The 72089-nt window shown below is 42.6% G+C and overlaps 1 protein-coding gene across 1 annotated transcript; it reads right to left on the reverse strand.

Annotated features, from left to right (window-relative positions):
• Nucleotides 1-640: 640 nt before the first annotated feature.
• Nucleotides 641-48045, reverse strand: PM20D1 (peptidase M20 domain containing 1). Its single transcript, XM_075850712.1, has 13 exons — nucleotides 47630-48045; nucleotides 45165-45251; nucleotides 43473-43705; nucleotides 41997-42083; nucleotides 40924-41057; nucleotides 39563-39682; nucleotides 37824-37899; nucleotides 25029-25090; nucleotides 24862-24940; nucleotides 15578-15649; nucleotides 4174-4339; nucleotides 3205-3304; nucleotides 641-1436 (listed from the first exon to the last, which is right to left on the reverse strand). Exons 1-13 carry the CDS (start codon nucleotides 47823-47825, stop codon nucleotides 1307-1309), a joined length of 1542 nt encoding a protein of 513 aa, XP_075706827.1. The 5' UTR covers nucleotides 47826-48045; the 3' UTR covers nucleotides 641-1306.
• Nucleotides 48046-72089: the final 24044 nt, after the last annotated feature.

The following is a 72089-nucleotide window of genomic DNA, read 5'->3' on the forward strand; positions in this document are numbered from 1 at the left end:
GTAAACAGAAAAGCACCATGTGCTTTTCTGTTACAAACATCCAAATGGCGTGTCATAATGATGTCGGCTGCGCGAAAACCACGCAGCCGCGCATCATATGATGCTGCCTCACGGAGCAGGTAAGTGGCTTTTGCGCAGGCAAAACGCTGCGTGTTTTGAGTGCGCAAAAACGCCACGTTCGTCTGAATCAGGCCTAAGGCAGCATTTTGTATAGTTGATCTAATCGATCAATTTTTCACACTAGAGAATACACAAATTAGACATGATAGAAAAAAGGGAAGGATACAAGATGAAATCATATTTCAGAGGTAATGTATGAATACTAGGGGAATCTGACACCAATGCAGGGATATAGTGTTATCATATATGGGAAGCACAGGTGCAGGGGCATACTATACAATAGGGTTTTGAGAATGGTGTTTAAAAGGAAATCTGTCAGCAGTTTTGAGGCCTCAAAACTGCTTACAGATTTCCTTTTAGTTTAGGTTGGTCCTGGCTTCGGTTTGATTTATATTGTCTGGTAAATGTGGATGTATTAAAGGAGGTTGCACTCAAAAGTCTATTACATTAATACTGTAAAAAGATTTTCCCTATTAAAAAAAGAGAAAACAAAAAAAGAATATACCAAAATTTGACTTAATTATTTTAATTAAATATTATTTATTGGGCATTTAGGTTACAAAAATAAAACCGTTATTTTATTAACCTTTAGCTTATCTATAAAAAACAAACATTCACAAAAATACTTTTTTGTGCTTTTTCAAAACAAATGCACTTTACTAGAGACCGGTGGCCAGTAATTCTTTGTATTTTTGATCAAAATTCTGAAAATAAAAAAAATAAAAAATATATATATACCACCTATGTTCTTCAAGCGTGTAGCATTTACAGGGATAGCCCACACCTCAGCATTTTCCACGTGGCTGTACTGTACCATCCAGTGCGGAGCTGTATTATCGTTGTATTGACTGTTTGACTTAGCAGTCCATTACAACAAAGTGGTAGTTATTTCAGTACTTATTATTCAGGCATTTGCATTTATCACATTTTAAAAATTAGTAATTAGATGTCACAATTGACCAAACATGTTTTCAATTAGCAGCAATATGTCACCTCAATAAATAGTTTCTGGTCAACAAATTAAATATTCAAGTTTGAAATGAATTTACCCAAATAACCAAACAATGAAACCGTCAAGCAATAAATCAGTGGCTTAAAAATAAAGTCATAGGACCTGTTGGTGCATTAGTGTAGTGCAGATAGGATTCCTGCCAGACTAATCATAGCACATTTAACCTTTTCATCATTATAGCTCATGGGTGGCTCGGTGAGCTACAGGAACTTTATCAGAGTCAGCATTCTGGATCAATTGAAAGTAGAACTGTGTAAGTTGTTCTAAGCCCGCCAAAGAAATGCGCTCGTTCAACCCATGGATCCTGAAGGAAAAAAAAGCAACCCTTGGTTATACTAAGGGTATCCATACAGCAGATTTTTTGCATACATTTCTGTGGCTGAAAATAAATTCCATACATCTGAATGGGGTTATTTCTACAGCATGTTATAATCCAAAGGTTGGCCGGCACTCCGATATCGGAGTGGTGCCGTGGAAAGGAACGTGAGTGCTGGGATTTTGTACAATTATTTATGCAGCATGGGCATGGATTTCTGCAAGCCCCATTCAGATTAATTGGACGATCGCAAAATCTTTTGCAACAGATCTGCCACATGTGAATATACCCTAATGCAGTCTAAATTTTTTACATATAACACTTAAAGGTGTTGTTCATATTTCACTTTTATGACCTGTGAATATAAAGGGTTCTCCCGCCATTAAATGCCATTCATTGTATAGCAAGAAAATTAACAATATTTGACATTCACATGCTGTTAAAAAAGCGATCCAGTGAAGAGTTGACATTTACTTTCACAGTATGGCGCCACCTAGTGTTCAAAGTGTATAGAAATGTGCACAACAAACTATTGAGCATAGTGCTGGTGGACACACATGTTCAGTCACTCTCCCCACAGCCAGGTCCCCGAATAGTGATCCTCTTTTTGTTGCAGAGAAGAAAATAGAATTTCCTTTCTGCCCTGCTTGTCAGGGAAGGAGCAGTGGCTCTGAAGTAGCATGGCAATATAGCTGAGAAGACTCTTCAGCTTGTTAGGACTGTATAGCTCTGCATCCTGGCAGCAGATATGAACCCTGCACATGCCCACTCAGTCTTTACTATTGTATTTCACACAGTATATACCTTCACTACTCTGGATTTCACATTACCTATATACAGAGGAAGAAGAGACTATATTGTCGGCTACCAGAGGGGGGAAGGAGAATGATTCTGCTCAGAAGCCCAGATTAGCAGCAGCCCAAAGGGGGACTCAGAGAAGCCGATTAGAAAGGTATTTATATAGGATATAGAAAAACTGCAAATTAATTTAAAAACAGCTATTAACAATATTTCTGTACTTTGAAAATGAAATGAAAATCAATTATAGGATAATTTTTCCTTCGCACCCATTTATCTCTAAAAATATAGGATGCACAAATGCAGCTTTTACTTGGAGCCTTCAATTCATAGCATAATTTGGAAATGGAGTTCCAGAAGTCCGATGTCCTACCAATCACTGTAATTTGACCTGTCTAATCGACTGATCATAAAAAAGAATTATGTCCAGTCCCTATTGATATACAGTGATCAGCCATAACATTAAAATCACCCACCTAATATTGTAAAGTGTCGCCCTCGTGCCGCCAAAACTGTTCTGACCTGTCAAGGCATGGACTCCACAAAACTTCTGAAGGTGTTTTGTGGTATCTGGCACCAAAAATGTAGCAGCAGATCCTTACAGTTCTTTAAACGTGTTTACCCATAATTAATATTTATCACCTATCCACATAAATAGAGAATTGGTGGGGGTCTGACCGTAGGGACCCCCACCGATTACGGGAATAGGCTTACCTTGTCGTTCCTGGGGGGTGCTTGGCCACCACTTCATTAATTTCTATGGGGCTACCGAAGATATCACTCGGCAGCCCTATAGAAATTAATGGAGCTGTGATCGAGTACGTGCACTACCGCTCTATTCCTATGGTTCTTCCGGGAACGGCAAGCCCGTTCTGGTGATCGGTGGCGGTCCCAGAAGTCGGACCCCCACCGATTTTATATTTATTACCTATTCTGTGGATTATCGGTCATCCCGTACCTGCTCAGATCTACAGATTTCAATGTGAAAGGACTAAAACGATAGATGCTGTCAGTCAGATTGACAAAATGACGGCTGTCAGTATTTCCAATGCAGACACCTAAAGAAATATACAAGGTAGACATTAGTTAGCTCTGAGCTATATAAAATGCAAACACATGGTGTTCTTCTAGTCAAAATGCACAAGTGTTACCATTGCTATGAGTAGGGGTATGTTCACACGCAGTGGTTTCAGATGTAATTCGGGCCGTTTACGCCTCCAATTACGCCTAAAAACACTGCACCATTATGCCTCCAAACATCTGCCCATTGCTTGCAATGGGATTTACGGTGTTCTGTTCCCAGCAGGCGTAATTTTACGCGTTGGTTTCAAAATACGGCGAGTAAAAAGACACCGCGTCAAAAGAAGAAGTGCAGGTCATTTCTTGAGACGTTTTTGGAGCAGTTTTTCATTGACTCCATTAAAAAACAGCTCCAATAACGGCCGTAAAATGCACCGCAAAAAACGCGAGTTGCTACAAAAATGTCTGAAAATCAGGAGCTGTTTTCACTTGAAAACAGCTCCGTATTTTCCGACGTTTTTGAGTTTGCGTGTGAACATACCCTAAATGTTTTCTCAGCATGAACAGTGATTGGAGGCGTTCGAGAAACCAATCAGATTCGCGCTTTCATTTTTGACGCTTTTGAAAAATGAAGCAGCCTGATTGGTTACTATGGTCAACTCAATCTCATTTTTTGTGCACTAGTTTAGAAAAATGTTCTCAAATGGTTTACACACAAGACAAATGAATAGTGATTTTTCTTGGTTGATAGGAAGTAGCCAGAGAGCTGGTACTCTCCAGAGCACTAAAAGCGGTTACAAATAGCATCACACCACTTTTCATTTTTTATCACATATCATTTTAGTTGCAGTCTGTAGCACTGGTGATGAAGAGTTAAGAAGATAATATATTGCTAGCACAATAATACCTGGGGCAACTGGTGCTCCGGAAAAGACAGAATGAATGGTGCGCTGCAAAGTTTGGTACCCGAAGTTTGACTCATCATAGGGACTAATAGGTAGAGGATCAAATGAGTTAAGAACTGAAATTTCCACTCTTTCATCATTTATGGTGTTCCGCACTATATCCAACGCCTGCAAATACACAAATGGCTGTTTATTCCCACTTTCATGTTCTGTCCTAACTATACATATATAAATTATGCATAGCTACCTTATGAGTTCTCTGTATTTATAAGCCGGTGTTGTCCCAACTTCCCTTTGCCCTTCCCAGGGTTCCCATACACATTAGAGGAAAGTCAGCCAAATCCGCCGAGTATCTAATGTGTATGGGTATTCCCCTATGGCAGATGTCAGTGTAAAGAAGCATCAGTCATGTTGGAATTCAACATGCCTGATCCTTTATTCCTGTGGGTGATGAGCCACGGCCTGAGGTGTCTGGTAGTGGCTTGTTCCCCTCTACCATTGAAAACACAGGCACACACATCCAAGCCGAGTGTACATGTGTATAGGGGAGTTGGGAGGAATAGCTTTTGTAAGTGTATGGCCAGCTTAAGGCTGAGTCACTGCAGCTTTTTGTATGTGTGTATAGAAGGGCAAGAGGGGAAAAAAAAAAAAAAAAAAAAAAAAAGAAGTGGGGGGCAGCACTGGGCTCATAAATACAGCAAACTCCTAATCGCGCTCTACCTGCTGTACTGCTTTTACTTATAGTTTATAAAGTCTGCTGCACATTTTTCTCTAACCTTTGACCCACAAGCGAAGAGGACCTGCACCATGTGACATAATAAATTAAACCATTTAAGATTAGATTTTACTCCAACCAAGTCGCTTAATATAGTGTCATAAAGCATGCTATCTGTTTTGATGGCATCTGTGATGTTACCCAGTATCTTGTCTTTTATTGGCATGCTACCATTATAGAATTATAGGTAATCTAGGCAGTCTAGGAAATCCTCAGTAAACTTAATACATCAGCTGATAGTTTGCTACAATGTATCAGTATAGGTAAAATGTATCAGTCTACAGTCTAAGCTATTTAGCGAAGGATTGCTTAGACTCAGTGTAACAGACCCTGAGCTGTAAGAAGCATGGGGACAGGATGGGGTTTCAGTTTCTGGATGTGAACAAGAATGTTCCCATTCACTAACAGGGGTCTTGAAAATGGTGAAGAATTTAAATAATCTTGATTTTTTTTTGCAGAGCTTTACAATTGGAGTTTTATGTACATACAACTGGAAAACCCCTCTTGAATAAAAATAGGTACTACAGTATCACACGAAATCATGGGAATATCACTTGACAAGATCTGGCTGTGAAGAGTTTATTCATTAATTATAGGATACTGTAAACTCATTGACATGAAATCATAGTAACATAGAAGCCATCACAAGGAGAAACAGCACAAGACACAAGGTTAGTTTATGACTACACTAATGACATGAAATAAAGGGTATCAAAATGACAGGGTGACATCAGGGCGGTAATTAAAACGGGACCTGTTAATGCTGCTCTAACCACGGGCAGCAGGATATAATCGACAAGTGCCTTGACTACACTAAACAATATTTTACACTTAAGCTCTGTGTTATTTTAGAGAAAACATAGTTTGAAGACTGGCTTGTGTGTAATGTGAAGTGCCGGGCTAGAGGAGAAGTGTCCGATAAGCAGCTCCCCTCAGTCTTCTCCCGCGTGGCTCAGCTTGATTGACAGATCTCTCCCTATTTGTATTTGTAATAAACATTTGTCTCACAGGACAGGTCATTGGCTAGGTGACTCCTACGTATGGTTAAAGACCTCCAATGTAAAGGATCTGCCAGACACAGCTTCTGTGTCGACGCCCGTGGTTAGTCAGTCTGCACCTGCTCCTAAGTCTGATCGAGTGACCCCTCCTTCTACCAATCAGGCTGGGAGGCTGAGGAGTGGGAGAGCCTATCACAGCCTGGCCAGACGGCGCTAGCTCCCGCCCTCTGTCTATTTATACCTTCACTTCCTGCTCCTCCTTTGCCTGTGATTCTGTTGGTTTCCCAGATCTGCTGCTGCTGCTTGTACTTTTGTCCTCTGCTCCATATAGACCCTGGCTTTACTGACTACTCTCCTGCTCTGCGTTTGGTACCTCGTACACTCCTGGTTTGACTCGGCTCGTTCACTACTCTCCTGCTCTGCGTTTGGTACCTCGTACACTCCTGGTTTGACTCGGCTCGCTCACTACTCTTGTTGCTCACGGCGTTGCCGTGGGCAACTGCCCCGTTCCCCTGGCTTCTGTGTACCCTTGTCTGTTTGTCTGTCGTGCACATAGTGAGCGTAGGGACCGTCGCCCAGTTGTACGCCGTCGCCTAGGACGGGCCTTTGCAAGTAGGCAGGGACTGAGTGGCGGGTAGATTAGGGCTCACCTGTCTGTCTCCCTACCCCGGAATTACATCCAAAATGGGAAAAAAATTGTAACAGAATAGAAACTCCAATAGATCATATATAAAAGAAAAAACTAGAAACAGGAGTCAGACACGATTTATAATATGAAAACAGAAAAATATCAACAGAGGACCCGAACAAGATTTAACTGTATAACGGCCACCCTGAAAGAACAATTAATACCACAGCAGCACATAGTCTTTAATGCACTAGTGCAAATTAAAATGGCATGATAATAATATGGGAGAGCAGTGCCCTGTCCAAATATGTATAGGGAGTCAAAGCAATACTGCATACCAATACTTACGCAAGTGGTTACCACGTAAGGGAAGATGTAGACAGTTAGCAATTGGCGTAAATACATTCACAGAAAAGAGGGTACCGTCATTAAAGAGTGATCGCGAGTGGTTAGACAGTCCTAAAAGGTCAAGTTAGCACCCGGCCAAATGTGGATATAATTAGAGTCCCAAACAGGGATATCATAAATAATATTATACTCATTTAAAGTCCATAACAAGGTTATGGTGGTTAAAGAGGCTCTGTCACCAGATTCTCAAATCCCTATCTCCTATTGCATGTGATCGGCGTTGCAATGTAGATAACAGTAAAGTTTTTTGTGTTTTTTTAAAACGTTATTTTTGGCCAAGTTATGAGCTATTTTACATATATGCAAATGAGCTTTGAAATGGACAACTGGGCATCTTTTTTTTTCGTATGTCCAACTGGGACATACTGGGTAGCCTGGAAAAAGGAAGCACCCCAATGCGCGTTTCGTGTACCCTGTAGTGCTAAAACCTGTATTCGTCAGGTCAGCGGGCCTGCGTGTCTCTGACATGCAGGATCGAGCTATTACCGATCACATCTAATTTCATAACTTACATGTGATGGATAACAGGTGGATCCTGCGTGACCCGCTGACCTGACGGATACAGGTTTCAGTGCAAGATACAGCTGCTCTACAGGATACAAAGCTGTATCTCAAAAAGTAAAATTGTAATAAAAAGTAAGGGTATGTTCACACTGTTTATTTTCAGGTCATAAACACCTTGAAGAATGGCTGAAAATACGGGGGTTGAACGCCTCCAAACATGTACCCATTGATTGGGAAAAATGAAATTTCGTTCCCACGAGGCGTTTAAAAAAGCGCCCTGTAAAAAAGAAGTGCATGTCACTTCGAGCCGTTTTTCATTCTCAATAGAAAAACAGCTCGAAAAACCTCCGTAAAAAACGGCTGTAAATCAGAGGCTGTTTTCCTTTGAAAACCGCTCCGTATTTTACAGCCGTTTTTTATTTAGCGTCTGAACATACCCTGATTAGAAAGTTGCACCAAACACGAATACACATTTTTATAAAAAAAGAAAAAAAAAAAGTTTTCAAAAGTGTACATAGCCTATAAGTGTAATCAGGGCGCCTCTCTCTATATCATGCTCCCTGTGGTTAATGCCCCACGCACACGACTGTATATTTCATCCGTAATTACGGACCCATTTATTTCTATTGGCCATGGACACCTTTCAGTATTTTTACTGATGGGTGTCCGTGCTAAAAAAAAAATGATAGAACCTGTCCTATTCTTGTCCGTAAATACGGCACGGACTCTCCCATAGAGGTCTATGGGCGATTCCGTAAAAACGGACGGCTATGGATGTGCATCCGTAAACCGTCCGTATTTACGGAAGTGTTGCTATGCAACATGTTGTTGACATCATTTGAAGCCTCCCTTTTTTTACGGATCCACATATACGGATTAAATACGGATGCAATATGGACCGTATTTACGAACACCCTTCCATATATATACAGATCAAATACGGATGACTACAGATCCGTATTTACTGACAGTATTTATGGATAGTTGCAAATACAGTCGAGTGCATGGGGCCTTAGGCACCATGCACACGATTGTGCCCGTAATTACGGGCACAGCCGGCCACTGACAGCCATGCGGATTTACGGACTGTGCTCGAATTATAAATTATGAGAGCACGGTCCGTAAAATAAAAAAATAGGACATCTCCTATTTTTTTCAGAAAGTTTCTGCAGCCCGGACACCTTCCTGTAAGTATACGGGAAGGTGTCAGTCGGCCATAGAAATGAATGGGTCCGTAATTACGGACGATTTTACGGTCGTGTGCATGGGGCCTTAGGCAGCATGTACGTGCGGACAGGTTCCCTTTAACCCCTTAAGGACGCAGCCTAGTTTGGGCCTTAAAGGAACAGTGTCATGGCAAATAATTTTTTTTATATGTTAAAGATGTTAGTGCTTTAATAAAAACGTTTTTATTCATTTGTGTGTTTGTGTTTTACTTTTTCTTATTTTTACACTTTTTCTTCCCTATGGGGGCTGCCATTTTTTGTTCCATTTCTGTGTGTGTCGATTAACGACACACACAGACATGGAGTACGGCAGCCACAGTCCCATAGGGACTGTGAACGGCTCCCGTCCCATTCACGTCCGTGTACGGCGTCTGTGTGGGAACTGCGCATGCGCCGCTCCCACACAGTCCTATTCGAAATTGGCGCCGTCCGGCGCCATTTTCCTGTGGACCGGAAGTCGCGGCCGGACTGTAATATTACTACTTCCGGTCGCGGCTTGTGCACATGGAACAGCGGCAGCAAAGGGAGCGGACGGGCCGGAGGGAGCCGCGGCGGCAGGAGCAGGTAAGACATTTCAATGTATGTTAGTGTTTGTGTGTGTTTACTACTGTATGTAAACCTACTACACTGTGGGTTACCTCAAAAAATGGCGACACACAGTGTAGGAGGTTAAACCTTTCAAACCCCTCGTTTATCCCGGCACTAGCCAGGATAAAGGAGGGGGGGATGCTGAGAGCTCACTAGAGCGAGGGCTTTTAACCCAATGTTGCAATGCTGCAATTTTGGGAACTAGCTCCATCTAGTGACCAAAAATGGGTAGTATTATAAATTAGAATTAATTTATAATATTTCCTGACTATTTCCTGACTCGTGAAAAAAATAAAAAAAATTTGAACCATGTTTAATCACCCACACACTAAATGTTTAATTTTTAAAAAAAAAACATGTTTTTCTGCGAACACCATGCCTTTAAGGCTCAGAGCCCATTTTTCAAATCTGACATATTTCACTTTATGTGGTAATAACGTCGGAATGCTTAAACCTATCCAAGCGATTCCGAGATTGTTTTCTCGTGACACTTTGGGCTTCATGTTCGTGGTAAAATTTGGTCGATATATTCAGTCTTTATTTGAGAAAAATTGCAAAATTTAGAGAAAATTTAGAAAAAATAGCATTTTCTCAGAATTTAAATGCATCTGCTTGAAAAACAGACGGTTATACCACCCAAAATAGTCACTAGTTCACATTTCCCATATGTCTACTTTAGATTGGCATCGTTTTTTGAACATTATTTTATTTTTCTTGGACGTTACAAGGCTTAGAACATAAACAGCAATTTCTCATATTTTTAAGAAAATTTCAAAAGCCTTTTATTTAAGGTACCTGTTCAGTTCTGAAGAGGCTTTGAGGGGCCTATGTATTAGAAACCCCCATAAAGCACCCCATTTTAAAAACTAGACCCCTCAAAGTATTCAAAACCGCATTTAGAAAGTTTTTTAACCCTTCAGGCATTTCACAGGAATTAAAGCAAAGTGGAGGTGAAATTTGAAAAATTTCATTTTTCTTTCTGAATTTCAATTTTATTCTATTTTTTTTCTGTAACAAAGAAGGTTTTACCAGAGAAACACAACTAAATATGTATTGTCCAGATTCTTCAGTTTTTAGAAATGTCCCACATGTGGCTCTACTGCGCTCATGGACTAAAACCCAAGCCCCAGAAGCAAAGAAGCACCTAGTGCATTTTGGTGCTTCTTTTTTATTAGCATATATTTTAGGCAGCATGCCAGGTTTGGAGAGGTGTTGAGGTGCCAAAACAGTAGGAATCCCCCAAAACTGACCCCATTTTGGAAACTGCACCCCTCAAGGAATTAATTTATGGTTATTGTTACCATTTTGACCCCGTAGTTTTTTCACAGCGCGTATTTGAATTGGGCTGTGAAATTAAAAGAATGACAATTTTTCCAATAAGATGTAATTTTTGATCAGAATTTCTTATTTTCACAACGAATAAAATACCCCATTTCGTTGCCAAATTTGTCCTGAAAGCGGCAATACCCTATTTGTGGCCATAAACTGCCGTTTGGGCCCATGGGAGGTATTAGAAGGAAAGGAGCGCTATGTGTTCTTTGGAGCCCAGATTTTGCTGGATTGGTTTTCGGGTGCCATGTCGCATTTGCAGAGCCCCAAAAGGTATCAAAGCAATGGAAACCCACCAGAAGTGACCCCATTTTGGAAACTACACCCCTCAAAGAATTTATTTATGGGTGTTGTGACCATTTAGACCCCACAGTTTTTTCACAGAATTGATTTGAATTGGGCTGTGAATTAAACATTTTTTTATTTTTTCCAATAAGAGGTAGTTTTGGCTCAAAATTTCTTATTTTCACAAGGAATAAAATACCGCATTTTGTTGCCCAATTTGTCCTTAGTGCGGCAATACCCTATTTGTGGTGATAAACTGCCGTTTGGGCTCATGGGAGGGCTCAGAAGGAAAGGACCACCATGTGGCCTACTGGGAATTTTCTGGTGCTAAGTCGTGTGTGCAGAAGCCCCTGAGGTATAGGTACAGTTGAAACCCCCGAGAAGTGACCCAGTTTTAAAAACGACACCCCTTAAGGAATTCATCTAGAGGTGTAGTGAGAATTTTGACCCCACAGGTATTGTGTAAAAGATAATGCGCAGCAGATGGTGCAGAGTGAGATTTGCAATTTTCTATATATATGCCATGTCAGTGTCCGATATATTGTGCCCAGCATGTGCCACCGGAGACATACACCCCATAAACTGTAATGTGGGCTCTCCCGGGTACGGCAATACCCTACATGTGGCTGTTATTAGCTGCCTGGGCACACGGCAGGGCTCAGAAGGAAAGGACCACCATTTGGCCTACTGGAGCTTTTCTGGTGCCAAGTCTTGTACGCAGAAGCCCCTAAGGTACCAGTACAGTTGAAACCCCCAAGAAGTGACCCTGTTTTAAAATCTACACCCCTTAAGGCATTCATCTAGAGGTGTAGTGAGCATTTTGACCCCACAGGTATTGTGTAAAAGATAATGTGCAGCAGTTGGTGCAGAGTGAAATTTGCAATTTTCTATACATATATGCCAATTCAGTGTCCGATATATTGTGCCCAGCATGCGCCACCGGAGATATACACCTCATAAACTGTAATGTTGGCTCTCCCGGGTACGGCAATACCCTACATGTGGCTGTTATCAGCTGCCTGGGCACACAGCAGGGCTCAGAGGGGAAAGATGAGGAGGGCTAAGCTGTGCGAAGTGGATCAGAGCGAGTAAAACTGGGGTAAATTAAAAATAAAGGGATGGATGATAAATTTTAAAACACTCTTTCATACAGAGCTCTGGTTTTTCGGGACACGCGTCACATTGATATATTGTGTCCTTCCTTTTCCCCCTCTTATAGCAGACTCTGCACCTCTTTTGACTTTTTCCCTTCTTGCCAGTTTGGGGAACTTCTCCTAAAAAGTGTTGCCCTGGTACGATGCCTGTGGCCCCGCTTCCAGAAGTACTGTAAGGCTTCAGGACTTGATCTGACAAGTCCACCCCTCCCATGTACCTATTGTAGTCCAGGATGCAGTCTAGTTTGGGGGTCCCTGTACTGGTACCTCGTACAGGTACATGGGTACTGGTGTGGCATCTCCCTGGTCTTGTACTTGACACACAATATGTTGCTGCTTGATTGTGCCCTGCTCTCACCCCTTCTGAGTGTTTGCCCAAGCAGAGTCTTAGGGAGGCCTCTCAGGTTTCTTCCAGCAGTGCCGCAGGACTTCTGGAAGCGAGGCAGTTGAAGAGTGGGACGCTGGTATAAAAATTATCCAGGTAGAGGTGGTAACCCTGGTCCAGCAGTGGGTGCACCAAATCCCACACAATTTTTGTATTAACTCCCAGTAAGGGGGGGGGGGCATTCTGGGGGCTGAATACTGGTTTCCTTCCCTTTAAATATCCTAAATTTGTAGGTGTACCCTGATGCACTCTCGCACAGCTTATACATCTTCACGCCATACCTTGCCCTCTTACCCGGCAGGTACTCGCGGAATTGAAGCCTCCCTTTTAAATGTACCAGGGATTCATCTATAGAAATACACTTCTCGGGGGTGAATGCTGGGAAAACCGGGCACTGAAATGGTCTAATAGGGGTCTCCGTTTATACAAACGGTCAAAACTGGGGTCATCTCGGGGTGGGCACGGCTCATTATCAGTATAATGTAAGAAGCGAAGTATTGCCTCATTGTTATTTTATTTTTTAGTTTCCAGCTCAGTTCTGAAGTTGCTTTGAGGGGCCTATATATTAGACACCCTTATCAAACACCCCATTTCAGAAACTAGACCCCTCAAAGTATTCACAACAGCATTTAAAAAGTTTATTAACCCTTTAGGTGTTTCACAGGAATTTAGAGCAAAGTAGAGGTGATATTTAATTAATTTAATTTAATTTATTAGGCACCATGTCCGGTTTGAAGAGGCCTTGTGGTGCTAAAACAGTGGAAACCCCCCAAAAGTGACCCCTTTTTGGAAACTAGAGACCTTGAGGAATCCATTGTAGTTTTCTTGGGGTGCATGCGACTTTTTGATCAGTTTTTATTCTAATTTTAGGTGGCGTGGTGACTAAAAAAACAGCAATTCTACTATTGTTTTTTATTCAATTTTTTTTACAGCGTTCACCGTGCGCTATAAATGACATATTCACTTTATTCTGCGGGGAGATACGATTACGGCGATACCAGATGCTTATAGTTTTATTTTATGTCTTATGGCGTTTGCACAATAAAATACATTTTGTAAAATATAATTTATTTTTTGTGTTACCTTATTCTAAGAGCCATAACTGTTTTATTTTTCCATCAGGAAAGTCGTGCGAGGACTTATTTTTTGCGTAACGAACTGTAGTTTCGATCAGTACCATTTTTAGGGACATGCGACTTTTTGATCTCTTTTTATTCTATTTTTTGGGAGGTGAAGTGACCAAACAATTGTGATTGTGGTATGGTTTATTATTATTTTCTCTTACGGCGTTCACCGCGCGGGATAAATAACTGTTTTGTAGTTCAGGCCGTTACGGACGCGGCGATACCAATTATGTATAGTTTATTTATATATTTTTATTAATAATAAAGAACTGATAAGGGAAAAAGGGGGACTTTTACTTTTATTACTTTTAAATCTTTTATTTTCTTATTTTTACACAACTTTTTTTTACTTTTTCACACTTTTTTTACTTTGTCCCACTAGGGGACATGAGGGCAGGAGGCTCTGATCGCTATTCTAATACACTGCACTACATACGTAGTGCAGTGTATTAGAGCTGTCAGCTGTTCGCTGACAGCAAGCATAGTGGGTCCTGATTTTGTCGGGACCCACTAGGCTTCCGTCGATGGAGTAGCCAGAGTCCATTGTTAGGATTCTGGTTGCCATAGTAGCCATCACGGCCCGCTATCGTGTAGCAGGCCGGCGATGGCAGCTTAACCCCTAAGAAGCCGCGATCGCTATTGAACGTGGCTTCTAAGGGGTTAATCGGCGGGGACCACCGCGATCGGTCCCTGCACACTAAGCTGTGATAGCGTGCTGTCAGAAACAGCAGTTATCACAGCTCAAGCACGCGCCGGGATTAAATGGCGCGTGTTTACTCAGGTCAGTACTATTACTGACCTGAGCGCGAACGATGTACTTAGCGCGACGTAATAGTACTGATCTGAGCGCGAAGGGGTTAAAGTGTGGTTTCCCCAACAGCCATATGTACAGCTTACTTGTAAAAATAACTAAAATCTATTAATATTTATCATATAGTTACGGAGGGCAGAAATATCAGATTTTATATTTCGTCCCTTATTGTGAGGCTCTCATGTCCCCTTAGACTGCTCAAAAACATCACTGAACCAGCTGAACAAGTGATAATGGTGCCATCTTAATTCAATGACCTACATTCAACTTTCTTTATTCTGTCATACAACAGGCAGTCCCCCTTTGTGCTTGTTTTCATGCGAGTGTTAATGTACATTGTGAGCATTATTGCTAGATATGGGTGGGATCTGTTCTAGGTGGCATTAGGGTCGGTTATTGCCTAGGGTTTACTGCCAACAAACCAGGCTCAAACTTTCTGTACACCTCTTTTTAGAAAAGTCTGCATAAAAATAGTACCTTATAACCGCCCACACAACTTGAATGTTTTCCTTCTTGAAGGCTATGTGCACTATTTTATTGTTATGCAGTGTATTATGGAGTAATACAATGACTTATATTCATTAACCTGTTTAAGCCAGCCTTTGGCGGAAATTGCACAATTTTTTAAGACATTTGTGAACTTTTCTCCTCTGTTGCCAAATTTGAAAAGCGAGTGTGGTCTTCCAGGAGATGTCGTTTACGCCACAATTATCTAGTTTAAAAAAAAAATATGCTAAATTTTGGTGCAAATAATTCAGCTACTCCTAGCAGGCATAAAAATATTTCAGATAGTTAGGAACTTCCAAATGCGCACAATTTTTAAATAGCCGTGTGCCTTTGAATAAAAAGTGGGCAACTATCCTCTCAAATTTTATTGGTGCAAAATACACCATGAAGGATGACTACACAAGTTTGTTTGTAGACCATAACCATGGAGATACTAAGGGTTGCATAGGAACTGTAAACACAAAACGGTAGGATATTTTTAATCAAGTCTATTTGCAATTAACATATTCCAACTATTTGCTTTGTTTTTTATTTTAGATGAAACAATAAAATTAGGTAAAGGATGTATAATTTTGCCACCAATTTGTTTAAAAGTAAAAAAAAAGTGTAACATAATCCACAACATATCTTTGTGTAACGTGTGAATGAGCATCCAGACTACTGAGAGAAAATGCAATGTCTTACCTCGGCAACTGTTTGAGCTGGGTGAAGTCGGAAATTGATAGTTGCTCTTGCCATGGGAGGAATCACATTTGACTGAATAAAAACAAACACATTATATACGTATATATAAAATAAAAAAGTAACTGGAGCAGCACTGTGGCCAAAGAGCCTTGCGGCGGGTGCAGAGCTTCAGGAGTGACCTCTCCTCAAGATCAATACAAAGAGTGGACGAAGAAGCAGCATTCCAAAAATATCAAAAGGGTTTATTCACCACCGCATCTTGGTTTGATGTTTCACCCTCACATTGAGTGCATTTTCAAGCATTAGTGTAGCGCATTAAGAAACAAGTGTAATTATTACAAGCAGTATCCGTAAATAAAGTGCTAAAGTGCAAATACATAGTATTAAATGGTAAATGTGACAAAGAACCGGATAAACAATGCATCCGGTATTCATATAAAAAATAAAAAAAAATACATATATTTCTACATATAGTGTAAATGTAAAAAAATCGAAAGTGCATCAATAATTAATTTCATGTGTTCATCCTTATTCCAAATAAAAACAAGTGGTCACCCACCCTTCTAGTGAGGAGCCATTGATCGCCATGAAAGTGAAAGCACGCTGTGTTTGGCGTCCTGGCAGCCGTAATACGCATGCGCCACTGTAATACAGGCTATTGGATCATTAGAATTATCTAACAAACGTCTCGCGGGATCGTCAAATCCCGCGCATGCTCAGAGAAGCCCAGTACCATTGTGTATTAATTCACATTATTAGCACTGAGCCCTGATGGAACGCAACAAATCTCGTGGGATAATGAAATCCCACACATGCTGAAAAGGAATTGAGAATCCTTCCGAATTTTATATGCGAAAGATGACGTCAAATCATTTGCATTTCCCTGCAGAGAAAATCACTGACACGAAGTTAGTGCAGTAATGTATATAAACGCTATCAGTGTGTGTCACTGTGTCTCCACTAATAACGTTATATAAAAAAAGTAGTATATTCTGGTATAATTGGTGGTTCACACCTAATTTTAAGGTTTTAGATGTACATCAAGGCAACAATTGAGTTTCTCATGTTCCAAGTGCAAGTGTGCAGCGCTATCCAGTCCAACACCATCACACTACAGAGATTCACATCACGACCATGGGGCTCTATAAGTCCCAATATCTCGATCAGTGACTTTCATTCCGGGATCTCAGATCTCGTCATTGCCATAAAAGTTATCATTATTATACTTTCTAATGGTGGTACCCTGTTAGTTGAAACTCAATTGTTGCCTTGATGTGCATCTAAAACCTTATCCCCTTCAGGACTGAGCCTGTTTTGGTCTTGAGGACAAAGCCGATTTTTTCAAATCCGACATGTGTCACTTTATGTGGTAATAACTTGAGAATGCTTTCACCTATCCAAGTGATTCGGAGATTGTTTTCTCGTGACATTTTGTACTTTATGTTAGTGAAAAAATGTGGTCGATAAATTCAATATTTATTTGTGAAAAACACCAAAATGTAGAGAAAATTGGCAAAAATTAAAATTTTTCTAAATTTAAATGTATCTGCTTGTAAAACAGATAGTAATACCACACAAAACAGTTACTATTTCACATATCTCACTTTACGTTTGCATAGTTTTTTTTAACATCTTTTTTTCTATGACGTTACAAGGCTTAGAACTTTAGCAGCAATTTCTCATATTTTCAAGAAAATTTCATAAGGCTGTTTTTTCAGGGACCAGTTCAGTTCTGAAGTGGCTTTGAGGGCCTTATATATTAGAAAGTCCCTATAAATTATCCCATTTTGAAAACTCCACCCCTCAAAGTATTCAAAACAGCATTCAGAAAGTGTTTTAACACTTTAGGCGTTTCACAGGAATTAAAGAGAACCTTTCACCTGCCCATACATGTGCAGCATGTAATAGGCAGGGCTTCACAAACACTGTCTCACTTTAAATAATGCGGCCCCTTTCCATTTAGTTATGTAAATAAGCCCCAGAAGTGTTAATGGGGCGTTTCTATCTATCGGGCGCCAAATATAATGGCACCGATATGTAAATAACGGAGGAAGATAGGAAAATTCTTTAAAGTGAGACAGTGTTTGTGAAGCACTGCCCATTACATGCTGCACACGTATGGACAGGTGAAAGGTTCTCTTCAAAGCAAAGTAGAGGTGAAATGTACGAATTTATTTTTGTTTGCCAAAATTTATTTCTCATACATTTTTTTCTGTAACACAGAAGGTTTTACCTGAAAAATGCAACTCAATATTTATTTTTAGTTTAGTTTATATTTAGTTTTTAGAAATATCCCACATGTGGCCCAAGTATGGTAACGGACTGAAGCACAGGCCTCAGAGGCAAAAAGGAGCACCTTGTGCCTCCTTTTTTTTAGAATATATTTTAGGCACCACGTCAAGTTTGAAGAGGTCTTGTGGTGCCAAAACAGTAAAACCCCCCAAAAAGTCACCCCATTTTGGAAACTACACCACTCAAGGAATTTATCTATAGTATAGTTAGCATTTTGACCCCACAGTTTTTTTGCTAAATTTATTTGAAGTAGTCTGTGAAGATGAAAATCTACTATTTTTCAGAAAAACATAGAAATGTTAAATTTTTACAAGGAAGAAAAGGAGAAAAAACACCCGAACATATGTAAAGCAATTTCTCCAGATTACGGCAATACCCCATATGTGGTAATAAACTGCTGTTTGGACCAACAGCAGGGCTCAGAAGGGAAGGAGCGTCATTTGGATTTTGGAGTGCAGATTATGCTGGAATAGTTTTCGGTGCCATGTCGCGTTTGCAATCCACTGGAGGAAGCAAAACAGTGGAAACTACACCCCTCAAGGAATTTTTCTAGGGATATAGTTAGCATTTTGACCCCACAGTTTTTTTTCTGAATTCATTGGAATTAGGCCGAATTCACACGAGCATGTTCAGTCCGTGATATACGGCCCGCAGGTTGGCCGCATTTCCCAGACTGAGTACACTGCAGGGAGCCGGGCTCCTAGCACCATCGTTATGTACGACACTAGGAGTCCCTGCCTCTCCGCGGAACTAGTGTCCCGTACTGACAGTATGTGACAGTTTTCCCGCAGCAAGGCAGTGACTCCTAGCGTCGTACATAACTATGACGCTAGGAGCCCGGCTCCCTGCATTGTGCTCAGTCCGGGAAGTGCGGCCGACCTGCGGACAGTATATCACGGACTGAACACGCTCGTGTGAATCCGGCCTTAGGCCGGATTTACACGAGCGTGTGCGTTTTGCGCACGCAAAAAAATGCGGCGTTTTGCATGCGCAAAAGGCACTTCACAGCTCCGTGTGTCAGCCCCGTATGATGCGCGGCTGCGTGATTTTCGCGCAGTCGCCATCATTATGACACTCCATTTGGATGTTTGTAAACAGAAAAGCACATGACTTCAATGGGTGCGTGATGCGCGAAATACGCCCAAAGAACGGACATATCGTGACTTGTTCGCAGCGGACTCAAGCTGCGGAAAAATGACGCAACTGTCTGCACTGCCCCATAGACTAATATAGGCACATGCGACGCGCGGGAAAAATCATGCGCGTTGCACGGACGTATATTCCGTTCGTCCGAATAAGCCCTTAGTCTGTGAAAATGAATATCAACATTATTTCCACTAAAATGTTGAAATTCACAAAGGGATAAAGGAAGAAAAAGCTGTCCAACATTTGTTAAGCAATTTCTCCCGAGTACGGCTATACCTCACATGTGGTCATAAATGTTTTCTTTTATTAGAAATTAATTAAAGTAAAATCCTTTGCAGGCTGAAATTTGAAAAAACTGCGATTCCTCCATTGTTTTTGGGGTTTTGCTTTTACTGCTTTCATCGTGCAGTAAAAACGACGACTTAAATTTTTCTGTGACTCAATCGATTACGGTGATACTAAATTTACATAGCCTTTTTTTATATTTTACTACTTTTACAAAGTAAAAACGATTTCTTAAAAAAAAAGAATGTTTTGTTTTACCACATTCTGAGAGATATAACTTATTATTTTTTGGTCGATTGAGAGATGTGAGGGCTTATTTTTTGCGGGATAAGCTGTACAATTTTTTTTTTACAGCTATGGTGACCAAAAATTCTCTATTTTTTACGTTCACCGTGCCAGTTAAATAATGGTATATTGTAATAGTTCGGACTTTTACGGTTGCAGTGATACCAATTTTGTATATTTTTGACTTTACTTTAGAAAAAAAAATGTGAAAAGGTGTTTTTTTTGGACTTTAAATATTTTTTTCCCTAAATAATAAGTTTCATTTTTTTTTTAATATACATTTTATTATTATTTATTTATCATTAGAGCGCTGGTACAATATACTGCAATACTAACGTATTGCAGTATATAGTCATTTTTACAGGCTCCTGTAACCGTGCGATCACTGTTCCTGTCCGTTAGTCCCGGGTGTCAGCTGTAATACACAGCGGACAACAACAGCGTATGACTTGGGCTCTCGTGTGAGCCCGCTCCATACATCACCCCCGGCACCACGACATGCTATTAAGTCGTGGTGCGTGAAAGGGTTAATGCGCAGCGGATGATGCAGAGTGAAAATTGCTATTTTCCACTGATATCCCATTTTAGTGCACAATATGTTGTGCCAAGTTTGTGCCACTGAATCCAAATACCTCATAAAATATTAATCGGGATCTCCCGGGTATGGCGATGCCATATCTGTGGATGTAAACTGCTGTTTGGGCACGCTGTAGTGTTTAGAAGGGAGGGAATGCTATTTGGCTTTTGGAGCGCAGATTTTGCTTGGTAGTAGTTTTGTTTGGGGTTTTACTAGTATTTCAGTTTATAATGTGGGGGCATATGTAAGCTGTGCGGAGTACATCAGGGGCATAGTAATGTGGTAAATAAATAATAATTCATAGATATGTGGCCAGTGTCTCACGGATAAATGGCGCCCGATCTTATCCGATTTTGGAACGTTTTTGCGTCGCCATAGCCTGAGAGCCAAAAACCATCAATTCTGACAATGTTTTTTATTCTTTTTTTTTTTACGGCGTTCACCCTGGGCTATAAATGACAATTTAACTTTATTCTGCGAGTGGATACGACATGTATATAATTTTTTTTATGTTTTGCAGCGTTTGAAAAATAAAATTACTTTTTTATAAAATGATTTTTTGTGTCACCATATTTTTCAGTCAAAAAAGCTGTGTAAGGCCTCATACACATGACCGTAAAAAAAACTCCGTAATTGCGGACCACAATACGGTCCGCAATTACGGACGCACCCGGTCCCATTGGCCGCGGACACCTTTCCGTATCGTTACAGAAGGGTGTCCGTGCCTTAGAACCGTGCCGGGAATTATGGAGCATGTCCTACTTTTCAGATTTTACGGGCCGTGCTCACATACATTGTATGGGAGCACAGCACGAAAAGGCAGCCCGTGGGCGTCAGCGGCCGGCCGTGTGCATGAGGCCTAAGGCTCCATGCACACGACCATATTTTTGATCTATCCCAAAATACTGTCCGTAAATACGGATCCGTAGGCATCCATATTTCATTCGTATATATGGAAGAGGGTCCGTAAATACGGTCCGTATTGTATCTGTATTACATCTGTATTTCGGTAAAAAAAAAAAAAAAAGAGGGAGGATGCAAATGATGTCATCAGCATGTTGCATAGCAACGCTTCCGTAAATACGGACAATATACGGATAATTTATAATGGGAGCACGGCCGTAAATTCGCATGGCTGTCCGTGGCCGTAATTACGGGCACAATCGTGTGCATGGTGCCTAAGGCCCAATGCACACGACTGTATTTGCATCTATCCATAAATACTGTAGGTAAATACGGATCTGTAGTCATCAGTATTTGATCCGTATATACGAAAAGGTGTTCGTAAATACGGTCCATATTGCATCCGTATTTAATCTGTATATACGGATCTGTAAAAAAAAGGGAGGCTGCAAATGATGTCACCAACATGTTGCATAGCAACACTTTCGTAAATACGGACGGTTTACGGTTGCAGATCAGTAGACGTCCGTATTTGTGGAAGCGCCCATAGGGTTCTATGGGAGAGTACTTGCAATAATTACTGACAAGAATAGGACAGGTTCTATAACTTTTTCAGCACGGACACCCATCAGTAAAAATACTGAAAGATGTCCGTGGCCAATAGAAATGAATGGGTCCGTAACTACTGTCAGTAATTACTGATGAAAAATATGGTTGTGTGCATGGAGCCTACGGGCTTGTTTTTTGCGGGACGGGTTGTAGTTTTATTGGTACTATTTTGGGGTACATGCGACTTTTGATCACTTTTTATTCTATATTTTGGGAGGGGTGGTGACCAAAAAAATAGTGATTATACCATTGTTTTTTGGGGTGTTTACCGTGCGGGAAAAATAATATTATATTTTGGGTTGTTACAGACGCAGCGATACCAAATATGTTTACCTTTTTTTTTTCTTTACCGTGTTCATTTTTTTCCTATAATAAAAGACTTATTATAGGAATAAAAGCATTTTTTATTTATGTAACTTATAACTTTTATAAAACATTTTTATTACCTTTTTTTAACTTTTATTTTTATCTCACTAGGGGACTACGAGACTTGCAGCTCTGATCGCTGCTGGAATACATTACACTACAAAGTGTAATGTATTCCAATGGTCATTGTGACGTGACAGTCACTCTGACAGGAAGCCTCAGGCTGGTCCTCATATGGCTTCCGTACATGGCAATTCGGTTGCCATGACAACCATCAGCAGCCCCCGCGATTGCTTGTGGGGGCTGCCAATCTGCGCTAAACCCCTTAAATGCAGCGATCGCAATCGACCGCCGCATCTACAAGGTTGATTGGCAAAATCAGCGGCGGTGGGCCGCTGATCGGCAACGGGGCAGATACCCTGTACAGTGAACTGCTGCTTGCGAAGTTACTGCTCACCTTGACGTGATGTTATGTCAAGGTACGGGAAGGGGTTAGAATCAGGTGTGAACCACCAATTATACCAGAATATACTACTTTTTTTATATAACGTTATTAGTGGAGACACAAAGTGACACACACTGATAGAGTTTATATACATTACTGCACTAACTTTGTGTCAGTGATTTTCTCTGCAGGGACACACAAATGATTTGACGTCATCTTTCGTATATAAAATTCGGAAGGATTCTCAATTCCTTTTGTGCATGCGTGGGATTTCATTATCTCACGAGATGTGTTGCGTTCCATCAGGGCTCAGTGCTAATAATGTGAATTAATACACAATGGTACTGGGCTTCTCTGAGCATGCGCGGTATTTGACGATCCCGCGAGACGTTTGTTAGATAATTCTAATGATCCAATAGCCTGTATTACAGTGGCGCATGCATATTACGGCTGCCAAGACGCCGAACACCGTGTGCTTTCACTTTCATGGTGATCAATGGCTCCTCACTAGAAGGGTGGGTGACCACTTGTTTTTAATTGGAATAAGGATGAACACATGAAATTAATTATTGGTGCACATTAGATTTTTTTACATTTACACTATATGTAGAAATATATGTATTTTTTTTATATGAATACCGGATGCATTGTTTATCCGGTTCTGTCACATTTACCATTTAATACTATGTATTTGCACTTTATTTACAAACACTGCTTGTAATAATTACACTTGTTTCTTAATGAGCTACGCTCTCTATTTAAACCCTGTAATCACTATGCTGATATGCTTGAAAATGCCCTCAATGTGAGGGTGAACCATTGCACCGAGATGTGGTGGTGAATAAACCCTTTTGATATTTTTTCTGCTTCTTCGTTATAAAGCCAATTTCGCTGCGTTTTATGCCCGCGGCGCTCAATGGCCGCGGGCGAAAAACGCAGCGAAAATCGGCGTGCAGGGAGAGGAAAATCTGCCTCAAACTTCCAAACGGAATTTTGAGGCAGAAATTCCACCTGCAAAAAACTCTGTGTGAACATAGCCTTAAGATGTGTTCTTTACTTCGCTATTTTCCTTTAGGTTTCGTTTGCTCTTTTATGGCCAATATAACATAAGACGATGCGCTATTCTATCATTTGAGCAAACGGAAACCTGACAGATCTTTTACAAGTCAATGAGATACACCAGGATCTGTTACAAAATGGATGATGAAGGGTCTGTCATTGCTCCTGGAAAAAACAGAAACCAAGATGACAGTGTGAATAGAGCCTTAAAGGTTTTATTGACATATCCTTCATTGTTTATCTAGGCGCAGCTCAGCCACAATCACTTAAAGAGGCTCTGTCACCACATTATATGTGCCCTATCTCCCACATATGGAGATCGGCGCTATAATGTAGGTGACAGTAATGCTTTTTATTTAATAAAACTATCTCTTTTTACCACTTTATTAGCGATTTTAGATTTATGCTAATGAGTTGCTTAATGCCCAAGTGGGCGTGTTTTTACTTTAGACCAAGTGGGCGTTGTACAGGAGTGTATGACGCTGACCAATCAGCGTCATGCACTCCTCTCCATTCATTTACTCAGCGCATAGGGATCCTGCTAGATCCTTATGTGCTGTCTAACACATTAACAATATTGAAGTGTTTAGACAGTGAATAGACATTCCACGGGATGTCTATTCACAATCTGTGCACTTCCTTATTCTGTCTGTGGTAGTTACAGCAGAGGAAGCGTGATCTCGCGAGATTACGCAGCAAATGACAGGTTACAACGAGATTACGCCTCATCTGCTGTAACTACCAAAGAAACAGTAACGAAGTGCAGAGATTGTGAATAGACATCCCGTGGAATGTCTATTCACTGTCTAAACACTTCAGTATTGTTAATGTGTTAGTATAAGACAGCACATAAGGATCTAGCAGGATCCCTATGCGCTGAGTAAATGAATGGAGAGGAGTGCATGAAGCTGATTGGTCAGCGTCATACACTCCTCTGTACAACGCCCACTTGGTCTAAAGTAAAAACACGCCCACTTGGGCATTAAGCAACTCATTAGCATAAATCTAAAATCGCTAATAAAGTGGTGAAAACAGATCGTTTTATTAAATAAAAAGCATTACTGTCACCTACATTATAGCGCCCATCTCCTTATGTAGGAGATAGGGCACATATAATGTGGTGACAGAGCCTCTTTAAAAATCCCTACAGGTTTACCCCATAGAGATTTTCTAGAATCACGAAATAGGAGCAATAATAATTATGTGTAGATTGAAAATTGTCAAAATTATTGGATTCCAATCATTATGCGCTCTGCACAAACATCCTGTATATCTTATGCAGAGCAGTGAAATTCCAATGGTTCCCTTGTACATTACCTTTATTCCAGAATTGAAGATGGTTACTGCAGTTGTTGTCCGTACGATGGCATTGCTTGATGGAGTCTGCTCTAGCACTCTAAATATAAAACAAAAATGTAAAATTCATATACTGCATTTTAAATACTGTATATAATAAATGTCTGCAATGTAGAATGGATACATACCTACTGATGATTGGAGAGAAGAGCCACAGGTTTGCCATCATGACATTAAGTGGGAATGCAAACTATAACACAGAATGACAGTCAGATAAAATGTTGTCACATGCAACTACTTGAATAGGGCTAAGCTTAATTTCCAGATGCAGCCCATGGACAAGAGTTGCACTTGTTGTTTCTAGAGAAGTAGCAGACACTTCTTCTGATCCTGGACAACCCCTCTAAAGGGGTTTTATTGTATATATAAAAAAAAAAAAAAAAAAAAAAAAAGCATCATAAAAACATATATATAGACTTGGTATCACTGCAACATTGCAACAACCCATAGAATAAATACAAATAAAATCCTGGTTATGGGTCTTACTTTTTCCCACTCTTTCAAATATCAAATAGGATTCCTTTACAGCCATAAATAAATTTAAAAAACTTGATCACAGAAATGAGGCGTCTACACAATTTGTAACAACTAAGTAACAGGAGGCGGTCATTACGATACGGGATGAGCAGTCAGCTTCTGGATATTCCTAATATTCATAAACATGCGAAACAGCCGCTTGGACGTCCCATTGTGTTGGGGGTAAATAATTAGTGTGCACAATTAAGCAAATTTATTGATTTACTTTTTGCATCCTCTAGTAAATATTTTACCATAATATTTAACCCCTTCCCCCTGCGTGCATTCTGGGCCCTAATGACCAGGCAACTTTTTGTGTTTTTCCATCGTCACATTAGAAGAGCTAGAACTTTTTTATTTTCACGTGGACATGGCTGTATGAGGACTTTTTCAATGGCACCGTTTTGGGGTATGTAGATTTTTTTTTATTAACTTTTAGTTTGGGTGGGGGGGGGGTATAAAAAAAACACAGCAATTTAGCCATTGTTCTATGTGTTTTACATTTATGCCGATTACTGTGCGGCGTAAATGACACGCTACCTTTATTCTATATATCGGTACGATTACGGCGATACCAAATATGCATCGTTTTTTTTAGCTTTACTACTTTTGCAGAATAAAAACACTTTTGGACTAAAATAATTTCATTTTGCATCGCCGCTTTCCAAGAGCCATAACTTTTTTATATTAACCTTTTATTCTAATTTTTTTGAGGGGGAATGGGAAAAAAAATAGCAATTTTGCCGTTGTTTTTTGCGTTTTTTTTTTACAGGGTTCCTCTTGCGGTTTAAATAGTATGATAACTTTATTTTTTGGGTCATTACGATAGCGGGGATACCATATATGTGTAGTTTATTTTATTTGAACACTTTAAAAAGATAAAACAATTTTTTTGCCATAATTTTTTTTTATTTAGTAAATGTGTACCATATTCACTTTAATAAGCGGGTTGCCGATGGGTGACAGAGGGAGCTCCCTCCCTCTGTAAACAACTGAAATGCAGCGGTCGCAAATGACCGTGGCATTTAAGGGATTAAACAGCCGCGATCGAAGTAAACTTCGATCGCTACCGTTGGAGCAGGAGCCCGTCTATCATGAGACAGCCGAGCCCCGGCTCCAGCCTGCACAGGAGACCCGTGCAGGACGTTGATTAGACCGCCATGAAAGGCGGCCTAGAATAAAGCCCATTAATAACCACAATGAAAAGGCATATCGGCAGTCATTAACCCCTTAAGGACACAGCCTGTTTTGGCCTTCAGGACACAGCCGATTTTTGCAAATCTGACATGTGTCACTTTATGTGGTAATAACTCCGGAATGCTTTTGCCTATCCAAGCGATTCTGAGATTGTTTTCTCGTGACATATTGTTCTTTAGGATACTGAAAAAATTTCGTCGTTAAATTCAATATTTATTTGTAAAAAACACCAAAATTGAGAAAATTTGCAAAAATCTGCATTTTTCTAAATTGTAATGTATCTGCTTGTAAAACAGATCGTAATACCACACAAAATATTTACTAGTTAACATTTCCTATATGTCTACTTTATATTTGCATCGTTTTTTGAACATTCTTTTATTTTTCTAGGACGTTACAAGACTTAGAACTTTAGCTGCAATTTCTCGCATTTTCAAGAAAATTTCAAAAGGCTATTTTTTCAGGGACCAGTTCAGTTCTGAAGTGCCTTTGAGGGCCTTATATATTAGAAACCCCCTATAAAAAACCCCATTTTAAAAACTGCACCCCTCAAAGTATTCAAAACCACATTCAGATTTTTTTTTAACCCTTTAGGCATTTCACAGGAAATAAAGCAAAGTAGAGGTGAAATTTACAAATTTCAATTTTTTTTCACTAAATTCATTTGTAATACAGTTTTTTCTGTAACACAGAAGGTTTTATTAGAATATATTTTAGGCACCATGTCAGGTTTGAAGAGGTCTTGTGGTGCCAAAACAGTGGAAACCCCCCAAAAGTGACCCAATTTTGGAAACTACACCCCTCAAGGAATTTTTCAAGAGGTATAGTTAGCATTTTTAGCCCACAGGTTTATTGTTACATTTATTGGAACTGGTGTGTGAAAATGAAAATCTACTTTTTTTCTGAAAAAACATACGATGTTTTAGATTTTACAAGGAATAAAGGAGAAAAAGCACCCCAACATTTGTAAAGCAATGTCTCCCGATTACGGCAATACCCCATATGTGGTAATAAACTGCTGTTTGGACCCACGGCAGGGCTCAGAAGGGAACGAGGGCCATTTGGATTTTGGAGCGCAGATTTTGCTGCATTGGTTTTCGGTGCCATGTCGGGTTTGCAAAGCCCTGGAGGAACCATAACAGTGGAAACTCCCCAAAAGTGACCCCATTTTGGAAACTACACCCCTCAAGGAATTTTTCTAGGGGTATAGTTAGCATTTTGACCCTACACGGTTTTTGCTGAACTTATGGGAATTATGCCGTGAACTTGAAAATCTAAATTTTTTTCTAATAAAATGTCGTTTTAGCTCAGATTTTTTCATTTTTACAATAGATAAAGGAAAAAAAACACCCCAATATTTGTAAAGCAAACTCTTCTGAGCACAGCAATACCCCATATGTGGTAATAAACTGCTGTTTGGACACATGGCGGAAGTTAGAAAGGACGGAGCGCCATTTGACTTTTGGAGCTCGAGTTTTGCTGGAATGGTTTGCCGCCCCATATCACATTTGCAAAGCCACTGAGGGGCCAAAATAGTGCAAACTCGGCAAAAGTGACCCCATTTGGGAAACTATACCCCTCGTGGAATTTATCTAGCGGTATAGTGAGCATTTTGACCCCACAGTTTTTTTGCTGAATTATTGGAATTATGCAGTGAAAATGAAAATCTACATTCTTTCCACTAAAATGTTGAATTTTTGTCATTTTCAGAAGGAATAAAGGAGAAAAAGCGCCCCAACAATTGTAAACCAATTTCTCCCGAGTACGGTAATACCCCACATGTGGTCATAAACTGCTGCTTGGATACACCACAGGGTTCAGAATGGCAGGAGTGCTACTTGGCATGTAGATTTTGGTTGATTGTTTTTTGGGCGCCATGTCGCATTTGCAGAGCCACTGAGGTACCCGTACAGTAGAAACCCCTGAGATGCGACTCCATTTTGGAAACTATACCCCTCAGGGTAATCATCTAGGGGTGTACTGAGCATTTTGATCCCACAGGTGTTTCATAGATTGTATTAGAATAAGGCAGTGAAAATGAAAAATTATTTTTTTTCCCCAAAAATATGTCGTTTTTCACCCAATTTTTTTTCCACAAGGGGTAATATTAGAAAAAAACACACATAATTTGTTACCCAATTTCTCCCGAGTACGGCAATACCCCATGTGTGGCCCTAAACTGCTGTTTGGGCACATGGCAGAGCTCAAAATGGAAGGAGTGCCGTGTGGCTTTTAGAGCACCGATTTTGCTGGACTGGTGTAGGGGCGCCATGTCGCATTCGCAGAGCTCCCTTAGGTACCAGAGTAGAGTGTAAAACCCTGAGAAGTGACCCCATTTTGTAAACTACACCCCTCAAGGCATTTATCATTTGCCTGGACATATGACAGGGCTTAGGCGTGAAAGGCGCATGTGGGACCTATTTTGGTGATTTTCGCAGCATTAGCCCACAACGGCATTTTATTAACGGGTGTAGTGAGCATTTTGACCACACAGGGTTTTTTTTTCTATAATAAATGAATGCTCAGTGGATGGTGCAAAGTGAAAATTGCAAATTTCCACAGGTATATGCCATTTTAGTGCACAATATTTTGTGCCCAGTTCATGCCACTGAAGACAAATACCTCAAACTGTTAAGCGGGTTCTCCCGGGTATGGCGATGCCATATAGGTGGACGTAAACTGCCCGTTGGGCACGCTGTGGGGCTCAGTAGGGAGAGGCGCCATTTGGCTTTTGGAGCGTGGATTTTGCTTAGTGGCAGTTCTGTTTGGAGTTTTACTGGTGTTTCAGTTTATAATGTGGGGGCATATGTAATCTGTGCGGAGTACATCAGGGGCATAATAAGAGGGTGTAATAATGGGGTAAATAAATAATAATTCACAGATATGTGGCCGGTGTCGCACTGATAAATGGTGCCAGATCTTATCCGCTTTTGGACACTCTGCACATTTTGCATCGCCATATTCTGAGAGGCAGAACTTTTTTTTTTCTCCACCGGAGCTGTGTGAGGGTTTATTTGTTGCGGGACAATCTGTAGTTTTCATTGGTACCATTTTGGGGTACATGCGATTTTTTTGATCACTTTGTATTTAATTTTTTTGGCAAGCAAGGTGACCAAAAACCTGCAATTCTGATGTTTTTTATAAAAAAAATTTTACGCCGTTCGCCATGCGCTATTAATGACAATTTTACTTTATTCTGCGGGTCGGTACGATTACGGCGATACCAGATGTATATCGTTTCTCTTATGCTTTGCAGCGTCTGCACGATAAAATCACTTGTTTCAAATTAATTTTTTGTGTCACCAGATTCTGAGAGCCATAACTTTTTTATTTTTCCGTCAAAAAAGCTGCGGGAGGGCTTGTTTTTTGCGGGACGGGCTTCAGTTTTTAATGGTATCATTTTGGGGTACATGCAACTTTTAGATCCCTTTTTTTATTCTGTTTTGCGAGGGGTAGTGACTAACAAACAGCGATTTTGGAATCGTTTTTTTATTACATTTTTTTACGGTGTTCACCGTACGGGTAAAATAGCGTGATATTTTTATCGTTTAGGTCGTTACGGACGCATTGATACCACATATGTGTACTTTTTTTTCTGTTTTTCCTATAATAAAAGACTTATTATAGGAAAAAAGGCTGTTAGTGTTTTTTGCAACTTATTTTTTTTACAACATTTTTATTAACTTGTTTTACCTTTTTTTTGTGTCCCACTAGGGAACTTGAAGGCATGAAGCCCTGATCGCTATTCTAATACACTGCACTACCTACATAGTGCAGTGTATTAGAGCTGTCAGCTATTCACTAACAGCAAGCCTATTAGGCTTCGCCTCCCGGCGGGGCCTAATAGGCTTCCGTACGAGGAAGCGATTGTTAGGCTATGGTTGCCATAGCAACCATCGGAACACCCGCGTGTGCCGATGGTTGTCATTAGCAACCATAGCGTGCGGTCTAATCACTTAGATGCAGCGATAGCTGCATCTAAGGGGTTAATCGGCCGGATCGGAGCCTAGCTCCGGTCCTGGCCGTTACAGAGGGGTGCCGGACATCTGATTACCGGCGGTGATAGCGCTGGCTCAAGCTGAGCCAGCGCCATCCCATACCTTACGTCATGGAGCTGTGATTGGTCAGTCTACTTTGACTGACCAATCACAGCGATCGCCGGCAGGAGACCGCTGTGAATGGTCCCCTGCCGTCTTACTGTGTCGGTCAACTGTCATAAACAGTTGACGGCACAGTTCTGTCACCTTGTCATTTGACAGGGTGACAGTTTTTAGCCAGGACGCACCGGTACGTCCCTGTGCCTTAAAGCACTTCAATGCAGGACATACCGGTGCGTCCTGGTGCGTTAAGGGGTTAAAGGACACACATGATACTTTGCTGGAAATAAAAGAAATTCAGTTAGAGGCCGATATACTATTGGTGATGTGTGATGTGGAATCACTAAATACTTCTATTCGCCATATGGACCGCTTAGAGGCAGTTCGGTACTTCATCTCCGTGTCAGATTTGAACACTAACCTTTGTAAATTTATTTCACTGGCCATGAAATTTATATTAACACACACTTCTTTCTTGTTTATGGAATCCTTCTACCTGCAGCTCTAGGGAACCGCTATGTGGGTGGCATGTGTGCCCTTGTATAAGAATCGATTCCTGAGGCTGTGGGAGGAAAGGATTCTTCTTACTAAGCTGGCCCCAGGGATTGAAAGGGTTAAATTCTAGGGTCAGTACATTGATGATATCCTTTTTGTATTGCAAGTTACCAAGGAGGAGCTTGGCACTTCCATGGAAGGTATAAACAAAAAATGTGTAATATCAAACGGACATATATAAAACGTGTTCCAGGTGGTCAATCAAGGTCATATCCATTCCGATGTATTAGAAAATAGACTGCTGTGAATTCATTACTTCATGTAAGTATCTCCCATTAAAGACATAAGAATAAGAATATCTCGGTAGAGCAGTTCCTCCGCATGAGAAGGATCTGCTTGGATGATGAGACATTTGAAAAAACAGTGTCAGGATCTACATAGACGCTGTGGTAAACGTGGCTATGGAATCAATTTGATTAAGAAAGGCTATAGAGTGAGTAAATAAAGAGAAATGACCTACTGAGGGCAGTGAAACAGAGAAAACCACAACAAGATATAGTGAGATACAATTGAGGTGGTGGAAAATTAATGGTGGATAACACTCTACAGAAATACTTACCCCCAACATCCAAACATCACTTATCGCAGATAATACTAGTTTGAAGCCATTATCCCGGTATAAAACCAGAAAGAGCTTGTGGCTCAAAGGGGCCAAGGTAGTACCTGCATAGCCTTTCCGAATATGTTCAGAGCAATCCGAGAAGTCTGTGACCCTTTCGATAAAGAATTTAAAATCACTCATGCAATTTCTTAGAACACCAATACAGTAATCTATTACGCCTCTTGCCCTTGTGGGCTGAAATATGTGAGATTGACGTCACGTGAATTCTGCAGGACGAGGGGACATGTTTGTTGGGATCTTGACTGCCAAAGAACAGACGGATATTTCAAGTTGAAAACTATACTGCAACATTTTAAAGGGGTTTTCCAATACTTTTTTTTTTTTAGAGGGGCTGTTACCAGAATATGAGTGCCTTATCTCCTACATAATGTGACCGGCGCTGTAATGTAGATAACAGTGGTTTTTATTTTGAAAAATGATAATTTTTTTAGCAAGTTACGTGCAGTTTTAGATTTATGCTAATTCATTTCTTAATAGACAACTGTGCGTGTTTTTACTCTTTACCAACTGGGCGTTCTAAAGAGAAGTGTATGACGCTGACCAATCAGTGACCAATCAGTGTCATACACTTCTCATTGTTCCAGCCCAGCTTCTTTCACTGCACAATCACACTCTAACAATGGGCTGGAACAATGAGACGTGTATGACACTGATTGGTCTGATTGGTCAGCGTCATACACTCCTCTGTAGAACGCCCAGTTGGTAAAAAGTAAAAACACGCCCAGTTGTCTATTTAGAAACTAATTAGTATAAATCTAAAACTGCTCATAACTTGCTCAAAAATTATGGTTTTTATTTTGAAAAATTGTTATCTACATTACAGCGCCGATCAGATTACGTAGGAGATAGGACACTTATAATCTGGTGACAGAGCCTCTTTAATCACTGCAACGCTTCTCAAATGATCTATGAATGCCGCCTGAATATCATTATTTAAATATTTTTTTTAAATTTACCATTATTCTTTATTTTTTTACATTGAGAGGTTTGTTATCTCTGTGTGTTCATTGTCTTGCTCTTTCGGTCATACAGTACCCGGCATGTACTGCTTGTATCCCAGCATGAAATGCACCGGCAGCAGGGACTCATCATGCCTACTACACCCACCTATAAAAATTTTCTAATCTCCGTTGCCATTTTACTGCTCTCATTAGATCAGGGAGAGCTAATGATAAACGTGCAATATATAAGTGCTGTACCAAACAACACTCTCTTATGTAATGGTAAAAACAAAAAAAACCTTAATTTGACCCCAGAACTGGAATCCCAGAGCAGAGCGCTAGTATAGGCTCTGCTCCGGGACTCTGTGGATTCACCTGACATCACTGTCCATATATGGACAGTGTCGTTAGGGTCTTCCCCAGAGCCAGAGTCCCGGGCAGAGCGCTAGTATAGGCTCTGCTCCGGGACTCTGTGGAACACCCTGAAGTTTCTATTTTTACCTTCCCTTTTCCCATCCCTTGGTTGAACTTGATGGTCCTGTGTCTTTTTTCAACCTAACTAACTATGTAAATCACTGTCCATATATGGACAGTGTTGTCAGGGGCTTCCCCAGAACCTGAGTCCCAGGCAGAGAGCTAGTATAGGCTCTGCTCCGGGACTCTGTGGAATCCCCTAACCCCATCGCCGGAGTCCTTGTCAGAGCCCTACTAGCTACTGACATAATTTCTTCAGATAGTTTCCGGTCCGCTGCCAGGGGAGAGAAAATCACACGCAGGCGCTGTGCTAGCGCAGGAGTGGACATGCGTGGTAAACACTGCTAGTGTACAAACCACGCATGCTCAGAGGCTAGCACGGCTTACCACGCATGCCCACTCCTGCGCTATCACAGCCCCTGCGCGTCATTTTCTCTCCCCTAGCAGCAGACCAAAAACGATCATAAGAAAGGGAGTATCCAGTCCACCACTTCCCTCAGTATACAGTGATGTCAGGAATGACGTACCCGTACATTGAGCCAGGCGGAAAACGGAACTCAGATCATCGATGGGCTAGCGCTATTAGTAAGGATTTTGATACTGGAGACGCATCACGTGACCGGCGCTGGAATCAGGTGTTAAAGATTAAATAAAAAACGTAAGTATATTACACATTACATTATTTTTATATGTGCAGTGAAATAGAAATTAGTTAATTGGTTCCGGAAAACCCCTTTAAAGAAGCACTCCACTTTATTTTTTTATTGCACCTCCATTTGTACATTGGTGTTTCAGTGGGGTGCTGTGTGCAAAAATACTTACCGATTCCGGCATCTTATTTTTCGGGTCCAGCGCCGCCCACGTGATCTTCATTCTGACCTGGTCTGGAATAGCTGTTCAGAAAACCTGAAGTAAGGCTCTCAATGCATTCCTATGGAGCCTCGTTCTGACTACCATGGGAATGCATTGAGAGCCTGAGTACCGGTTTATTCAAAAGCAGTTATTCCAGACAAGTCAGAGGGAAGATCACGTGGGCGCTGGACCCGAAAAATACAAGATGCGGGGATCGGTAAGTATTTTTGCACACAGCACCCCACTGAAACTCCAAATGTACAAATGGAGGGTGCAATAAAAAAAAATAAAGTGGAGTGCTCCCTTAAGCGATTTCACAATTGAGGGATCGATCTCCTTCTAATCAACTTAAGAGGAGGAAATTGGCATAAGTCCCTTACCCAAAGGGAAACTAAATGGATATACCTCTTAGATATGGTCACACCTAAGGGAATTAATGAACACAATCGTTTGCCTAATTTTTGTAGATAATCTACTAGGAGCCTTTATACATTCTATATAATTTATTACTGAAAGTATGTGTGTTAATGTGTGTATTTTAACAGGAGTACCTACAGATTATTCTAGGCATGTTGTATATTTTTAATTTAGATTTCTCACATCTCTAAGTTATTTTATTCAGCGTATAAAGAGATCTGTCGCGTATTCCAATGGAGAGGGATCTAAAAACACAGGTGATATGAAACAACCGGGAGATCACATCAAGCACAGCATATTTTGCCCCCCTCCTCTACCCATTCGTCACTACTTTATAATTACACTATAATTTAAGTAGGATGTAATCATGTGGTGGGTTATTAATTTTAAAAATTGGCGTCAAATTCTGAATCTCTATCTGATGCCTCTATGAACAGTTATGATGAACTAGGGTTCCGCAATGGTCTACAAGGTCAAGTTAAAATGGAATATAGCAAATAGGTATGAATATGATAAGTTATTTAAGGTTGTATTTTTATATGAAGTTATTATCATTGTAAATATATGAATTATTAAACACTGTATTTAGCACTTTCCAATTAATTGTAATTAATGCACCACCATGTGGGTTATACATGTTTGGCCGCAATACATGCATACAATAGATGTATGTTCAATATAACATGAGAGATGTGTATAGCCATTTTGGCTCCCTATTGGAATCTAAATGGTCAACAGATAGTGGAATGGGTAGACCACTTTCAGATTGAGAACGTCCGGGAATTCACTTCCGTTCTTTCCCTTGTCTCAGCGCCTCCTGTCCCTCCCCCAGATATTTCGGAGTGGGGATTAGGCGAACACCCTGTATTATGACTGCACCCATTCATTACTTGTGGCCCGCTACAGGTTAATATCATACAGAATGGATAGACCATTCTCTGAATGACAGTGTCTGGTGCATCATTTCTGTACTTACATACTTGACCGCGTCTCCTTTCGCTCCCCCTGCGGAGTTTGAGGGTGGAACAGGCATAGACGCTGGATCACGCTGTTCAGTTACTGCATGTGGTATGTAATGTAATTGTATTGATTTCTAATTTAATACTGATGTGTTTCATACTCTGCCATTGGCTGCAAGATATTTAAATAGTAGGGATGATCTTCGTGTTAACCTGCTCGCAGAAGAAACGTCGAAAGGCACGGTGGGCGCATGGTTGTCACTGGTCTGTATATGTTCTTTCTTACGATGCTGCTACCATAGACACGACTAATAACTGGCACTAGCCATTTTCAATAATGCTTAATGGCACTTGGCACTAGCCGTAGTGATTGCACTTTAACATGTCAATTTCCCAAGCATATATTTATTAATTCCAGCAGGTGACTGCTTTCAATGTGGGTAATATTTTTATCTCCATAATCTTTTACTGTGTCTTTGTCATTTATGTCATAATAAAGATAATGTAAGTTTAACATACACTTTTGTACTGTATGACGTTTGTAGGTAGTTATTTTTACCCGTGTTATAAAGTTAACTATATTTATAACGGAAGGCAAATGACCTGAAAATAAAAAAAAAAAAAATCGCAAAAAATATGCAATATTTTCCCATTCCCCTCACAAAAAAAAGTTAATCAATAAAATGTATTCATCCCAAAACGGTGCCAATGAAAACTACAACTTGTCCTGCGAAGAACAAGCCCACATACAAAACAGATGGAAAAATAAAAGTTATGACTCTCGGAATATAGCAACACAAAAACGGATGGAGCAGATTTATTGTTACGGTCTTAAATTTAGAGAGCGTAAAACTAGACTAGGCAGGCAGATGTGTCAAATTTATCAAAGTGTTGCATGTTTTATAATTAATTTGGAGCATAATGCTAGATATTGCTTCGCTCTTCCTTACAACAGCACTAAATTGGCTTACTTTAGCCAACATTTTGCTGCATTTTAAGACACAGCTAGCCACTCCGCCTTTTCTATACACTTTTCAAAAAAAATGTCTAAAACACATATTAAATCTGACTCAAGGCATGTATCCTAGTTTTGAGCCACAATTCTGGCGCATTTAGCTGAGTAAATCTCCCCCAATTTTTTCTGCATAAAACGTGCTTTTGCTGCGCATGGTAATCAGAAAATAACTGTACACATTTTGTATCACCATAATTGTAATGACCTATAGAATTAAGTTAATATGTCATTTATATCACATGGTTAAGGGTCAGTTCACACGTTGCGTAAATAGTGCGGATTTTCCGCAATGAGATTCATTGCGGAAATTCCGCAGAAAATACAGTAGCATTAAAGTGGATGAGAGAAAAAAAATCTCATCCACGCGCTGCGTAAATACTGAGCGGAAAAAAAGCACAGAAATTGACCTGCGGTGCGGAATTTTATTCTGCAGCATGTCAATTGTATTCGCGTAAACAGTGCTTATTTGTTGCAGGTTTTCCCCATTGAATTCAATGGGAGGTAAAACTCGCAACAAATAGCAGTTGTTGTACTTTTTTTGCAAGGAGTTCGCAGCGTTTCCACCCCAAAAAACTGAACTCAGAAAAAAAAAAATAACTCTTATACTTACCCAGGAGTCTGTGTTTCTTTCTCAAGGCCGGCCTCCCGAGATGACGTTTCATCCCATGTGACAGCTGCAGCCAATCACAGGCTGTAGCGGCAGTCACAAGGGATGAAACGTCATCCCAACAGGCCGGCCTGGATGATGTCAGAGGGCCTGCCTCCTGGGATGACACTTCATCCCATGTGACCGCCGCTACAGCCAATCACAGGCTGCAGCGGTCTCCTGTGATAAAACGTGATCCCAGGAGGCCGGCATGCTAGCAGGCCGGCTAAGTGTTGCAGTTTTCCGCAGCGAACATTCAGGCCGAAAAACTGCACCACAGTTTAGTGCGGTTTTTCCCCTGGAATTCCCTGCGGAACACAGGGCAATTACACTGCGTGCTATTACGCAGCGTATCCACCCCGTGTGAACTCAGCCTAACAGTGTAAAAAAAGAAAATCCTCAAAAAAACAATTGCAGAAGTGCAGAAAGTTAATCAATAAATTATATGTACCCTAAAATTATGGCATTGAAAAATACAATTAGTCCAGCAAAAAAACAAACTACGTCAGCAGGAAAATAGAGTAAAAGTTAACTCCTGAAATGCAGTGATCAAAAGACAAAATTAGTAGGTTGTGTGCTTAAGGGGTTAAAAATGTATGACAATGGTACTGTCAATAAGCCACAATTCTTACCTCTGATGCCAGCTGTTCAAACATGGGAGCCTCTGGACCTTCACCAAACATGTTCGGCATTGGATTTCTCTCTAATCTGTGCAGGTTAAAAAAAATAAAAAAAAATAATAAAAAATAGCAACAATGTAAAGTTATAATTGAAACACAAACCGTGTGGGATTTTAACATATGATACGAGTAATGTGCTGCCTTCTCTGCAAAAACGGCTACTGGATAGCGATTCTGACATTTTAGTTGTCTACTTTTAATGGAAAGCGTATTTTAACATAAGTCATTACACCATCTTCTTATAATACGGATTTCATACGTGGGAGGACGTCTCCTAGGAGTTGGCGTCCGAATGTGATTGCTATAACTTTCAACTCCTGTTCTGATAACAAGTTGTTGTTATCTAGTACAAGAAATAAGGCTTCGTTCACATCTGTGTCAGGGCTTTGTGTCAATCAGGGCTCCGTTCCGTCTGAACGGACTCCTGAGTGACACAAACAGTTTCCATCACCATTGATTTCAATGGTGACGGATCTGGTGCCAATGGTTTCAGTTTGTCTCCGTTGTGCAAGGACCGTCTACTACGGTATCATCCGGTCAAAACGACGGAACCCTTGCACAACGGAGTCAAACTGAAACCATTGGCACCGGATCCATTGAAATTAATGGTGATGGAAACGGAAACCTACGGTTTCAGTGTCAGTCAGGGTCAGACGGAAAGCTCAGACGGAACGGAGCCCTGACGCAGATGTGAACAAAGCCTAATGCACGTCCTGTGTTTGACACTATGGCCAAATTCTCACTTAAGTGCAGAACTGCGGTCTATTCCTTGGCGCTGCCAATGTTTTACCTAAGTGTAAGGAGATCCGCTTTTCCAAACCGTACTGGTTCCTTCCTCAGGCGGAACACCTTAATACAGGTATAGTTCCTGAGAAAGGAACCGGTCCAGTTCTGAAATACAATAAAAGCATTGGAAACTTTTAAGACTTTTTTACCAACGTAGTTTCCTCTCCGGTCGGAACTGAGCAGAACCAAAAATCAGTCTGCAATTTTGAACTTTCTTCTGGTTCATATTCTAGGTAAACAGAGGACCCAGGACGCACTCCAGGCTGCAGCTCCATTACTAGTACAGGCCGCAAAGGACATTGTGCTCCGAGCACACCACCATCAGACATGCTTTCTGCTTATTACCACAGTGCTGTCCTATGTGCAACTTTGTGTTTGTTTTTAGCGCTTTATGCAATTCCCACTAAAGAAAACATAGGACGCAATGTTTTTAGGAAGACAAAACGATCTCGGCCACGAGAAGACTAAGATGCAACAAACTATGCCCCTTAGTCATGTGTTGTTCCACAGCTATATATAAGTAATTATGTCCCACGGCAAACAATACACTGAGGCGACACTGCCTGGCAGGATAACCCTCTCAAGGCTCTTTTCCACAAGCCAATTATCGGCAAACGAGCGTTCATGTGTAAACATGGCAACGATCAGCCGGTGAACGAGCAAAAGCATGTTCATAGGCTGATCATATCATTTATGCAGCAAAAAATATTATTGGTCTGCAGCCCATCTCCCAGTGTAAACATGATCGAAATGCATAGGGACAAGCGGAGTAATGAGCGCTAGACCCCATACTAGCTCCTTGTGAAAGACGCAAACGAGCGCCGGTCAATGAGCTGTCTCATTGATCGGCGCTCATTGTTATGGCCAACATTGACTGGTGTAAAAGGTCCATTCATGGTCATTACCTGGACACCGCTGCTGCAAGTATCCCTATGCTAGTCTCAGCAGGAGGCATTGAAGAATGCCCAGGAGGTTGGTTTACAGTCAAGTTCAAAGTAATGGATCCTTTCTCAGTGGTACCAATCCTGTGGAAAACGCAAACTAGGTTTACTCATCTGTAATTTAAAGGATTTTGTCAAATAAACCTTATCCCCATCCATATTCACACTAAAGCTATTAAAAATGCCAATTTCAGAAAGTCCGCACTTTCTTTCTCAGATATTTTTAGGGAGGGTGCCACATATTTGATCTGTTAGATGTGGGAGCAAAAATTGTACTGAATAGTCTGAAGCCTAACTGGAGACATTTTAATAATAACATTAGAACAATTTCCTATTAAACACACAAAACTATTTCACATGAAATGGAAAATTCTGCGAATCTTAAAGGGAAACAGTCAACAAAATCATGCTGCCCTAACTGCGGCCAGGTTTCACAATCATAATGAGCTATGTTTAACTCTGTGCCACTCCCACTGACCGATTCACTATGATTGACAGTTCTTTCCCTATAAAAAAATACTATATTTATTTGTTTAACCTATTCATCACTGACCTAAGCTAAGAATATATTTTTAAACTATAGTTTCTTACGGTCATGGTAATGTTGGGGTTGATTTATATTAATAAATAAAATATATTTAATCTATTTGTTTTCTAAACTTTACACTGGCATACTTCTGCATGGGTAAGCCCTGGGGACCTTTTGCCAGGTGACACCAGCCCTGATGGTTAATTGAAGTGATCCGTGTTTTTTTCTGATCCTGGCTGAGCTGTGTATTACAGCCATGCTTCCGCTGCTTATCTCACAGGTACACTGACCGTATCAGTGACGAAACCATACGTTGCAATATTCAGCAACAACCCATGACGTACATTTTTGTCATTGGCCGGGAAGAGATTAATCTAGATTTATTGGAACCTGGTAGGAACTAGATTATGAAGACAGTCCCACATAAAATGTTACAATAAATTATATGACTGTATTGCTACCATCTTGCAGTTACTGGACTATGGGAATTTCAGGATTAATAGATGAAGGACTAAAGGAATTTTCCTGTACAATATTATACTCAGTGCATTTAGTTAATGTTTACTGGAAATGTTATCTCAGTAAAATAAGGATCCAATCCTATCTTGAGATTTTCTAATGTCAAAGTCCAGAAAACTCCTGAAGTGTGAACTTCAACTGGGTGCAGGTCATTGAGAAAAAAAACAAACTAATGAGATTGTCAATGGCCTAGGAGTAAAAGAGCAAACCTTTATGAAAATCAGTTTTTTGTGATGGACTAAAAAGAAAAGGATCATGGCCTTGTCCAATAACTTACAGAGCCACAGGCCTCTTTACTCCTTGCATGACTCCATCCAGGACTGCCAACCCTTCATCTACTACAAACAGCAACTTCACTCCACGAGACTGTAGTTTCTCAACAATTTTCATTGCTCCTTCATGTCCGGACACCTGAAACCACATACATCAAGACATTAGAAGAGAAAAATAAGAAAAAGGGGAAATACAACAGCACATGCCATCATATCATCATCAGAGTGCACAGTATCTCCTGCTAAATGACTCCGCTGTATTCATGAGGGGAGAGCTCCTTCCGTCTCTCTCACTAGTGATTGGTGGCTGATCTGTATACATTCAAGTACATGGCAGCGGACCATCACTGGCAAGAGGAACTCATGAATACAGCAGACTCATAACTAGGAGTCCCCTGTATTCTTTATTAGCCAAATGGCCCAATATTTTTTGTGCCATTTGGGCTAATCGTATAAAGGACCTGTCCCTCTACTAAGCTGCCCTGTATAAGTATGATCACAGATCTGCTTCAAATAAAGGTTATGCACATGTATATATATATATGTGCCCTTAGAGCAAAGATACCAGAGAGGGCATCAACCCTGGATGTTTTACGAAACATTATACTGTGTGAAAGTCTATTACATTATTAGAACAAGGCTGCAGAAGTCCCTATTTTTTGCAATATAGCTACACAATGGAAAAATACTCAGGTGGAAAGTTAGTAACGTTCCTATACCAGTTTTCTGGTATCTAAATGTCGTGAAATGCTGCTAAATTTGCGACTTTTGGCCCATTTCGATCCCTCTCAGTCATTTTTTTAAAAGTGGGTAGGGCTTAGCAGAAAGTGCATAGCCATCGCAGCCCGACACATTTACTATAATTTATGCCACAAACTGGTGGAAATTGTAGGGGAAATCTCCTGACTGGCGTAGATATCTTTCAGTGTCGAACGAACAGACAAAGATGCAACAAATTAATTAAGAGGCGTGCTTCTCCTAAATTTATTGCACCTTATTCGATCTTGTTTTTTTTTTTTAAGACTCTCGCAGATTTTGATACATCTCCCCCCATAACTTTGTTATCTGTGCCAGTTACCTCCTCATCATGTCCTAGTCCAATATAGAAGGATCGTTTGGGTTTGTAGTCTCTTATTAGCAGTAACTCAAGAGCTTGAAGAACTCCCTGTAGAATAAACAAAACAGAAATTCAAATTATGATTATTGTCTAGCCAACACATTATTGATGCAGAACTGGAAAACAGAAACCATTGCGGAGGGGGATTAAAAGAGGAGTAAAGCTGGCCATACGCTAGAGAATTTGAACAGCCGAAAAAGGCAAATTTAGAGCATTCTCTGCTGACTGGTAGTGCCTTTATGTGACACGAATGAGCGTGATAGATACCGACAGAAGGATTGAGTAAAAGATGAACACAGCTATGGGACAAGTCTTTTAATGTCCCTGAGTGGCCCAACCAGAGCCCGGACTTAAAGAGTAACTAAACTTTGTCATTAGGGTTTGATTGGTGGGGGTCCTAGCACTGAGACCCCCACGATTGCTAAAACGAAGCGGCAGAAGCGCTCAGCCGCTTCGTTTCTGTTCGGCTTTTTCCGGAAATCAATGTATCGGAGTACGGGCTCAATAGAAAGTCTACGAGCCCGTACTCCAATACATCAGCTTTCCGGAAAAAGCAGAGCAGAAACGAAGCGGCTGAGCGCTCACAAAAGCACTTCTGCCACCTCGTTTTAGCGATTGATAGGGGGTCTCAGTGCTCGGACCCCCATCAATCAAAACTTCTGAAATGTCACTATGACATGTCAGAAGTTTGTTGAAAGTTTAGTTACCCTTTAAACCTGATAGAACATCTCTGGTGGGACCTGAAAATGGCTGTTCACCGACAGTCCCCATCCAACCTGACAGAGCTTGAGAGGATCTGCAGTGAAGAATGAGAGAAATTTCATAATACAGCTGTGCGAAACTTGTAGCGTCATACCCAAGAAAACTTGAGGCTGTAATCGTTGCAAGAGGTGCCTCAACAAAAGTACTAGCGCCTAAATACTTATGCTAATGTAATATTTCAGTTTTATATGTGTAATAAATTTGCACAAAATTTGATAAACTCGATTTTGCTTACTCAGTATTGGGTATTGTGTATAGATTGCTATAAAAAAAAATCCCAATATTATACATTTTAGAATAAGGCTGTAACATAAAATGTGAAAAAAGTGAAGGGGTGTGAATACTTTCCAAATGCATAGTGCTGACATACTACATTCTGTTATTAGTCATATACTAAGGTTAGAGGTTGATGCAATAACATTTCTTGATCTAGTGATAAAAATGACCTTTGAAGTATGCTTGAAGATATCAGGATTAAGATGATAACGTGCCGGCAAGAAAGAACGGTGAAGGAGGATAAAATAATGCTGCTAGATCCATGGAATCCGCAAACATTTCCCATACTCAGTCAATCCGGTTAAGATGGATATGTTTACCAGAGTCACAAGATATGAAGAAATGAATACTAACATCACATTACTATCAATGTATGAGTAAAAGTGTTTTCAGACTCACAATCACACAGCTTTTGTCATCTAGGGCTCCTCTTCCATATATGTAACCATCACGTTCTTCTCCAGAGAAAGGTGGAACTTCCCAGCCTTCAGGAGGGGCCGGCACAACATCCAAGTGAGCAAGCATCATGTAGGGCCTTAGACTTCGGTCTGAGCCTTGTACCGCAAACAGGTGACTGTATTCTGCCACCACTTCATGTTTAATAATACTGGAGGAGAACACTCTTGGGAATACTAATGTGGAAAGAAGAAAAGTTAGTCTATACTAAGGGCTCAGAGTGTATCTCGTCCGTGTGACGGCCGTTAAAACAACATCCTTCACACGGACTCATGTACTTCAATGGGGCCGTTCACACGACCGTTGTTTCAACAGAGCGTGTGAAGGGTCAGTGAAAAAATAGGACAAGTCCTATTTTCTTTTACGCTTCACACATCCCTCCATAGACTAGTCTATGGGGGACGCGTGATTACGCGTCCCGCACGGGTACACCTCGGAGGTGTAAACGGCAGCTTTCGACGCCCGAGGTTGGCTATATTCGTCTGAATGTAGCCTTAGGTTTACAAGACGACCGCACTAAAGATCACCATATGCATTACCCAGCAATCAGCCAAACCATCCTTTAATCGGACCTGATCCTGCCGTGCCTGTAATCACGGACTGCGATTACGGGCATGGTTGTGTGCATGGGGCCTAAGGGAGTAGTCACACATGGTGTATTTGCCTTGTATTGCTGCAGCGTAAAAATATGCTGCAAAAAAACTGTACCATGTCCAATAGGAAAATTATTTCGATTTCTCAAATACGCTGCGGAAATACAAGGAAAATACGCCACATGGGTCTGCACCCTTAAAGAGGCTCTGTCACCAGATTTAGCAACCCCTATCTGCTATTGCAGCAGATAGGCGCTGCAATGTAGATTACAGTAACGTTTTTATTTTTTAAAAACGAGCATTTTTGGCCAAGTTATGACCATTTTTGTAGTTATGCAAATGAGGCTTGCAAAAGTCCAAGTGGGTGTGTTTAAAAGTAAAAGTCCAAGTGGGCGTGTATTATGTGCGTACATCGGGGCGTTTTTAATACTTTTACTAGCTGGGCGCTCTGATGAGAAGTATCATCCACTTCTCTTCAGAACGCTCAGCGTTTGCAGGTAAGTCGATGTAGCTACTTACCTGCAAACGCTGATGCTGCTGCAGAATCAACTGAAGCCTCTGGTGCCGGTGTCCTCGCTCGTCTGACACGATGCAGGACCTGTGAGTGACGTCACAGCGTGATCTCTGGAGAATACGCTGTGTCTGCACTGCCAGAAGTTGGGCGTTCTGAAGAGAAGTGGATGATACTTCTCATCAGAACGCCCAGCTAGTAAAAGTATTAAAAACGCCCCGATGTACGCACCTAATACACGCCCACTTGGACTTTTACTTTTAAACACACCCACTTGGACTTTTGCAAGCCTCATTTGCATAACTACAAAAATGGTTATAACTTGGCCAAAAATGCTCGTTTTTTAAAAATAAAAACGTTACTGTAATCTACATTGCAGCGCCGATCTGCTGCAATAGCAGATAGGGGTTGCAAAATCTGGTGACAGAGCCTCTTTAAAGAGCTGGCATGTCAGCAGAACTTGGTATTGGGAAAGGATATCACTAGCCATCCACTTGTGGTAAGATTTCCTATCAGATGGCAGACACATACCTTTTCTTATGTACGCTCCAATCTCAGCCAGAGCTGTAACGTTCTGCTCCTGTTCAGAGAAGGAAACCGTTGGAATGCGAATTGCACCTGACAATGGAATATAAATATATATAAAGACATGGTCAAATTTACCATGTACACAAAGGGGCACATCTATCGACATAGGCACACATGATGTCCTTCTTTATGTTAGAAATGGCAGCCTTTGCTATACATGCACTTGTTAAATTGCAGGATGCAATCTGTATTTACCAAATACAGGCAACATTGTAAAGGGTTAATAAAGCTTGTTTCCTAAGGATTCCTTCACACAATTTTATTAACCTTTCTACGCTTGTTTTCTGGCATAGAAAATTTGCAATTTGCAGTCAAAATAGCGACATTTGGTCATTTTACGCCGCCCTCGCCACTTTTTGAAAAACGGGGTGTGGCTTACCAAAAGCGAAAGGAACATCCACCGCCCAACTGATGTATTTTAATTTACGGCAGAAGACTGTTATGAATTATATCGGAAATCTAGCTGCCATAGACTTCACTCCTCCGATCACACGACTCCCCCCTTTCCCATCGAACTATAAAACATAAAATATAATTATACTCACCCAACCGCTCCTCCCCAACTGGTCCCCTCAGCATGTCGCGGCTCATTCAAGGTACGGATGACGGACAGCTTCAGGACGTTGAATGACGCAGCATGCTTAGGGAGAGTGAGGGCACCCGGTGGCGAGAAGCAAAGAGGAGCGGTGAGGTGAGTATACTTATTTTATGTCAGATGGGGGAATGGTTGGCGAAAAGCTGCGGTCATAGTGCCACAATTATGGTGCACGGCAGGCAGAAAGATAGATGTGACACATTTAATAAGAGGCGTTCGGATCAGTTTCATCGTATACTCTCCATAAATACAGCTCATACATTATATACTCTGGTATAATCTCATCATATACTCTCCATAAATACAGCTCATACATTATATACTCTGGTATAATCTCATCATATACTCTCCATATATACAGCTCATACATTATATACTCTGGTATAATCTCATCATATACTCTCCATATATACAGCTCATACATTATATACTCTGGTATAATCTCATCATATACTCTCCAAATATACAGCTCATACATTATATACTCTGGTATAATCTCATCATATACTCTCCATAAATACAGCTCATACATTATATACTCTGGTATAATCTCATCATATACTCTCCATATATACAGCTCATACATTATATACTCTGGTATAATCTCATCATATACTCTCCATATATACAGCTCATACATTATATACTCTGGTATAATCTCATCATATACTCTCCAAATATACAGCTCATACATTATATACTCTGGTATAATCTCATCATATACTCTCCATATATACAGCTCATACATTATATACTCTGGTCTATTCTCATCGTATACTCTCCACATATACAGCTCATACATTATATACTCTGGTATAATCTCATCATATACTCTCCATAAATACAGCTCATACATTATATACTCTGGTATAATCTCATCATATACTCTCCATATATACAGCTCATACATTATATACTCTGGTATAATCTTATCATATACTCTCCATATATACAGCTCATACATTATATACTCTGGTATAATCTCATCATATACTCTCCATATATACAGCTCATACATTATATACTCTGGTATAATCTCATCATATACTCTCCATATATACAGCTCATACATTATATACCCTGGTATAATCTCATCATATACTCTCCATAAATACAGCTCATACATTATATACTCTGGTATAATCTCATCATATACTCTCCATATATACAGCTCATACATTATATACTCTGGTATAATCTCATCATATACTCTCCATATATACAGCTCATACATTATATACTCTGGTATAATCTCATCATATACTCTCCATATATACAGCTCATACATTATATACTCTGGTATAATCTCATCATATACTCTCCATATATACAGCTCATACATTATATACTCTGGTATAATCTCATCATATACTCTCCATAAATACAGCTCATACATTATATACTCTGGTATAATCTCATCATATACTCTCCATATATACAGCTCATACATTATATACTCTGGTATAATCTCATCATATACTCTCCATATATACAGCTCATACATTATATACTCTGGTATAATCTCATCATATACAGCTCATACATTATATACTCTGGTATAATCTCATCATATACTCTCCATATATACAGCTCATACATTATATACTCTGGTATAATCTCATCATATACTCTCCATATATACAGCTCATACATTATATACTCTGGTATAATCTCATCATATACAGCTCATACATTATATACTCTGGTATAATCTCATCATATACTCTCCATATATACACACACACACATACACCGCTGACTATATCATTCTGCAGTCATGTGCCGAGAATAGACGAGAAGCTCCGTCACTCACCTACTAATGCTCGTTTCAGCAGCAGTCTCTCATCTTGTGTAAATTCGACTTCTGCCGCCCCCTGTCCCTGCCAGACGAGCAGGCTGCTAGGCAATGTGTATGTCCTAAGGAGCAGCGCGGCTACCAATATGCCCACTGCAAAGAGCAGCAGCCCGAGCAGGGCACCCCCTGTCCCTCTCCTGTGGGCTCTAGACATCCCGAGCCGTCGACCTGCCTCACCTCACTGCCATAAACACTGGTTGCAAAGCAGCTTGGGAAGCGTAGTCCTGTTCTTTTCTGAACCATGTGACTGCAGGCAGGGTGCGCTGACTGTATTGTGATTGCTATTCCTTTTCCTGGTCACTCAGGCTTATATTTCTTGCTCGGCTATGGCACTCAAATCTGGAACTATACATTTGTAAATAAGGATTCTGCTCACAAGACAACTGACAATGTGTGTAAAATAAAACAGGGCTATTGGCGACCAATCATATGACAACTCTCATTTATCAAGTTCAGGTTAGAAAACGAGAGCTGGAATCTGATTGGTTGTTATGAACAACTGTTATACATGAGGATCAGTCTTTCTATTTTTTAGTATTCTAAAGTGGATGCAATTGAATTGTTAAAGAAGAGATGTCTTCACCTTGATATTCCTATCAGTTTCAATACTATGAACTGTTCATGAGTGTGTTCACCGGTTTCCTAGGTTCCTAATGTGTAGTTTAGGATAATGAGATTAGGATTAGGACCATATATAGGAATGGGATTGGAAGGGAGTTCATTTTTGTCCTTGCATTTAGGCTTGTCCACACGTAGCGGAATTGCTGCGTATTTTCTGTCCGGAATTGTGGACAGAAAATACGCAGCAGAATACAGTAGCAACAAAGTGGGTGAGATTTAACAAATCTCATCCACACACTGCATAGAATTTCTGACCAGAAATTCACCTGCGCTGCGTATTTTTTGTACTGCAACATGTCAATCCCTGCTGCGGAAACTGGACTGAATTGCTGCGTTTTTCACAGGAGATGTCACCATCTCCCAACATTAAGAAAGACGCAGCAAAATCCGCACCATTTTCTGCAGTAAAAAACACAGGAAATGGTGCGGTATTTCCGCAGCTGAATTTCTGCTACTTTCTGTGGAATTGCTGCAGAAATCTTCTGCAGCAATTCCGTTACGTGTGGACAAGCCCTAATGTTTTTCCACCTAGCTATGAATACTACACAATTTAAACCAGGGGTCTCAAGCATGCGGCCCCTGGGGCTGTCATCTGCGGGCCGCCGGACACAGAGCCGCTAGTATCGGCTCTGCTCCGAGACTCTGGAATTCCCTGACATCGCTGTCCACATATGAACAGCGATGTCTGGCGCTTCCTCACAGTCGGAGTCCCTTGCAGAGCGCTAGCATAGACTCTGCTACGGGACTCTGTGGAATTCCCTGACATTTCTGTCCATATATAGACAGTGTGTCAGGGTCTTCCCCATGGCGGAGTCCCGGGCAGAGCGCTAGTATCGGCTCTGCTCCGGGACTCTGTGGAATTCCCTGACATCGGTGTCCATGTTTGGACACACGATGTCTGGGGCTTCCCCAGAGCCGGAGTCCCGTGCAGAGCGCTAGTATAGGCTCTGCTCCGGGACTCTGTGGATTTCCCTGACATCGCTGTCCATATATGGATAGTGTGTCAGGGTCTTCCCCAGAGCGGAGTCCCGGGCAGAGCGCTAGTATAGGCTCTGCTCCGGAACTCTGTGGAATTCCCTGACATCACTGTCCATATGTGGACAATGTGTCACGGTCTTCCCCAGAGCGGAGACCCGGGCAGAGCGCTAGTATCGGCTCTGCTCCAGGACCCAGTGGAATTCCCTGACATCGGTGTCCATGTTTGGACACACGATGTCTGTGGCTTCCCCAGAGCCGGAGTCCCGGGCAGAGCGCTAGTATAGGCTCTGCTTGTAAAGGATCTGCCAGGCACAGCGGGGTTAACGCCCATAGGTAATCAGTCGGTACCTGAGTCTATGTGTCTGAGACTGACTCCAGCTTCCACCACTCAGGCTGGCAGGCTTAGGAGTGGGAGAGCCTATCGCAGCCTGGCCAGACTCAGCTAGCTCCCGCCCTCTGTCTATTTATACCTGCCTTTCCTGTTCCTCCAGTGCTTGTGATTCTTCTCGTGTGGTTTCCTGGCCCAGCTACAGCTCCTGACTACTTGATCCTGCTCCATACTGACCCTGGCTTACTGACTACTCTTCTGCTCTGCGTTTGGTACCTCGTACTCTCCTGGTTTGACTCGGCTCGTTCACCTCTCTTGATGCTCGCGGTGTTGCCATGGGCAACTGCCCCATTTCCCTAGCTTTGTGTACCCTTGTCTGTTTCGTGCACTTACTGAGCGTAGGGACCGCCGCCCAGTTGTACCCCGTCGCCTAGGGCGGGTCGTTGCAAGTAGGCAGGGTCAGAGTGGCGGGTAGATTAGGGCTCACTTGTCCCTTTCCCTACCCCTATCACTACATAATCACAAGCCCTATACCTAGTCTACCCTGGTCCCTGTGTCTACTATGGACCCCCTTGAGACCCTGGCCCAGCAAATGCAGGGTCTCTCCCTACAGGTCCAGGCCCTGGCTCAGAGGGTCAACCAGCCTGACACTACCATGGTAGTGCCCCTCACCTCACCCCTTGAACCCCACCTCAAGTTGCCTGATCGGTTCTCAGGGGACCGGAGGACTTTTCTCTCCTTTCGGGAGAGTTGTAGGCTTTACTTTCGCTTAAAGCCTCACTCCTCAGGTTCTGAGAGCCAGCGGGTGGGTATAATTATGTCCCGGCTCCAGGAAGGGCCCCAAGAGTGGGCCTTCTCCTTGGCTCCTGACGCCCCTGAACTTTCCTCCGTTGATCGTTTCTTTTCTGCTCTCGGACTCATTTATGACGAGACTGACAGGACTGCCTTTGCCGAGAGTCAGCTGGTGACCTTACGTCAGGGTAAGAGACCTGTTGAGGAGTATTGTTCTGACTTTAGGAAGTGGTGGAAGCTGGAGTCAGTCTCAGACACATAGACTCAGGTGCCGACTGATTACCTATGGGCGTTAACCCCGCTGTGCCTGGCAGATCCTTTACAGTACCCCCCCTTTTATGAGGGGCCACCGGACCCTTTCTAAGTGGACCTGGTTTATTGGGGAAACGAAGGTGGAACTTCCTGACCAATACCCCAGCGTGAACATCCCGGGCGGGTACCCAAGTCCTCTCCTCAGGCCCGTATCCTCTCCAATGGACCAGGTACTGGAGGGAGCCTTGGACCATCTTGCTGTCCCGTCCTTGGCTCCCTCGAGGAGACCTCCTGTTCCCGTTCTCACCCCTGAGGGGGTGGAATTCGAGGTGGCCAAGATTGTGGACAGCAAGATGGTCCAAGGCTCCCTCCAGTACCTGGTCCATTGGAGAGGATACTGGCCTGAGGAGAGGACTTGGGTACCCGCCCGGGATGTTCACGCTGGGGTATTGGTCAGGAAGTTCCACCTTCGTTTCCCCAATAAACCAGGTCCACTTAGAAAGGGCCGGTGGCCCCTCATAAAAGGGGGGGGGGGGTACTGTAAAGGATCTGCCAGGCACAGCGGGGTTAACGCCCATAGGTAATCAGTCGGCACCTGAGTCTATGTGTCTGAGACTGACTCCAGCTTCCACCACTCAGGCTGGCAGGCTTAGGAGTGGGAGAGCCTATCGCAGCCTGGCCAGACTCAGCTAGCTTCCGCCCTCTGTCTATTTATACCTGCCTTTCCTGTTCCTCCAGTGCTTGTGATTCTTCTCGTGTGGTTTCCTGGCCCAGCTACAGCTCCTGACTACTTGATCCTGCTCCATACTGACCCTGGCTTACTGACTACTCTTCTGCTCTGCGTTTGGTACCTCGTACTCTCCTGGTTTGACTCGGCTCGTTCACCTCTCTTGTTGCTCGCGGTGTTGCCGTGGGCAACTGCCCCATTTCCCTAGCTTTGTGTACCTTTGTCTGTTTCGTGCACTTACTGAGCGTAGGGACCACCGCCCAGTTGTACCCCGTCGCCTAGGGCGCGTCGTTGCAAGTAGGCAGGGACAGAGTGGCGGGTAGATTAGGGCTCACTTGTCCGTTTCCCTACCTCTATCATTACACTGCTCTGGGACTCTGGGGAAGCCTCTGACATCGCTGTCCATACATCAACAATGATGTCAGGGGCTTCCCCAGAGCGGAGTCCCAGTGATGTCAGGAGCATAGCTGGAGTCCCAGGAAGAGCCTATTAGCGCTCTGAGCGCTCTGCCCGGAACTCCAGCTCTGGGGTTGCCCCTGACATCTCTGTCCATATATGGACAGTGATGTCAGGAGCAGAGCTGGAATCCCAGGCAGAGTGCTAGAAGCGGCCCTGCTCTGGGACTCCAGCTCTGGGCAAGCCCCTGACATCACTGTGGCAGCATTTGCGAAGGGCACTGTGGCAGCATCTACAGAGGGCACTGTGGCAGCATCTACAGAGGGCACTGTGGCAGCATCTACAGAGGGCATTGTGGCAGCATCTACAGAGGGCACTGTGGCAGCATCTACAGAGGGCACTGTGGCAGCATCTACAGAGGGCACTGTGGCAGCATCTACAGAGGGCACTGTGGCAGCATCTACAGAGGGCACTGTGACAGCATCCATGGAGAGGGCACGATGGCATCATCTATGGAGGGCACAATGGCAGCATCTACGGAGGGCACTGTGGCAGCATATACGGAGGGCACGATGGCAGCATCTGCGCAGGGCTCTGTGGCAGCATCTGCGAAGGGCTCTGTGGCAGCATCTGCGGAGGGCACAGTGGCAGCATCTGCGGAGGGCACTGTGGTAGCATCTGCGGAGGGCACTGTGGCAGCATCTGCGGAGGGCACTGTGGCAGCATCTGCGAAGGGCACTGTGGCAGCATCTGCGGAGGGCACTGTGGCAGCATCTGCGGAGGGCACTGTGGCAGCATTTGCGGAGGGCACTGTGGCAGCATCTACGGAGGGCACTGTGGCAGCATCTACGGAGGCCACTGTGGCAGCATCTATGGAGGGCACTGTGGCAGTCACCAGATCTCAACCCCATAGAGCTGTTGTGGGAGCAGCTTGATCGTATGGTACGCAAGAAGTGCCCATCAAGCCAATCCAACTTGTGGGAGGGGCTTCTGGAAGCATGGGGTGAAATTTCTCCCGATTACTTCAGCAAATTAACAGCTAGAATGCCAAAGGCCTGCAATGCTGTAATTGCTGCAAATCGAGCATTCTTTGACGAAAGCAAAGTTTGAAGGAGAAAATTATTATTTCAAATAAAAACCATTATTTCTAACCTTGTCAATGTCTTGACTATATTTTCTAGTCATTTTGCAGCTCATTTGATAAATATAAGTGTGAGTTTTCATGGAAAACACAAAATTGTCTGGGTGACCCCAAACTTTTGAACGGTAGTGTATATCTATCCATATGTATATATACAGTGAAGGAAATAAGTATTTGATCCCTTGCTGATTTTGTAAGTTTGCCCACTGTCAAAGACATGAACAGTCTAGAATTTTTAGGCTAGGTTAATTTTACCAGTGAGAGATAGATTATATTTAAAAAAAAACAGAAAATCACATTGTCAAAATTATATCTATTTATTTGCATTTTGCACAGAGAAATAAGTATTTGATCCCTTTGGCAAACAAGACTTAATACTTGGTGGCAAAACCCTTGTTGGCAAGCACAGCAGTCAGACGTTTTTTGTAGTTAATGATGAGGTTTGCACACATGTTAGATGGAATTTTGGCCCACTCCTCTTTGCAGATCATCTGTAAGGCCTGATTTACACGAGCGTGTGCGTTTTGCGCGCGCAAAAAACGCTGCGTTTTGCGTGCGCAAAAGGCAATTGACAGCTCCGTGTGTCATCCGTGTATGATGCGCGGCTGCGTGATTTTCGCGCAGCCGCCATCATAGAGATGAGGCTAGTCGACGCCCGTCACTGTCCAAGGTGCTGAAAGAGCTAACTGATCGGCAGTAACTATTTCAGCACCCTCGACAGTGAATGCCGATCACAATATACACCAAACTGTGAATCAAAAAAGACTTTCAAACTTACCATGAACTGCCTGCTTCCTCCAGTCCGGTCTCCCGGCCGTTGCCTTGGTGACGCGTCCCTCTCTTGTCATCCGGCCCCACCTCCCAGGATGACGCGGAAGTCCATGAGACCGCTGCAGCCTGTGATTGGCTGCAGCCTGTGCTTGGCCTGTGATTGGCTGCAGCTGTCACTTGGACTTAATTGTCATCCCGGGAGGTCGGACTGGAGGAAGAAGCCGGGACTTATCGGTAAGTCAGAACTTCTTTTTTTTTTTACACGTATATGTATATTGTGATCGAAAGTCACTGTCCATGGTGCTGAAACAGTTTAAGTCTTTCAGCACCGTGGGCAGTGACTGTCTCCTGACGTCGCGTACCCGAACATTTTTTGCCGGGTTCGGTCAAAACGAGTTCGGCCGAACCCGGTGAAGTTCGGTGCGCTCATCTCTAATTTGACACTCCGTTTGGATGTTTGTAAACAGAAAAGCACGTGGTGCTTTTCTGTTTACATTCATCCTTTTGACAGCTCTTGCGCGAATCACGCAGTTCGCACGGAAGTGCTTCCGTGCGGCATGCGTGGTTTTCACGCACCCATTGACTTCAATGGGTGCGTGATGCGTGAAAAACGCACGATTATAGAACATGTCGTGAGTTTTACGCAACGCACTCACGCTGCGCAAAATTCACGCATCGTATAAACTGCCCCATAGAGTAATATAGGTGCGTACGACACGCGTGAAAAGCATGCGCGTCGCACGCGCGTATATTACGCTCGTGTAAATGAGGCCTAAATCATTAAGATTACGAGGCTGTCGCTTGGCAACTCGGATCTTCAGCTCCCTCCATAAGTTTTCGATGGGATTAAGGTCTGGAGACTGGCTAGGCCACTCCATGACCTTAATGTCCTTCTTTTTGAGCCACTCCTTTGTTGCCTTGGCTGTATGTTTCGGGTCATTGTCGTGCTGCAAGACCCAGCCACGAGCCATTTTTAATGTCCTGGTGGAGGGAAGGAGGTTGTCATTCAGGATTTGACGGTACATGGCTCCATCCATTCTCCCATTGATGCGGTGAAGTAGTCCTGTGCCCTTAGCAGAGAAACACCCCCAAAACATAATGTTTCCACCTCCATGCTTGACAGTGGGGACGGTGTTCTTTGGGTCATAGGCAGCATTTCTCTTCCTCCAAACACGGCGAGTTAATGCCTGTTAATGCCAAAGAGCTCAATTTTAGTCTCATCTGACCACAGCACCTTCTCCCAATCACTCTCAGAATCATCCAGATGTTCATTTGCAAACTTCAGACGGGCCCGTACATGTGCCTTCTTGAGCAGGGGGACCTTGCGGGCACTGCAGGATTTTAATCCATTACACCAATGGTTTTCTTGGTGACTGTGGTCCCAGCTGCCTTGAGATCATTAACAAGCTCCCCGTGTGTAGTTTTCGGCTGAGCTCTCACCTTCCTCAGGATCAAGGTTACCCCACGAGGTGAGATTTTGCATGGAGCCCCAGATCGATGTCGATTGACAGTCATTTTGTATGTCTTCCATTTTCTTACTATTGCACCAACAGTTGTCTCCTTCTCACCCAGCATCTTACTTATGGTTTTGAAGCCCATTCCAGCCTTGTGCAGGTCTATGATCTTGTCCCTGACATCCTTAGAAAGCTCTTTGGTCTTGCCCATGTTGTAGAGGTTAGAGTCAGACTGATTAATTATGTCTGTGGACAGGAGTCTTTTATACAGGTGACCATTTAAGACAGCTGTCTTTAATGCAGGCACCAAGTTGATTTGGAGCGTGTAACTGGTCTGGAGGAGGCTGAACTCTTAATGGTTGGTAGGGGATCAAATACTTATTTCTCTGTGCACAATGCAAAAAAATATATATAATTTTGACTATGTGATTTTCTTTTTTTTTTTTTTTTTATATATATAATCTATCTCTCACTGGTAAAATTAACCTAGCCTAAAAATTCTAGACTGTTCAGGTCTTTGACAGTGGGCAAACTTACAAAATCAGCAAGGGATCAAATACTTATTTCCTTCACTGTGTATATATATATATATATATGCACAGTCCAAAAGCAGATGAACACAGCACTCCAACATACCTATATGTTACGCCATTTGCTCATTACCAGAGGATGAATCAGTTCCCCAACTTGAATATAAAATGACCATAGAACAGAATAACGGCACCAGGACTTCAGAGTAGATGAAACAGGGTGGATTTATTCACCTTAAGTGAGCCACATTTCGGTTTGTCACAGAACCTTTCTCAAGCTACCCCCACAGTAATAATTCCCGCTTTGTGCCTCTTGTATGTAGCGCCACATATAAGCCCCCTGTAGATAGTGCCACACACACACATTCCCCCTCTTGTAGATAGTGCCACACAGCCCACCCCCTGTATAGTGCCACACAGCCCTCCCTTTGTAGATAGTGCCACACAGCCCCCACCTTGTAGATAGTGCCACACAGCCCTCCCTTTGTAAATAGTGCCACACAGCCCCCACCTTGTAGATAGTGCCACACAGCTCCTCTTATAGATAGTGCCACACCCCCTCTTGTAGACAGTGCCATACATCCCACTAGATAGTGCCATACAGCTATCCCCATGTAGTATCATACAGCCCTCCCCCTGTAGTGCCATACAGCCCTCCCCTGTATAGTGCCACACAGCCCTCCCCCTGTATAGTGCCACACAGCCCTCCTCCTGTATAGTGCCACACAGCCCTCACTTCTGTATAGCGCCACACAGCCTCCCCCTGTATAGTGCCACACAGCCCTCCTCCCTGTTTAGTGCCACACAGCCCTCCCCCTGTATAGTGCCACACAGCCCCCTTGTAGATTGTGCCACAAATCAGTCCCCTCATTTTTGATACACGGCCGCCTTTGTAGATAGTGCCACTCAGCAATCCCCCCCATTTTAGATACACCCCCCAAAAAAAAATGTACTTGCCCTGTTCCTGCGTTGGATGGAGCCTCCAGACAGGACACATGCGTAGGCCAGCGTGATGCAGTGACGCAGATACAAGTGAATGTGGCAGTCGCTAGCAGCAGGTGGGCTACGCACAGTGTTATTGACGCCATGGGGCATGAGGGGGCTCATGCCGTCCGGCTCATAAATGTTATGTGCCGGGTGGTGCGGGCCCCTTATGCCACGGGGCGTGCGACACTGCCAGGCGCTTCATAAACGCAAGGGGAGGGGAGCCCGTGCAGCACCCCCTTTCTCTTGCTGGGGTGATGCAACCTGTGCGATCACACAGGTTGCCCACCCCAAAGCCGGCCCTGCACCCAGCCCCCTGTAGATAGTGCCGCACACACAGTCCCCCTGTAGATAGTGCTACACACAGTGCCCCTGTATATTGTGCCACACACACACGGTCCACCTGTAGATAGGGCCACACATACAGTCCCCGGTAGATAGTGCCAGACAGCCCCCTGTAGATATTGCCACACACACACTCCCCTGTAAATAGTGCCACACACAGCCCCCTGTAGATAGTGGCATAGATATTTATGGCATATCCATGGGATTTTTATATATATGTCTAAGTAAATTAAAACTATTTCTTTACCTTTTGTTTTTTCTAGCATTACATCTTATGTATATTTTGTTTATTTATTTTAGTATAATATAGTAATGTAGAATAGTATTAGTGTGATACATGGTGAATATATATGTCTGTGTAAATTTATAGACAAATATATGTTTGTGTGGCAGAATGTGTTATGTATATACTAGCCCTTTAAGAGTATAATATATTTATTATTATAGTTAAATTATTACTTGGTACAATTATTTTAGATAACTGAATGTACTTTTTGTTATTATAGTATGGTGACTGATACACTTTGTACTTTATTATGTATTAGAGATGACAGAAATTCTATTACCATGATGCATACATAAAAATATAATTCTAAGTAATAATTACCAACAAAAATGTGTTAGGGCCCATCCAGTGCTACCACTGTAGTGAACCAGGGATTAACCGATCGCCAATAATTGGGGTCAGGTAGGATATTTTTTTTCCCCCCAAATGGGGGTTATGTTTTGCCTTACTCTGGTTCACAATCTTTTCATGCAGTTTAATCTTTAAATTTCACCGGATGATATTAATTGGCATAAATGTACAAAAATATATTCATAAAAAATTTTTTAATCTCTTCATTGTGTCTGCCTTTTTTATTATATATCTATTTATTTTAGTATGAGAATTTCCAAATTATCCACTTTAGGGCAAACCGTATAGAAATTATTAATTTCAAGCAGTGTATCTGATCTAACACCATATGAGAAGACCAGGACTATAAATCTTGTGTGATAGTTTGGTGAATATTTTGCAGACTTAGGCTGGGTTCACACACCCTATTTACGGACGTAATTCGGGCGTTTTAGCCCCGAATTACGTCCGAAAATACGGCTCCAAAGCGTCGGCAAACATCTGCCCATTCATTTGAATGGGCTTTACGATGTTCTGTGACGACGGTCATTTTTTTTTTACGCGCTGCTGTCAAAAGACGGCGCGTAAAAAAGACGCCCACGTCAAAAAAGTGCTTGTCAGTTCTTGAGACATAATTGGAGCCGTTTTCCATTGACTCCATGGAAAAACAGCTCCAATTATGTCCGTAATGGACGCAGCGAAAAGCGCCTGCACATGCCATTACGTCTGAAATTCCGGAGCTGTTTTCAGGAGAAAACAGCTCCGTAATTTCAGCCGTAACGGAGGCTGCCGTGTGAACATACCCTGCGCATTGGGGCCCAGGAGCTTCAAACTGCAGCTCGGAAAATAAGGACTCATCATACACAGTGATTTATTATACATGTGTTTCTTCCGGTGCAATAAGTAAATCCAGCAGCCGAGGGCTACCAAAAGAACTACACAAATGGTAATGTTTTCGAGGGCACAGCGAAATGTTTTTTTTTGTTTGTTTTTTTAAATGTCACCACCATATAACATGACTATTTCAGAACATGGGACTCGCTCATCTCACATATTGAAATTACACAGGCCTGTGTACTTCTGTTTGTAAAATCCGTCCAAAGACCAGTGCTTAAGAGAGACATTGGGGGAGGCTGTGACGGTGTGGTGTCATTATGGGTAAATATTAATGGAGCGGACAATAACATTCATGGGGCGGCCATCAAAAAATCGGCCGTGTGAATAGCTCCATTTGGGATCTATTGTTTTTACTGCGGCCGTGTGAATAGGGCCTTAAAACTCAGCTTGATTGTAAAATATTACAGAAAGATCTAGATAAGATGGCAGCATGGGCAAAACATGGCAGATGAATTTTAATGTTGATAAATGTAAAGTAATTTGTCTAGGACGCAATAATAGTATTAATGCATATACATTAAATGGAACAAGAGAAGGACTTGGGTATTGAACCCGTGATACAAAATATTAACCCTCTATAAATCCCTTGTAAGGCCACATCTTGAATATGGAATTCAGTTTTGGGATCCACATCGTAGAAAAAATAAAGGGGAGTTGGAGAGGGTTTATAGGTGGGTGACTAGATTGTTAAATGAGATAGAAGATCTCACTTACAATGAAAGGCTATAAAAAATAGGCTTGATCAGCTTAGAAAAAGACAGCTTAGGCTATGTTCACATCTGCGTTGTGCTGTTCCATTGCTCTGCTCCGTCAGACTCCGCCGGTTGCCGATGGAACTGATTGACTTTAATGGGTTCCGTTGGCTTTCCGTCAGGGTGTACGTGATTTTACCGGACACAATAGCGTAGCACCCTGCGCTATTGTCTCCGGTAAACCATGCCGGATCTGCGACAAGGACCCCTAACAGAGCCTCTGCGGTCAATACAAAGAAATAGCACATGTTTTTTTGTTTTTTTCCAAGGACTTTACAAAGGATATGGGGACAGTCGATGCGTGTGGAAGAAAGACGTTTCAGGAATCAATATAGGAAAGTATTCTTTACAGTTAAACTATGAAAAGAAATGAGAACAAGGAGTCACAACGCCACAAGTAATAGAAAAAGGTATAAATTCTACTCATTACAATATCATAAAAAAGAAAAATATAAAAAGAAAGCGAGGATCTAAAACAGAGTCTATATGTGGACCACTCAAAAAAATATAGTAATATCACCAAGGGTATGATGTTAATATTACACACTAAATAAGTGTGTGCACCAGGCAGCAAAATAATCCATTAGTCAAATGTATACAGTTATAGTATCTCATATCTAAAACATAAGGTGAGGTTAACAGTAAGTAACACTTGGGTGTCAGAAAATTTCAGACATGAAAGACACTAGAAAAAACAGTCTGCCAAAAGTGCCGGACACAAATCAAGGAGAAATGTCCTTGGAATGGCCTGAGATGTAAGTCTATGCCCGTCTGGTATAACCAGGGGGGCCAGTGTAACGAATCTTACCCATGGGAGTGGAAATAGTAAGGTGGTCCACAAAGTGAGACAACGCCCCGAAGCGCGTTTCGCAAGTACATCTTCAGGAATGGAATGCCCTATCCTAAGACGGCGGATACTATGTCAGTTTATCGGATACTATGTCAGTAATATCGGATTTAAAAAAAAGTCTAGATGATTATTTACTGATGAATGGCATTGTTATAACTAATCTAGCAATGAAAAACGTGTAACTGATTGAGAAAGGATGAACTTGATGAACCTGTGTCTTTTTTAACATATGTAACTATGTAACTATGAATTGTATCTCATACAGCAGTTCACCCTTTATGTTTCTACCGTAAGATGAAAACGGTTCTACACAAGATATTACTCTTCAAGCCCAGTGTAATTCTCTTAGGCTACATGCACATGTTGCGTATTTTGGTGCGGAACATACACAGCAAAACCGCACTAAATCACAAGAAATTCGCAGGAAAAAAACCCACCTGAAGGTCGTTTTTGATGCGCATTTTGGTGCGGTTTTTAAGTTTTGCTGCATAAATAAATGCTGCGGGTTTTGCTGCGTGTTTCTGTAGAACTACAGGGATAGAATTCACAAAGCAGAATCGCGACATAAGTTGACATGCTGCGGTTTTGAAAATACGTACCACAGGTCAATTTACATCCTGAAAAATACCGCAACGCGGACATGAGGTTACCTGGAATCTCATTGTCTATGCTGGTACTGTATTACGGTGCAATTTTGACGCATGCAAATACACTTGGCAAACCGCACGTAGAACGCATCGTGTACATTGACCCTTAGACTTTGTTCACATCTGTGTTTGAGACGGGAAGCATAGTGCCAAATGCAATGCTATTTTCCTGTCAAAATGACATGCCATGATGGAACCGGATAGACTCCATTTATATAGGGTCAATGCGGTCCACCTAGCGCTGTCATACAACAGTTCTGGCACTGTGTTCTGGTTTCGGTTGTAAACAAAAAACAGGATGCATGTATGGACAGAGCCTAAAGGCCCTTTTACACCGTCGAATAAGCGGCCGGTGCAGCGAGCGCCGATCAACGAGACATCATTGATCAGCGCTCGTTTGCTCTGGTCACACGGAGCTATGGATGGGGACGACTGGTCGTTACTCCGATCGCTTGTCCCCATACATTATCATGTCGGCAGCGCGTCTCGCTGTATAAAGTACACAGTGTTCAGTGTTGCCGACAACAATAATCTTTTCCTAAAACTATACGACCAGCAGATGATCGATCATGTGCTGATCGTTCCCCTGTTTACACAGGGCAATTATTGTCAACGAACGTTATATGAACGCTCATCTGCCCGATAATCATCCTGTGTAAAACCCCCTTTATACTGCTATAGGTTAACTGAATTGAGCCACTTCAAGATATAGGCAACCATCCCCTTAAACCCTTGCTTCCCCCCTTATGTTTGATCTGTTACTGGTCTAGTGTTTTTTAAGATGTCAGCCATCTGGTACTCCAAAAGAAAAAGTAAATGAAGCAGCACAAGTCTCGGTGTACGAGATGGTGTCACGCCGTCCTGTAACGGACAAACACCAGCCACATGTTTACAACATCTCCACTATAGCTCGGACCACAGCACACATCTTCAATAGTATCCAAAAAGTTTATTCGTCAAACAGCCACGTAAGACAGCAACGTTTCGACCCGTAAAACATGTAGGGTCCTTCTCAAGCCTTCTAGTACTGTCACCTGTCCTGGGAGAAGTATTATATATGTCATGTCCCAGCACAGGTACAACAAATTAAGATATCATATATACAAGGTATATACTTTTATTGAACACCAAGTTATATACAAGAGCTCACATATGTTCTACGTTAACAAATGTGTTTGCCCAAACATGCCTAATCTTTTGGAGATCTCAGCAAATATATTCTAGAATTTCATCACATTCCCAAAAATTATTCAAGAATCCCGCCTCACTTCTCTCTTCTTTTCTGGGACAATTAGAATTATTCCTCACTTCAGTTTTTTCCAGAAAAGTGAAAGTCCCTAAACATAATAGCTATATGTAGTTATTGAAAATCTAATTCCAAAGCGCAAAGTGCTGTACAGTTACAATGGGTTGATGACACGGGCTCAGAAGCTGATCCCGTGCCATCACCAGCGTTTTCATCTGTATACTACAGATGCCGCAGTTAATAGCGAACAGTGCATCTAAGGGCGTTATTTTTCCCGCACGGTGAGCGCCGTATATTTAAAAAAAATGCCGGAACTGCTGTTTTTTGGTCACCTCGCCTGCAAAAAAAGAAAATAAAATGTGATAAAAAAGTTGTATGTACCCCAAAATGGCACCAATAGAAACTACAGCCCATCCTGCAAAAAACAAGCTGTCACAACGCCTCTTGGCTGGAAAAAGAAGAAAAGTTCTGGCTCTTAGAATATGGTAACATAAAAAACAAATGTTTTTTTTAAAAAAATGTTTTTTTTTAAATGATGTAAAACATAAAGAAACTATATAACTTTGCTATCCCCGTATTCGGTTTTTTTCGCGCGCAAAAGGTACATAACAGCTCCGTGTGTCAACAGCATATGATGCGTGGCTGCATGATTTTCGCGCAGTCGTCATCATTATGACACTCTGTTTGTATGTTTGTAAACAGAAAAGCACGTGGTGCTTTTCTGTTTTCATTCATAGTTTTTACTGCTGTTGCGCGAATCACGCGCATCACACGTGTGCTGCGCGTGATTTTCACGCACCTATTGACTTGAATGGGTGCGTGATGCGCGAGAACCGCACAAATATAGGACATGTCGTGAGTTTTACACAGCAGACGCACACTGCGTGAAAATCACAGACTGTCTGAACGGCTCCATTGACTAACATAGGTCCGTGCGAGGCGCGTGAAAATCACTCGCGTTGCACGGACGTATATCACGTTCGTCTGAATAAGATTGCTATAACTGTGCTCCAATATTTGACCAATAAAAACTTAAACTAGTCACGCAAAAAACAAGCCCTCACACAGCTCAGTCTATGGAAAATAAAAAAAATATATGGTTTTATTAAGGCAGGGGGACATGAAAATATGCAGACCAGAGGGAAACATTCCTTGGAACATTCACCCAAATATTGATTTGCTTTAGATTTCTCTTCCATTCATTCAATTTGTATTTTATGGATATTAAACAACTATTAACACTTCTATTTTTGAGAGCATTCTTAATTTGCAGGATTTTTCCACAACTGCCCAAAACTTTTGCACAGTACTGTATATAGAATTTCCGTTCCCAGGAAAACCCTCTTAACAGTGTATGGGGTATGTGTCTCCAATAGCAGAAGCTGGGCAATACATATTGGGTGCTAAAATGACATCTGTAGAAAAATTGCAATATTCACTTTACACCATCTGATGTGCATTCATTTCTGGAAAACACCTGTGGGGTCAAAATGCTCACTATATTCCTTGATAAATGCCTTGAGGGGTGTTGTTTCCAAAATAAGGTCACTTGTCGGTTGTTTATTTTATTACTTTACGTAAGAGCCTTTGCAATTGTGGGCCAAAGCTGTGTAAATCACCAAATTAGACCTCAAATGCGAATGGTGCTTTTTCACTCCTGAGCTCTGTCATTTCAGGTAAAGGATTATGGCCACATGTAGGATGTTTTTAAAATCAGAAAACACTGCATAATAATTAGAGAGCTTTCTTTTATACAGTGGTACAGGCTGGGCACAACATATTGGCCACTAAAATGGCATATCTATGGAAAAAAATATTTTTTCACTCTGAAACATCCAATACACACTATTTTCTGGAAAACACCGGTGGGGTCAACATGCTCACTATACCCCTAGATGTAGTTTCCAAAATAGGGTCACTTCTCTGAGGTTTTACATCATACTGGTACCTCAGGGGCTGTGCAAATGTGACATTGCACCTGAACAATTATTCAGCTAAATCTATGCTAAATCTAAACACGTGTGGGGTCAAAATGCTCACTACACCCCTAGATGAATGCCTTAAAGGGGCGTAGTTTACTAAATGGAGTCACGTCTTGAGGGTTCCATCAGTACTGGTTCTCTGCAAATGCGACATGGCGCCCAAAAACCAATCCAGCAAAATCTGGGCTCCAAAAGCCAAATGGCGCTTCCTCCCTTCTGATTATTGCCGTGTGCCAAAACAGCAGTTTGTGACCGCATATGGGTTAGGCCCCATGCACAGGACCGTAAAAAACGTCCGTCTTTGCGGACCGCAGTTGCGGTCTGCAAAAACTGACCCATTCACTTCCATTGAACGAGGACACCTTTCCATATCGCTATGGATGAGTGTCCGTGCCATCCGCAAATACAGAAGTGTTGCTAAGCGACACAAAGGGTATTTCCCATTAACCAGGCCTCTTTTTTTGCGGATCAGTATATACGGATGCAATACGGATGCACTACGGACCGTATTAGCGGATACCATTCAGCAGAAATGGGTACGTTGCTGATGATTTGCTGATGACTATAAAGCAATACGGAACCGTATTTACGGTCAGTATTTGCGGATACGGTCGTGTGCATTAGGCCTCCGGCCCCATGCACACGGCCGTGCCCGTAATCACGGCCCGCGATTGTGGGCACGGCCGGCCGCCGGCTGCCACCCGCATTTTCGGGCCGTGCTCCCATACAAAGTATGGGAGCACGGCCCGCAAAATGCAAAAGAACGGACATGTTCCATAATTTTCTGAACATTTCTACAGCACAGACACCCATCTGTAGCGATACGGAAAGGCGTCCGCGTTCAATGGAAGTGAATGGGTCAGTTTAGCTAAAACCTCTAATCTTTATTATTGGAAAAGATGTAATTTTTTATTTTCACAGCCCAATTCTAATAAAATCTATGAAACACCTGTGGGGTCAAAATGATCACTACACCCTTACATAAAGTCCTTGAGGGGCGTAGTTTCCAGGGATCTTTGGAGGTTTTTCTTATGGCACCTCAAGGCCTGTGCAAACCTATAGTGGTGCCTGTAAAATATTCTAATAATAAGGAGGCCCCAAAATTCACAAGGTGCTCATTCATTTCTGAGGCCTGTGTTTGACTAAAGTAGCACACTTAAATTTGGATATCTGAAAAAATATTTATTTATTTTTTTACATTATTAATTTTCACTACCACGTTTCTTGAATTCCAGTGAAATACATAAAGGGTTAACAAACTTACTAAATGCTGTTCTGAAAACTCAGAGGGTGCAGTTTTTAAAATAGGGTGATTTTTGGTGGTTTCTAATATATATATATTTGTAAGACGGATGGTCCTACCACACAAAATAGTTAACAATTAACATTTAAAATACGTCTAATGTAATGGCAGGAAGGAGGAGAAGGGAAAGTGAGCCCTAATCTACCCACCGCCCTGTCCCTGCCTACTTGCAACGACCCGCCCTAGGCGACGGGGTACAACTGGGCGGCGGTCCCTACGCTGTCTAAGTGCACGGGAGAACAAACAGGGAACACGCAAGGGAAGGGCCAGTCGCCCACGGAACGCCGCGAGGAAACGGGGCGGTGAATGAGTAGTCCGGACCAGGATGAAGTGGAGTATACCCAAGTGAGCACGGAGGAGGAAGCAAGCCAGAGGCAAAGCAAAGCAGGTTAAGCGGAACTGCAGCAAGGCAGAAGCACGGCAGAAGCAGGCTGGAGCAAGCAGCAGTGGGCCAGGAATCCAGAAGAATTACAAGCACTGAGGAGGAGAACAGAGCAGGTAATAAAGGGCAGGGGGCGGAGCTAACTCCGACTGACCAGGCCGCGATAGGCTCTCCCACTCCTGAGCCTGCCACCCTGGTTGGTGGGAGATGGTGTCAGTCGAACAGGTCTGGCCTCAGGTGTGGATTGATTAATCCCAGGAGTATACCTAGATGAAGTACCTGGCAGATCCCTAACAGTACTCCCCCTTTTATGAGGGGCCACCGGACCCTTACTAAGAGGTCCCGGTTTAGTAGGGAAGAGAAGGTGGAACCTCCTGATCAATACCCCAGCGTGAACATCACGGGCAGGTACCCAAGTCCTCTCCTCCGGCCCGTATCCTCTCCAATGGACCAGGTACTGGAGGGAGCCCTGGACCATCCTACTGTCCATAATCTTGGCCACCTCGAATTCCACCCCCTCAGGGGTGAGAACGGGAACAGGAGGTTTCCTCGAGGGGGACCAGGACAGGGAGCAGCGTTTAAGGAGGGAGGCATGGAAGACGTCATGTATGCGAAAGGATGGGGGCAGCTCCAGACGGAAGGATACAGGGTTGAGGACTTCAATGATCTTATAAGGTCCAATAAATCGGGGAGCAAACTTTCTGGACGGGACCTTAAGGCACAAGTTCCTGGACGACAACCAGACCAAATCCCCGACGACAAACCGGGGGTTAGCAGAACGTCTACTATCCGCCTGAATCTTTTGTGCGCTCTGGGACGCCTCTAGGTTCTTCTGAACCTGGGCCCAGACAGTGCACAGTTCCCGATGAACATCCTCTACCTCAGGATTATTGGAACAACCAGGGGAAACGGAGGAGAACCTCGGGTTAAACCCGAAATTACAGAAAAACGGGGAGACCCCTGACGAGTTACTGACCCGGTTATTCAGGGAAAATTCAGCAAGGGGAAGGAATGAGACCCAATCGAATTGACAGTCAGAGATGAAACACCTTAAATATTGTTCCAGGGATTGGTTAGTCCTTTCCGTTTGGCCATTAGTTTCGGGATGGAAGGCGGAGGAGAAGGACAGATCAATCTCCAACTTTTTACAAAAAGCTCTCCAAAATAAGGAAACAAATTGTACCCCTCTGTCAGAAACGATATTGACTGGGGCCCCATGGAGACGCAGGATGTGTTTCACAAACAAAGAAGCTAACATCTTGGCGTTAGGTAGCTTCTTAAGGGGCACAAAGTGGCACATCTTGCTGAAGCGGTCTACTACCACCCACACCACCGACTTGCCCTGAGATGGAGGCAAATCAGTGATAAAATCCATGGAGATATGGGTCCAAGGTCTCTGGGGAATGGGCAAGGAACGTAGTAGGCCCACAGGTCGGGACCTAGGGGTTTTGGACCTAGCGCAAACCTCACAAGCGGCGACGTAAGCCCTAACGTCTTTAGGCAACCCAGGCCACCAATAGTTTCTGGTAATGAGGTGTTTGGTGCCCAAGATGCCAGGATGATCAGATAGAGCGGAGTCATGGTTTTCCCTGAGTACCCTTAGCCGGTATTGCAGGGGAACAAATAGTTTGTCCCCCGGGACGTTCCTGGGAGCTGCACCCTGATCAGCCGCGATATCAGAAGCCAAATCAGAATCCGTGGCAGAAACGATTATACCAGGGGGTAAAATACAAGCAGGATCCTTCTCGGAAGGAGGATTGGCCATGAAACTACGTGACAGGGCATCAGCCTTAATATTCTTGGACCCAGCCCTATAGGTAACCAAGAAATTAAATCTGGTAAAGAATAGTGCCCACCGAGCTTGTCTAGGATTAAGCCTCCGGGCCGATTCTAGGAAAACCAGATTCTTGTGATCCGTAAGGACCGTTACCTGGTGTCTGGCCCCCTCCAGGAAGTGCCGCCACTCTTCAAAAGCCCATTTAATGGCTAGAAGTTCGCGGTTGCCAATATCATAATTACTCTCCGTGGGCGAAAACTTCCTAGAGAAGTAAGCACAGGGGCGGAGATGGGTGAGGGAGCTGGTACCCTGGGACAAGACGGCCCCCACTCCCACCTCGGATGCGTCAACCTCCACAATAAATGGCTCCTCTTGGTTGGGCTGAATCAGCACGGGGGCCGAGATAAAGCAATTCTTGAGGGTCTCAAAGGCCTGGACGGCCTCAGGGGGCCAATGGAGGACATCAGCACCCTTGCGAGTAAGGTCCGTAAGAGGCTTAGCGACGACCGAGAAGTTGGCAATAAATCTCCTGTAATAGTTGGCGAACCCTAAAAAACACTGTAACGCCTTAAGGGAGGCAGGTTGGACCAATTCCGCCACAGCCTGAACCTTGGCAGGGTCCATTCGGAATTCATGAGGAGTGAGGATTTGCCCTAAAAATGGTATCTCCTGTACCCCAAAGACACATTTTTCGGTCTTAGCAAACAGATTATTCTCCCGAAGGACCTGGAGCACCTTCCTGACATGTTCCACGTGGGAGGACCAGTCCTTGGAAAACAAAAGTATGTCATCAAGGTACACAACAAGAAAATTACCCAGGTAATCTCTCAGGATTTCATTAATAAAATTCTGGAAGACAGCAGGGGCATTACACAACCCAAAGGGCATGACCAGGTATTCGAAATGACCCTCGGGTGTGTTGAACGCAGTTTTCCACTCATCCCCCTCTTTGATGCGGATAAGGTTATATGCCCCCCGTAGATCGAACTTAGAAAACCATTGGGCTCCCTGAACCTGATTAAAAAGATCCGGAATCAAAGGAAGTGGGTACTGGTTCCTTACGGTGACCTTATTCAGGTTACGATAATCAATGCACGGCCTAAGACCACCATCCTTCTTCCCCACGAAGAAGAAGCCAGCACCTACAGGAGAAGTCGAGGGGCGAATGAAACCCTTGGCCAAGCATTCTTGGATATACACCCTCATAGCTTCACGTTCAGGACATGAAAGATTAAATATCCTACCCTTAGGAAGCTTGGCACCAGGCACCAAATCGATGGCGCAATCGTAATCTCTATGGGGGGGGCAACACCTCGGAGGCCTCCTTAGAAAACACATCGGCGAAGTCCTGAACAAACTCAGGAAGCGTGTTTACCTCCTCCCGGGGAGAAATAGAGTTAACAGAAAGACATGACATAAGACATTCGCTACCCCATTTGGTGAGATCCCCAGTATTCCAATCAAACGTGGGATTATGCAACTGCAACCAGGGAAGACCTAATACCAGATCAGACGATAATCCCTGCATCACCATTACAGAGCACTGCTCCAAATGCATGGAGCCAACCAGGAGTTCAAAAACAGGAGTATGCTGAGTAAAATAACCATTAGCAAGGGGAGTTGAGTCGATACCTACAACAGGGATAGGATAAGGCAAATCAATAAATGGCATCTTTAGAGACATAGCAAATTCCACAGACATGATATTAGCAGATGAGCCAGAATCCACGAAAGCACTGCCCGTGGCAGACCGGCCAGCAAACGAGACCTGAAAGGGAAGCAAAATTTTATTGCGTTTCACATTAACGGGAAATACCTGTGCGCCCAAGTGACCTCCCCGATGATCACTTAGGCGCGGAAGTTTTCCGGCTTTTTATTCTTGCGCCTGGGACAGGTGTTCAGAAGATGCTTGTCGTCCCCACAGTAGAAGCAGAGACCATTCATTCTGCGAAACTCCCTATGTTGTCGAGGGGACATGGAGACCCCGAGTTGCATAGGTACCTCCGAGTCCTCCGTGGAGGGGCGAGGACACGGGACCTCGGGGGGGATCGCAGGAAAGTCAGAGGGGAGCACATTGAAGCGTTCAAGCTGACGTTCCCTGAGACGTCGGTCAAGTCGTACTGCTAGGGCCATAACCTGGTCAAGGGAGTCAGAAGAGGGGTAGCTAACCAGCAGATCCTTCAGGGCGTCAGATAATCCTAACCTAAACTGGCACCTTAGGGCCGGATCGTTCCATCGAGAAGCTACGCACCACTTTCTAAAATCAGAACAGTATTCCTCCACCGGTCTCCTACCCTGACGTAAGGTCACCAGCTGACTCTCGGCTAAAGCAGTCCTGTCAGTCTCATCGTAAATGAGTCCGAGGGCAGAGAAAAAACGATCAACAGAGGAAAGTTCAGGGGCGTCAGGAGCCAAGGAGAAGGCCCACTCTTGGGGCCCTTCCTGGAGTCGGGATATGATGATACCCACCCGCTGGTTCTCGGAACCTGAGGAATGGGGTTTTAGGCGGAAATACAGTCTGCAACTCTCCCGGAACGAGAGAAACGTCTTACGGTCCCCTGAGAACCGGTCAGGTAACTTGAGGTCGGGTTCTAGAGGTGAGGTGAGGCCAGTCGCCCACGGAACACCGCGAGGAAACGGGGCGGTGAATGAGTAGTCCGGACCAGGATGAAGTGGAGTATACCCAAGTGAGCACGGAGGAGGAAGCAAGCCAGAGGCAAAGCAAAGCAGGTTAAGCGGAACTGCAGCAAGGCAGAAGCACGGCAGAAGCAGGCTGGAGCAAGCAGCAGTGGGCCAGGAATCCAGAAGAATTACAAGCACTGAGGAGGAGAACAGAGCAGGTAATAAAGGGCAGGGGGCGGAGCTAACTCCGACTGACCAGGCCGCGATAGGCTCTCCCACTCCTGAGCCTGCCACCCTGGTTGGTGGGAGATGGTGTCAGTCGAACAGGTCTGGCCTCAGGTGTGGATTGATTAATCCCAGGAGTATACCTAGACGTAGTACCTGGCAGATCCCTAACATCTAATTTATGTTAGCAGCATTCTTTCCATGTCCTTTTATTTTGGGGGGATGTCAGAAGGCTGCACTTTACAGCAATTTTTCACTTTCTCAAGAACATTTACAAAACATATATATATATATATATATATATATATATATATATATATATATATATAAAAAACTTACTAAATGCTGTTCTGAAAACTCAGAGGGTGCAGTTTTTAAAATAGGGTGATTTTTGGTGGTTTCTAATATATATATATATATATATATATATATATATATATATATATATATATATATATATATATATATATATATATATATTTGAAACCACCAAAAATCACCCTATTTTAAAAACTGCACCCTCTGAGTTTTCAGAACAGCATTTATTAAGATATATATACATATATATATATATATATATATATATATATATACAGTGGAGGAAATAAGTATTTGATCCCTTGCTGATTTTGTAAGTTTGCCCACTGTCAAAGTCATGAACAGTCTAGAATTTTTAGGCTAGGTTAATTTTACCAGTGAGAGATAGATTATATAAAATTAAAAAAAAGAAAATCACATTGTCAAAATTATATATATTTATTTGCGTTGTGCACAGAGAAATAAGTATTTGATCCCCTACCAACCATTAAGAGTTCAGCCTCCTCCAGACCAGTTACCCGCTCCAAATCAACTTGGTGCCTGCATTAAAGACAGCGGTCTTACATGGTCACTTGTATAAAAGACTCCTGTCCACAGACTCAATTAATCAGTCTGACTCTAACCTCTACAACATGGGCAAGACCAAAGAGCTTTCTAAGGATGTCAGGGACAAGATCATAGACCTGCACGAGGCTGGAATGGGCTACAAAACCATAAGTAAGATGCTGTGTGAGAAGGAGACAACTGTTGGTGCAATAATAAGAAAATGGAAGACATACAAAATGACTGTCAATCGACATCGATCTGGGGCTCCATGCAAAATCTCACCTCGTGGGGTATCCTTGATCCTGAGGAAGGTGAGAGCTCAGCCGAAAACTACATGGGGGGAACTTGTTAATGATCTCAAGGCAGCTGGGACCACAGTCACCAAGAAAACCATTGGTAACACAGTACGCCGTAATGGATTAAAATCCTGCAGTGCCCGCAAGGTCCCCCTGCTCAAGAAGGCACATGTACAGGCCCATCTGAAGTTTGCAAATGAACATCTGGATGATTCTGAGAGTGATTGGGAGAAGGTGCTGTGGTCAGATGAGACTAAAATTGAGCTCTTTGGCATTAACTCAACTCGCTGTGTTTGGAGGAAGAGAAATGCTGCCTATGACCCAAAGAACACCGTCCCCACTGTCAAGCATGGAGGTAGAAACATTATGTTTTGGGGGTGTTTCTCTGCTAAGGGCACAGGACTACTTCACCGCATCAATGGGAGAATGGATGGAGCCATGTACCTTCAAATCCTGAGTGACAACCTCCTTCCCTCCACCAGGACATTAATAATGGCTCGTGGCTGGGTCTTCCAGCACGACAATTACCCGAAACATCCAGCCAAGGCAACAAAGGAGTGGCTCAAAAAGAAGCACATTTAGGTCATGGAGTGGCCTAACCAGTCTCCAGACCTTAATCCCATCGAAAACTTATGGAGGG

The sequence above is a fragment of the Rhinoderma darwinii genome, chromosome 2, assembly GCF_050947455.1.
Source record: "Rhinoderma darwinii isolate aRhiDar2 chromosome 2, aRhiDar2.hap1, whole genome shotgun sequence".
NCBI lineage: Eukaryota > Metazoa > Chordata > Amphibia > Anura > Rhinodermatidae > Rhinoderma > Rhinoderma darwinii.

Coding starts and splice junctions, on each gene's coding strand:
- PM20D1 (XM_075850712.1), bottom strand. CDS start 47,825: ATGTCTAGAGCCCACAGGAGAGGGACAGGGGGTGCCCTGCTCGGGCTG. Junction 45,252..47,629: donor GCTGAAACGAGCATTAGTAG/GTGAGTGACGGA, acceptor TTCCATTGTCAG/GTGCAATTCGCATTCCAACG. Junction 39,683..40,923: donor GTAAAGAGGCCTGTGGCTCT/GTAAGTTATTGG, acceptor CGTTTTCCACAG/GATTGGTACCACTGAGAAAG.